Genomic DNA, 53,705 nt, shown 5'->3' with positions numbered 1-53,705 from the left:
TCGATCACCTCGATGCAGCAGCTTGATTTTAAGCTGCGCCGGGCGATGAAAGGCCCCGCGAACTAGCCGATTCAGCCCTTAGAAAGCGTCTGATCTTTCAAATGCTACAATGTGATAAATAACACAGACAAATAAAACTGAAGCAAATAAAGGCAAACAGAAGAACCAACCTTGGAAGGGAGAGAGAGAGAGATGGGAAAAACATACTGTATAACGTGAGTGAGGGACTTACCCGCAAGCCAGCCAGGAAACTCATTCGACCGGAATTTTTAATGACCTGACCCGTTTAAATCCGATACCTGTTTAAATCTTTCCCATCCACCAATACACCCAATTAAATTCAAATGGTAATTGTACCCACATCAGACAGCTTTGGAAGGTCAAAACACAATTGGTGACACATCGTGTTAATACGGTGTTAACAGAGACATTTAACAAGCGCTTAACAGTGACACCCCCACTGTCTCGCGGAAAGTGGAAATTTTAATCTTTTTTTCCCACCCATTAATCTTCCCCACCTCTCAAAACATTGGGGGGGGGGGGGGGTGGACACGTGTCCCCCAGGATTTCCGCCCATGCTCCCAGCAACTCTCTATTGTCACCGCAGGAGATCAACAAGTATTTCTACCCCTCTTCTTTCACCTCCATTCTGGAACCCAAAAGCCGGTCCAGGTGAGACAGTGGTTTAGGTGCATCTCTTCCAATCTTGTGTCTTGTATTTGTTGCTCTCGATGAGGCCTCCTCTATAGCAATGAGACCAATAGTAGACTAGGTGGCTGCTGCCCTGAGCGCTTGAGCTCTGTCCGTTAGAGCCAGCTGGAGCTCCCTGTTGCGAGCCACTTAAGTCCCACTACTTATTCCCATGCAGACCTTTCTGTCCTTGGTCTTCTCCACTGCCAGAGTAAGGGCCACATGCAAACTGAAGAAACAGCACCTCATATTCTGCTTGGGTAGCCTACAACTCAATAAGCATGAACATTGAGTTCTTCAATTTCAGGTAAATCCCTCCTTCCTTTTCAGTCCTCCCCCACCTGCACACCAATTTATTTCCATTCCCCCGCTCCTGTCACCTAGTTCCATTCCCCCCTCACCCTCTCCATCTGGTCACCTCCCACTGCTCTCTATTCTGCCCCCCCTATTTTCATCCCTCCCCTCCAATTTCAGTTTACCTACCAACCTCTCTCTAGTTTACATTTCACTATCAACCTTGCTTCCTTTGAAGATTCCACCATTTGCACCCATTCATCTTCTCCACCTCAAGCCTTAGTTGCTATCTCTACCCTTCGGCCCTCTACCCGACTCATCTGCCATTCCACTACTCCTTACCTGCATCCACTAGCTCCACCCCTTCCCCCGTATCTCTCTTCCCAGCTATGTTCCCACTTTCCAATCTCTGTCTGAAAGATGGTCCCAACCCAAAACATCATCTGTCCATTTACTTCCTTAGATGCTGCCTGACCTATTGAGTTCCTCCACCAATTTGTTTCATTATATTTCAGCATCTGTAGTCTCTTGTGTCTGGATTTCTAATTTGTTTGGTTTATAATTTCTATTGAAGTTATTAAGAAACTCCTGTTTTTAAAAGTCAACATTTTATTTGGACTTTAATATAGATTTTTGCAACTTTGAACATGTAACTCAAAAATATTGTGTAAAAAAGCATAACATGAAAATAACACTGTAAAACTAACATAACATGAGAAAACAGGAATTTTGTTCAAAAACAATAATAAGACAAGTAATGCACCTTTAAAGTTAACAACATACTGTGCAGCATATTATTATTAAAAAAATACAAGATCATAACACAGTATTCTAATAACTATGGCCATATTAGCATTATAATATGCTTTGCTGCAAGATGAATTTTTTTACTAAACACTTCTGTCTATCAGTTGATGAGATTGTCACTCTGCAATGATGATATCACACTCTCGACAATCTGTGTTATTTTAATTAATTATTTTAAAACCACTATGCACGTATCAAAGATTATGGCAGGTTGCAATTTAATTGCAAGACTTATATCTAATCATCCGAATCTCAATGCTAATTCCAGCTTTAGCACACTCACAAATACCCGTAATGCATATTACATGGTTTGATATCAATAAATTGTTTCCCTCTATAACATTAAAGTAGCAAAAAAGAATTCTGAAGGAAGGCAGCATCTGTGGAGAGAAATGGACAGTCTACATTTTGAGTCAAGACCCTTGCTTGTTCACTGTCCATTTCTCTCCACCGATATTGTCTGATCTGCTATGTTTCTCCAGCAATCCGTTTTTGCTCCAAATTCCAGCATCTGCAATCTTTAGTGTCTGCAAAAAATCTAAGAACGTCAGCTCCATTTACTCTCTCCCATTCCATCCTTTCACACTAACAAAATGATAAATGTTAATAAGCACCCATCAAACCTCGCTTCTGAACAGTAACATCGTTAAAAACTTTACAGAATTCAGAGATAATTAACATTTATACACCAAAAATGTAGACATTTGTTTTATTCCACAAAAAAAGGTTATTGTAAGGATTGTATAATTTCAAATGGAGATTTTGTAACTTGTTCTTTGTTTTTTTTTACCTTTGTGTCTGGTCAACAAGAAATTTGCCAAATAGATACTACAGGTTGCATCTTGCAGCCATCCAAATGTAACTGCATGCCCAATTTTTCATCCTATCAGAAAGTTTTCATTTTTAAGTTAAAGGAAGAGTTTTAATTCACTGCTGGACATGGAAATGGATGCATTTCACTTCAGCATTGTACAAATAATACAAGTGTGACTACAAATACTTCAGTATCATATGAATAATGTAAGTATGACAAAGCATGTAGTCATGTTTATAATGGCTTCAAAATCATTGTCCTAAATGGTGGATGACTATTGTGCACATATTCTTCAATGTTATAATATATAACTGGTAATTGTGCAGAGCAATAAATGAAAAAATATCACTGTGGTCCACATTAAGTACATGATTCAGCTGAGTGCTGCAACTGATATCGTACTCAGTATACACAATGTTACAAAGATTCTTTATACATGGCAACAACAATATTTTCAGTTATTCTCCTAATGAACAAAAGAAATTAATAAGTTAACCGATGGAATATTGTATTGACATCAGTGCCAGACTGATTCCTATAAAATACCTCTCAATGCGTTCGAAGTTAAAGTTAATAATTCCATCAGTAGATTTAGCTAATATCAATGGGACAGAGCTAAGTGTTTTTTTGTACAATTCATAATGACTTCTACATTAGTCAGCAAGGTATCTGCCATTGTTTTCATTTGTTGAACAGTGCTCCCAATTAATTTCAATAATTCAGTGATAATCTAATTCTGTATGAACATATTCTTGAAAGATAGGAATATAAAAAAATTAAAGAATTGTACAAACAGAAATGAAAGGATGACCTACTATTAACAATATCAGTACGCATATTATAACTTGAACAAATGACAAAAATATCACTTGAAAATTGTAAAATAAAATATAAATATTTGTGGATATGTAAATATTCCCTATCCTGTGAAAGGTTTTACTAAATAAGTAGAAAGTAGTTTTAAACCATGTTGAAGTTCTTTCGCAAGATAAATTGTAATTGATTTGTTAAAAACCTGGATCTGAGCTTAGATTCTGACAGACTGAACTATTTGTCAACATGTTTGCTGTAAAATTATAGAAAGGTAATAAAAAGATTTTAAAAATAAATATTTTCCAACATAGTTTTCTGTTGAAAACAGGATTCTTCTTGTTTCAGCCAAATCTATCAGATCTTATCAAAGTATGATTTAGAAACTCTGTTTAACTTTATACAGTTACCTTTTGTAAATAATAGCAGAATAGTGTGCATCATATGCAGGTAACTTGGGGTGTTTCTTCCTCTTGATCTAGCTGCCCGTCATCCAAGTCTTTGAGAACACTCTCACTACTGGGCATCCCTGAAAAGCCTTCATGTTGATTGATAGTTTCTTTGATCCAGAAGGTTTTCTCCGTGGTACTACAGCAATGTTCAGCAGATTCTGAAGGCTTATTTTTACCAGTGTTCACACCCACGTTTCGATTCCAATTTCTGCTTTTTTCATTGGTTTTAGGCTGCTGAGTAGATTTTTTCTGTAAAGTAAGTCTTAATAAATTGGCTTGTAGAAATGGAGAGTACATTTTTGTTTTACTGAGCACATCTAAAGGTAATTTTTAACATAAGCAATTAAATCACTTTTCCTCATTCACTGTTAATTTGTTCCTCTTCTTGTTAATCTAGTTCACTGTTAATGTCATCTTACCAGTTACTATCACTTTTCATGAGTTTATTGAAAGTAAATATGCTCGGCTGTCATCTATAAAACCATTTACTAGAGAATTTTTTAAAATGAATATAAAAGTACATGACCATAGGTAATTAGAATATATTTACACAGAGAGAGACAATCAAAATGTGCACTATGGTCTGTTGGGAATTCTAGATTCTCTGAAATAAAAACAGTAAAAAATATCAGAACAATCAAAACAAAACAATGATGCTTCCAGAAATGTAGGTGATCAGAATTAATAAGGATTTTGAACTGTGATAACTCACATCAGCAGGGGAGAGAGTAAAGACAGAAGTGAAGATGGAGGAATCGACATTGGTCTGCACTTTTAAGAGAAAAAAAGCACCACGTTTTAAAATGCTTTGCGTTAGCTTCCATGATCACTTGGCTACTGATCCTAGGAATGACAGAACCACAGCTTATCTGATCTATCTTGGTATCGCAAAGGATGGCTATGGATGGTGATATACAGGGTTACCCTCTGGCCTTCAAATGAACAGCAGAGAGAGAATCAAGTGGCCGAAAGAATGTAGGACAGGTATGATACCATAGTTAATTTTATGGTAGAAGATCTGCAAAAAAACAGGGCCGTTTTGGAATAATTCTGTTGGTGTGATTTCATAGATTTCAAGTCTATGAACTGGGAGTAACTTATCAACAATTTGTATTGACCACTTTTAACAATGTAAAATATACCAAGGTACATCATAGAAATTTTGTCAAATAAAATCTGATTAATGGACAACCAAACATTTGATCAACAAGGAAGGTAATTATAGAGAATCTTGAAGGAGGATACCAAAGTGGAGAGCCGGAAGGAAAATGTCCAGAGCTTAGCCCTAATGGAGGCCCTGGGAAGATTATTTAACCGTCATACTTCAGACTAGAAGCTAGAAGGAGACCATCACTTTTCTTGAGTAGTCTTTAAGGAGAAACATAAGGTATGTTACCATACTGATGTCCCAGGGACATGGTGGCTGCCAATCTGTGAACTTTCCCAGTTACTTCACAAGTCAAAAAAAAAGGTACAGTACATTAAAGGAGATGGTATTACCCACAAGCACTCAACATTAGTGATTGTATGATTCCTCCGTAATTCAAAACCCTTAATTACGATGAGCTCCATTACACGTTAATGTGCGATATGGTGATGAATAAGATGTTCCCTTTTGAAGATTCTTGACATATTTTAAGGAATTGCGAAGGAACTAAATCTAAGGGAACAGAGCCATGGTACGGTTGAAGGATCCATATGCAGCTATCTATTTTTAGTTGGAGACTAACAGAGCACCTCGCCCTTATGCAGAGGAAGAGGGCTCCTTGGGGCACCAAGAACTGTTTTACATCAGTGACAATTTTCAAACAGCCACTGTGACATGGCTGTTCAGGCCATCTTCGTGTGTGGCTGCATCAGGCTGTCAGTAGAGCCGAAGCACGTGGGCATTAAGTGGCATTACCAGCTGAGGTTCTACCCGTCCCTGATGTTGCAAAGGATGGCCTGGCAATACCAGTCAGCTGGACATTGCCAAACCATCTGTCCTTCGTGGAAAGGTTCTTTCGCAACCAGACCTTCGGCCACAATCCATCGGGCAGTGGTCTGCATTGACTGCAGGACTTGATGGATTCTGTGGCGTGATTCCTTAAGCAGACTGCCCAGCTTTTCTGGCAAAGTGCCTCATCGCCCGAACTCACCAACAAGCACCAAGACCTGGCTTGGCTGACAGTGAGAGGGGCCCACCCAGTCACCGTTAGAATCTTAGCACGCTGCTCTCGGGATGGCTGCTATGGAGAGGAGACAATTGCCCACCTATTTGCAGAGTGTGGATTTGCAAGGAGTCTGGAAATGATGCAAGGGTCCTTGTCACAGTTTATCTCAAACAGCTCTATAACAGAGAACTCTAATTTACAACTGTTCCAATCTAAATATTCTGATTAATGATCCAAGGGACATTAGTTCACATTTCACTAAGCAGCAGAGGAATTTAAATTTATTAATTAAACAAATTTGTAATGGAGTGTATAAGTAAAAACCCATCCGGTTCATCAATGTCCATGGGGGACGGAAAGTGTGTCATTCTTATCATGTAAATGACTCCAATGTTGCTGTCTCATAACTGTACTCTGAAATGCCCTCAAGATGGCCATTCAGTGCCAAAGTAATTTTGGTTGGTCAAGAAAAGTTGCATTTGCCAATCATATTCATATCCTGTGAATTAATTAAAAACCTCCAATTCCTTCACCTGCAAATATTGGAACTAACATGAAGATTTTCTACTTTCTATTTTGCTTTGGAAAATACAATTCACATGAGTATTAAAAACATAATTACAATAGCAATAGTAAACAAAATATTACAGTGTCCTTTGACATAGCCTACCTCTGCCTTTTCCAGACGCAGATCATGGCTTGCTATGGCAGATCTCTGTAAGAATATTACTTGTTTTGTTGCTAAATTTCCTTCACTGTAAACATGAAATAAATGGCATTATATACAAGATCTGGAACGATTATAACAATGAATCTAGTATTAATGGATGGGATTTATATAGCGCCTTTCTAATACTCAAGGCGCTTTACATCGCATTATTCATTCACTCCTCAGTCACACTCTGTGGTGGTAAGCTACTTCTGTAGCCACAGCTGCCCTGGGGCAGACTGACGGAAGCGTGGCTGCCAATCTGCGCGTACCACCAATCACTCACACACATTCACACACAGGCAAAGGTGGGTGAAGTGTCTTGCCCAAGGACACAACGACAGTATGCACTCCAAGCGGGATTCGAACCGGCTACCTTCCGGTTGCCAGCCGAACACTTAGCCCATTGTGCCATCTGTCGTCCCACGTCCTAGTATTAGGCACAAAGGGTCATTCAAAGCATTATCCATGGAAAAGAGAAAATGAATAAGTAAACCTCTAGTCTCTCTTTAGCTTGCACTGCAATTGCTAATCTCACCAAATGAAGTGTTCCATCATACCGAGACTTCATGGCTGCATTCATAGTTTCAATGTGGAAGGCACAGAACGACTAAAATAATACTTGTTAATTGTCCTGACCCATGCAGGTGATGAGAAGATAACAAGATAATGATAAAGGCAGTCACTTCTCCGTAATGAAGAACTGATATAATTCCATAATCATAAGATAAAAGATGTAATGGACGAATAAACGTCACTTTTTAACAAACATATTTTTAAAATTGACATGCATTCTGTCTAATCTGTTCTTGAAATAATGACTGTTATTGCTTGAAAATAGCCTGTTTGTTGCTTGGGCCTTTTACAAGTGAATCAAAACAATTTATAGTACTGAAGAAGGCCCCTCATGTTTGTGTAATCGTACAAAGAGCTATTTAGATCCAAATAGGTTACAACACATCCAATGTCCACCTGGTGCTTTCAAAATGAGGATTTGTGCTCCACTAAACTTTCAGACAGTGAGTTCCAGATCTTCATCACTTTTTGAGATAATTCTTCAGTTCTCCCGATTCTTCTATAACTTATCTTAAGTATATATCCCCAACCATTATACTTCCCTAGGAGAATATGTTATTTCCATTCATTTGTTTATGCTTACCATATTTACTTAAGAATACAATAGTATACTTCTTACCTGGAATTGTCATGTAATATTTAAAGTGAAAAGTCAAAATATTGTTCTTTATCTTAAATATTTCTCACGTGATTTGTAAAAAGTACTTCAGCAAGATAGTCAAACAATTCTCCATCAATATATGTACCTGTCATGGCGAATGATAGGTGTGGCTAGCACACAAGTAACCAGCCATCCAAATTCAGCCAGTGTATGTAGCAAAGGACCATAATCAGTCTTTACTTCACAACCCTGGAAAAAAAATGGGTGATTAACTAATTCAATTATTCACGTAATGCTGCTCATCTATATATCTTATCTTATCTTTCTTATATTACTAAAAGTCTGTTCTTGACCGGTTTTGGCGATCTGTGCTGCGATTTCCGAGAGAACGCCGCCACCTAAGGCCGTCATTTTTGGCCACCTGGCTCAGAGCCCCCCTCCGCCGCATGTGTGCCGAGGATTTTTCCAGTCGATGAAAAATGACAGATATATTAATGATTTTACAAAATTCCCCATTCTCTCTGCTGCCCCCGCTGGCGGCAGGGGGGATGGACTATAAAACCAGGAAGTGGTGTGCCTCAATTAGTATGCAAGCTGGAGGAAGGCAGAGGGTCACGTTTCTCTGAGCTGTGAATAACACTGAACAAATGTCCACACAACTGTGAGTAAGTACCCTTAATGTGGTTTGAAAATGAAAATATGGTTAAAGTAAAAAAGCACTGCCTGCAAATGGTTGTTTGGGGGGTTTGGGTTGAAATAAAAAGGCACTCTCTCTCCCCCCCCCCCCCTCCTCTCCCCCTCCCCCTCTCCCCCTCTCCCCCCCCTCCTCTCCCCCCCTCCTCTCCCCCCCCCTCCTCTCCCCCCCCTCCTCTCCCCCCCCTCCTCTCCCCCCCCTCCTCTCCCCCCCTCCTCTTCCCCCCTCCCCCTCCCCCCCCCTCTTCTCCCCCCCCCCCTCCCCCCCCCCTCATCTCCCCCCCCGCCTCTTCTCCCCCCCTCCTCTCCTCCCCCCCCCCCCTCCCCCCCCCCCCCCTCTTCCCCCCCCTCCTCTTCCCCCCCTCCTCCTCTTCTCCCCCCCTCCTCTCCCCCCCCCCCTCTTCCCCCCCTCCTCTTCCCCCCCCCTCCTCTTCCCCCCCCCCCCTCTCCCCCCCCTCCTCTCCCCCCCCCCTCCTCTTCCCCCCCCCCTCCTCTTCCCCCCCCCTCCTCTCCCCCCCCCTCCTCTCCCCCCCCCTCCTCTCCCCCCCCCTCCTCTCCCCCCCCTCCTCTCCCCCCCCCCTCCTCTCTCCCCCCCCCTCCTCTCCCCCCCCCTCCTCTCCACCCCCCTCCTCTCCCCCCTCCTCTCCCCCCCCTCCTCTCCCCCCCTCCTCTCCCCCCCTCCTCTCCCCCCCCCTCCTCTCGCCCCCCCCCTCCTCCCCCCCCCCCTCCTCTCCCCCCCCCTCCTCTCTCCCCCCCCCTCCTCTCTCCCTCCCTCCTCTCCCCCCCCTCCTCTCTCCCCCCCCCCTCCTCTCCCCCCCCCCCCCCCCCCCCCTCCTCTCCCCCCCCCTCCTCTCCCCCCCCCCTCCTCCTCCTCCCCCCCCCCTCCTCTCCCCCCCTCTCCTCTCCCCCCCTCCCCCTCCTCTCCCCCCCCCTCTCCTCTCCCCCCCCCTCCTCTCCCCCCCCCTCCTCTCCCCCCCCCCCTCTCTCTCCCCCCCCCCTCCTCTCCCCCCCCTCCTCTCTCCCCCCCCTCCTCTCCCCCCCCCCTCTCCTCCTCCCCCCCCCTCTCTCTCCCCCCCCCTCTCCTCTCTCCCCTCCCCCCTCTCCTCTCCCCCCCTCTCCTCCTCCCCCCTCCCTCTTCCCCCCCTCTCCTCTCCCCCCCTCTCCTCTCTCCCCCCCTCCTCTCCCCCCTCCTCCTCCTCCTCCTCTCCCCCCCCTCTTCCCCTCCCCCCCCCTCCTCTCTCCTCTCCCCCCCCCTTCCTCCTCCCCCCCTCCCTCTCCACCCCTCCTCCCTCCCCCCTCCTCTTCCCCCCCTCTCTCTCCCCCCTCCTCTCCCCCTCTCCCCCCCTCTCCCTCTCTCCCCCCCCCTCTCTCTCCCCCCCTCTCCCTCCCCCCCCCCCCCCCCCCCCCCTCCCCCCCCCTCCTCCCTCCCCCCCTCCTCTCTCTTCTCCTCCCCCCTCCTCTCCCCCTCTTTCCCCCTCTTCCTCTCCCCCCTCTCTCTCCTCCCCCTCCCCTCCCCTCCCCCCTCCTCCCCCCCTCTCCCCCCCCCTCCTCCTCCCCCCCCCTCTCCTCCCCTCCATCCCCTCCCCCACCATCCCTCCCCTAAACCCCCCTCCCCTCCCCTCACCTCTCCCCTCACCTCTCACCCTCTCTCTCTCCTCCCCTCCACCCCACTTTCCCCTCTCACCCACCTCCCTCTTCTCCTCCTCCTCGCCACCCCCCCTCTCCCTCTTGCCCCTCTCGCTGTGTCTCTGCCCCTTCTCTCTCTGCCCTCAATCTCTAACCCCCCCCCTCTCCCCCCCCTCTGTAGATGTGACTGCAAGTTGGGGGCTATGCGTCAGTAGATAGGATGGTTATGGGGTAAAAGGAGCAAATTAATAATATTAATATAATATCAAGGGGGGTGATTAGCGTGAGTGCGGGGGGGGGGGGTGGGGGGATAGTTAGTGTGTGTGACGCTGCATGCCGCCTCCCCCCCCCACAACTGCACGTTGGGGGAACAGACCCAACGGGTCTGCACTTGGTCTAGTATATATATATTACTAAAAGTCTGTTCTTGACCGGTTTTGGCCATCTGTGCTGCGACTTTCGAGAGAACGCCGCCACCTACGGCCGTCATTTTTGGCCACCTTGCTCAGAGCCCCCCTCCGCCGCATGTGTGCCGAGGATTTTTCCCGTCTATGAAAAATGACAGAGATATTAATGTTTTTACAAAATTCCCCATTCTCTCTGCTGCCCCCGCTGGCGGCAGGGGGGAGGGACTATAAAACCAGGAAGTGGTGTGCCACACAGTCTCTTCAAGATGGAGGAAGGCAGAGGGTCACGTTTCTCTAAGCTGTGAATAACACTGAACACATGTCTACTCAAATGTAAGTGCCCTTAGTGGTTCTAAAATGCTTGCAGAATGTGTCTATTGGTTCTAAAGCTTGCAAAAAAATGTCTATTGGTTCTAAAGCTTTCAAAAAATGTTTATTGGTTCTAAAGCTTGCAAAAAATGTCTATTGGTTCTAAAGCTTGCAAAAAGTGTCTCTATTGGTTCTAAAGCTTGCAAAAAATGTCTATTGGTTCTAAAGCTTGCAAAAAAAGTGTCTATTGGTTCTAAAGCTTGCAAAAAATGTCTATTGGTTCTAAAGCTTGCAAAAAGTGTCTCTATTGGTTCTAAAGCTTGCAAAAAATGTCTATTGATTCTAAAGCTTGCAAAAAAAGTGTCTATTGGTTCTAAAGCTTGCAAAAAATGTCTATTGGTTCTAAAGCTTGCAAAAAATGTCTATTGGTTCTAAAGCTTGCAAAAAATGTCTATTGGTTCTAAAGCTTGCAAAAAAATGTCTATTGGTTCTAAAGCTTGCAAAAAATGTCTAATGGTTCTAAAGCTTGCAAAAAAATGTCTATTGGTTCTAAAGCTTGCAAAAAAATGTCTATTGGTTCTAAAGCTTGCAAAAAAATGTCTATTGGTTCTAAAGCTTGCAAAAAATGTCTATTGGTTCTAAAGCTTGCAAAAAATGTCTATTGGTTCTAAAGCTTGCAAAAAAATGTCTATTGGTTCTAAAGCTTGCAAAAAAATGTCTATTTGTTCTAAAGCTTGCAAAATGTGTATTGGTTCTAAAGCTTGCAAAAAAATGTCTATTGGTTCTAAAGCTTGCAAAAAAAATGTCTATTGGTTCTAAAGCTTGCAAAAAAATGTCTATTGGTTCTAAAGCTTGCAAAAAGTGTCTCTATTGGTTCTAAAGCTTGCAAAAAAAGTATATTGGTTCTAAAGCTTGCAAAAAAAAGTCTATTGGTTCTAAAGCTTGCAAAAAAAAGTCTATTGGTTCTAAAGCTTGCAAAAAAAAGTCTATTGGTTCTAAAGCTTGCAAAAAAATGTCTATTGGTTCTAAAGCTTGCAAAAGATGTCTCTATTGGTTCTAAAGCTGGCAAAAATGTCTCTATTGGTTCTAAAGCTTGCAAAAAGGTGTCTATTGGTTCTAAAGCTTGCAAAAAATGTCTATTGGTCCTAAAGCTTGCAAAAAGTGTCTCTATTGGTTCTAAAACGGTTCATACTAGTGCTCCAGAAAGCCCCCCCGTCCCGTTGGCTTGGGTGTGTCTTGAAATTGAAAGGCACTACTTACTGCAAAAGGTGGCATGAAGTTAAAAGGCACTACTTACTGAAAATGGTGGCTTGGGAGCTTTGGCTTGAAGTTGAAAGGCACTATTACTGCAAATGGTGGCTTGGTTGCTTTGGCTTGAAGTTGAAAGGCACTACTTACTGCAAATGGTGGCCTGGGTGTGGTTTGAAGTTGAAAGACACCACTTACTGCAAATGGTGGCATGAAGTTGAAAGGCACTACTTACTGCAAATGGTGGCTTGGGTATGGCATGGATGTGGCTTGAAGTTGAAAGGCACTACTTACTGCAAATGATGGCTTGGGTGTGGCTTGAAGTTGAAAGGCACTATTACTGCAAATGGTGGCATGGTTGCTTTGGCTTGAAGTTAAAAGGCACCACTTACTGCAAATGGTGGCATGTAGTTGAAAGGCACTACTTACTGCAAATGGTGGCTTGGGTGCTTTGGCTTGAAGTTAAAAGGCACTACTGTAAATGCACTTCCTGTTTGCACTGTATATTGATTTTAGATAAAACGCTACCACTTACGGCTGTGATTTTTGGCCATCTTACTCAGTCCCCCTCTGCTGAGCAGATGCAGAGAATTCTTCCCATCAATGAAAAATAAAAGTGTTATTTGTTTTTTTAAAAATGTTGAGAATCTCTCTCCTGTCAATCACTCCATGAAAGCCACACCTTTTCCGGTGGGGGGGGGGGGAGGAGGGGTTATAAAACCCGGAAATGTGGGTATGGCTCAGTCTCTGCAAGATGGAGGAGGGAGAGGTCACGACTCGCTGTCTTTAGTGGCTTTGCACCCTACTTCAAATGGTATGAAACTGCACTTGAATTTGGTGGCCTTGCACCCTGCTAGAAGTGGTAAAAAACTGCACTTGAATTTGGTGGCCTTATACCCTGCTTGAAATAGAATTTCAAGGATTAGCCGTGAGTCAACTATAAGCCCACCAGCCGTGAGTGAGTGAGTTGTCAGCACAACAGACTTGATTGAGTGAGACGCCAGCCCAAGAATCCATTTGGCGCACAATTTGCATACTAGCCCTCTGGCAACCAGTCCCTTCAGCCCACAACACCCATACTAGCGCTCCCGAAAGCCCCCCCCCCCCCCCCAAAAACTCCCCACCAATATTAGAATTGGTGGAGAGGTGGAATATTGCGTTGGATTACCAGCCCTCCTGTGTGATGCTGGGACCCAACGGGTCCCACTTAGTCTAGTTTTATATATAGACACGGCAATTCTTTTTTAAGGACCATCCAATTATCTTTTAAATTATACCACTGATTCATTTACCATCAGGCTTTCAGGCAATAGATCATTTCAATTTGCTGTATAAAAATAATTTCTCAATTTTCTTCTTTCAATTATCTTACTGTTGCTAAAGATTTCTGCTCTGCAATGAAATATTTCTCATTCGCACCATCAAAAACCCTCATAATTTTGAATACCAACAAATTCATTACATTTTTTTCTCAACTGGAAGAATTGCTAAGTCATTATAAAAGCAAAGATGGCAGCAATTTTCAATGCCAGTAAGTCGGCATCATTTCCCCAACCAATGGAGTACTGGGAGACAACCTGATCTTCCAAGCACTTTGTTCGATAGAGTCCCCTAGGGAATATCACTTTACCTTTCATCTCTTAGCGACAATCCTCCTCTCCCTGATCATCTCGTGAGAAATATTTTGGTTAAATGGTGTACAATTTAGACCACAGGAGTTTATTTAGCAAATGATGTTGTGTGCAAATAGAAAAAAAATCTTACCCAGCCTAATCTCACCTTTTAGCACCTAATGCATTATTGTGTACAGCTCACAAGCATTTAGAAATGTAATTAAGGTTTCTGTTCCTGACATTGCTTCAGATCCCTAACACCTTTTGAGAAAAAATGGTTTAAATCTCTCTAATCCATCTGCTAATTAAGAATATGCCCCCTGGTTTTTATTCTGAACTACGAGTAATAGGTCATTCCTAATACAAACTCTAAACAAATAGGACAGTAGCTTACCTCAATGACAGTCCACTGTTCAACAACTATAGCATCATGTGGCATCTTGTTTGACTTAACCGTGTCCAAATTACATTCTTCATATATAAACATTCCATCCACAGTCTTGGATAAATAGTCCCCTGGAATGGAAAATGTATATATCAATCAATGTGGTCAAAGGTGGTAGATTTATTACACTTGAACCTTCTTAATTTTGCCCACATACTTTCAATAAGCTTTTTCACTGGCGCTTACTGTGATCGAAAAAGCACTTCGTGCAACATCTTCTACAGGATGGTAGACACAAAATGTTGGAGTAACTCAGCGGGGCAGGCAGCATCTCTGGAGGGAGGGGATGGGTGACGTTTTGGGTCGAGACCCTTCTTCAGGGTCTCGACCCGAAACACAAGAAATGTAGTCTATCTTTTTAAAAACTCCAACCATTCATTTTCTTGAGTGAAAGTGTCTCCATGTTTCTATTTATTTTTTCCAAGACTAGAAAATGTATTTAGCAATAATTATGGTCTACCTTTACATGAAAGCCACATTTGACTGAAAAAGGACCGATGATAGTGGTACATAGCTCCTAGTGCAGATCTGTGCCAGTTCCATCAGCAAACATGGCAACAGTATCCAATGGATGAAAATGTAATCACTGACTGCAATTTCTGGATTATTAAATTCTAATTACATTTTAATCCTTTTGAAGCAGCCTCTTTCAGACAGAAAAATATTTTTTATGTGCTCATTCCTTCATCTTAATTTTGGTTGGAGTTTGAGGTTTGAGCACTGACAGCTCCTCCATTCGCACAGCAAAATCTGAGCTATCAAAGCATGCGTAAAAACTAAATTAAAGAGATGGAAATAAAACTGGGATTAGGAAAGCGAGAGGAAAGGAAATATGAAGCAAATTCATTTTTTTTTCCTCCATTATTTCAAATTTCCAAACAGTAGCTTTATTACTAACAAAACACATTGTAAAGCTTGGAAATAGGAATTACAATATTCTTCTGATAGTCACACAGTTGTTACAATAAATTGCTGTGTATTAACCTGATACACAGGATACAAGGTACAGGATACTGAGTTGGATGATCAGCCATGATCATATTGAATGGCGGTGCAGGCTCGAAGGGCCAAATGGCCTACTCCTGCACCTATTTTCTATGTTTCTAACCTGGGACAATTAAAAAATGTTGGAATTATAATTATCATTGATCGGGATGGAACTGCAGTAAAAATTAAATGTTTTAATAGTGACAACCGTCACATATTTTAGTTTGTCGAGAAATAATAATGAAAAATATAACACATGAAATTCCACAAGACATAACTATTTTGATCAGGACATCTATATAATAACTGCAAATCAAAAGTATATTATGGCCCACTAACCAGAAGATGCATGAATAGAAAATCAGAGCATAGACTCAATGTTAAAAATGAACCATACCAAGCTCATTACCTGTCGCTATCAATATATTCTTAGTTTATCACTTGCTCTTTTATGTATGAGTAAATAAAACAAGTTTGACACAGAAGTGAAAATAAAAACTTTTTATTTGTCTTTTTTAGTTAGAGTAGTAAATAAATTATTTTAATATATAACACTTTGCTTCTAATTCATATTTGTTGAAACCCTGTGGGAAGAGTCAACATGATCAGAGGTCTCCAGAGCATCATCATCAGATTAGTTGTAGTTGCAAATATCTAAACAAACTCACAAGGATGAGTGATTGATGATTCCAAGGAGATCTTATAACAACATGAAGTGTTTACAAAAAGGAAAAAACTGGTGAGGGTAAATGTGGGTCAGAGATTATAAAAGTAATTATAAGGAAAAAAACAGAGGAATTAAATAATTACTTTGTGTCTCTTTTCAGGGAAAAAGGAATCAATAAAATTCAGAAAAACTCCCAGAGATTCAGGGGTCCTGTGACAATATGGTATGATGGAAATAAGTAGTAATTATAAAAAATAGGAGAGTTAAAAGTTGATATAACCGAGGATCTACTTTCCGGAGTTTTTGAAGAGTTGGTTGTAGAGATAGTTATCATCCACCAAAACTCCATGCATACTGGAATTATTATTGTGGATTACAGGGCAATAATTATGAGCCCACTGTTTAAAAAAAGGCAGGAGAATGAAAACATGAAATAACTGACCTGTAAAAGTCTATTATCAGTGGTGGCAAGGTGTTGTAACTATTTGAGGACACAACTAGTAAAATAAATAAAAGGGAGCCAATATACAGGTTTTTCCTCCGGTTCCATTCCTCTGCACTGCTCATAAACCTGAATAGTTCACGTCAGAAATGCGACCTTAATCACATTCCCGCATGGGAGAAGATGCCTGCAGTTCCACAGAGACCAGCAAATCCTCACCACTGGTCTCCCAAACACTCGTTTGTATTAATGGGCTGTACATAAATCGGGCATTTGTAAGGTAATGAGGACCAGTATTTGGATTTTCAGAAGGCTTTCAACAAAGTCAGACGGTGTACACTGGCCAATAACATTAGAACATATGGATTTGGAGGTACCCTACTGACATGGATTGAGATTTGGTTATCATATAGGAAGAAAATAGTGGGAATACATGGATCTTTCGCAGGTTTGGAGACTAGGACTACTGGAGTGCTGCAGAGATTGGTGCCTGGGTTCCAGCAACAATGATCTGTATCAATGATCCAGCTGAGGGAATCACTGATATATTTCCATGTTTGCTGATGATACAAAATGAGGTAGAATTGTGAGCAGAAAGAAGGATGTTAATAAGTTCAAAGGGACATCAACAAGATGATAGGGTGTACAAGAGCATTGTAGACCTGAATGTAATGCAGAGAATATGAAAGTATGGAAATAATATACTTTACTATACAAACGAGAAAAGCAAGGTGTACCTTACATGATCAGAGATTGAGACCAAAGGGACCAAGGGGCAAAAGGTACAAACATTTGAAACCAACATTTCAATACTGCAAGTAATTAGGAAAGCAAATGGAACCCTGGTCTCTATTACAGGAGGAATTGAATATAAGAGTAAATTATATGGAACTTTGGTGAGATTGTATCTGAGTATTGCATGCAGTTTATGTTTACTTACCTATTAAAAAAAAATGAAGAAAAGATTCACTAGATTGGTTCCAGAGAAAATAAGGTTTGACATATGAGGAGAGATTGAGTAGACTTGGCCTATATTCTCCAGTGTGTAGACAAATAAGACAACTAATTGAAACTTATAAAAGTCAGTGCTTGACAAACTGAATACAGGAAAATTGTAAGTCTGGAAGCAGGTATTACAATCTTAGAACAAGGATAGGCCTGTTAGGATTGCGAGGATACATTTCTTAATGGTCTGTATCAATCTGTGTGAAACTTTGGAATTCTACGCTCTGCATGGTGTGGAGGGTTAGTTATCATGTTGATTCAAAAGAGATCAAGAGATAAAGATTATTAGGATAGTGCTGGAAAAGGCACCGTTTGAAGATTAATGGTGGAGCAGACTCGAAGGGCCAAATAACCTACTTCTGCTCCTATATGTTATGTTCAAACATTTCTGAGATGAACAGAGAAGAACTGGCAAACTGAAAAAAGGCCCAAGTTCAAGTAGTTTTGCCATTTTTAGCGACGAAAGGATAGAATGCCATTTTCATTGGTGACCATTGTTTCAAGAGTGTCACAAAGCATTTCTGTCTCTTTGATCTCTTCGACTGATCACTCTGGATGTGAAGGTTCGACCGGCTAATCCAAACAATGTCTTTTCATATTATGAATATTTGTCGAACCAGCAAGCTGTCTTTCAAATTTGATATTTCTTAAGCTAATTTATGACCTTGAATGTTGGTTGGTCTTTCACATTTGGTAATGGGATTGAGTTTTCTTCATTTTATTCATCTTTACCGAAGCTCTAGAACTGAGAACTTCTTCCAATCACTGGATTTGGTTGAACATCAGAAATTATTGGAAACACTCAGCAGGCCAGACAGCATCTGTGAAAAAGGAAAAAGCGTTAATATTTGAGGACAGTGACCCTTTGTCAGGTTGGATTTAATTTGATGTTAAGTTGACTGACCTGCAAGACATGGAATTTAAAAACAACAAGGTGTGTTTAGCTGATATTTAGCTTCCTTGGCCCCCCCCAAAAAAGAATTTATTAAGAAATTTCACTTTTCATTCTCGGTCTGGTGTCCTGAATGGCTTGGATTTTCAGATATTCCTCCAGTTAATTCATAAATGTAATGAGAGCCTCTGCTTCCATCACTCTTTCAAGCAGTGAGTTCAAGACCTCCAGGTACTCATTTTTTCTTTCAACTCCTCTTTTGGACTTTTATCAATTATCCTGAAATTATGTCTCTTTTCCGTGAAGAGAAATAGGTCCTTTCGGTTCATCCTATCCAGGCTCCCCATCATTTTATACAATGGATTACATTCCCACTCACCATTATTTTTTCCAAAGAAAATATACCTAACCAATCTTTCATCATAATTAACAGCCTTGATAATATACTGGAAAATCTCCCCTGCAACCCTTCACCCCACTCCCCCACCAGATCTATGAAATCTTCTCTGATATGGTGGTCAGCACCACATTCAGATCTCTAAGTGCGGCTTAACTCTTAACTGGAGACATAATGGTGTCGGAAATTGTAAATTATTTTAAAACAACTGTATATTACATAAGATCTGTGACAATACCTGGAGGTATGGTAGAATTAGATTCAATACTTACTTTAAAAAGGGAAAGGAACACATTTGCAAGTCTATGAAGTAATTTTTTAATGACTCTTTCATTGATTTGCCCATACACAATAGCCATATGACTGTAAATTATCTATAAATCTACCTACTCTTGAGTTGATATTTATATTGCACTTTGTTCAATGATATAATGCTTGATCTACTTAGGTGTTAAACAAATTTGTGCATTGGTTGAGCCTACTGTCTTCTCTTTAATAAAATAGCCAAATATAAAAAATACCCTGCTGCTCCATTCTCTCAGCATATGACAGTCCCGCCATGCTGGGAATTAACCTTGCAAACCTACGCTGCACTCCCTCAATAGAAAGTTGATGACAATATGGGGAGAATAAAATGTAGAATTAGTATAGATGGGTAGTTGATGGTCGGCACAGATCCGTTGGGCTGAAGGGCTTATTTCTGTGTTCGCCTTGTCTAATCAAGGGTCTTGAACCCAAAACGTCGCCTATTCCTTTTCTCCAGAGATGCTGCCTGATCGGCTGAGTTACTCCAGCATTTTGTGCTTATCTTCAGTGTAAACCAGCATCTGCGGTTCCTTCCTACACATTGTATGATTCTAACAAACTACCGGAGCAACCACATACACAGCTGACCATGGTTAATTATTGGGCTGGATGCTGCATCTGGAAGAACACTGGGGAAAGAGGGGTTCAGAAACCAGGCCCCAAAAGTGTATGTGACACACCCTTAAACAAATAACGTAGAATCAAAGAGCTTCAATAATTGCTAATTACAGTTGGAAGATGATCTATTTGGCCGGAGGCTTGTTTCCTATACGTAGGAAAAAGGTTTAACTTGATCTGTCCTATAAATACAACACAAGGATTGAACAATTCCACTGTGGAACGTAGATTGCAAGGACAAGTTTAGAATAAAAGATAGTTTACAACAAAAGTTTCTAAACAACTGTGACCATGATGTAGCCTTTCCCTAAGTTGACCCCCAATCTGGAGGCCCGCAATAGCCTGGGACATGCCCGGAACAGGCGCCGCTCATAAAACTAGAGCATGGACTTTGAAAATCTTACCAACACATGGCGCTTCTTGCATGTGGGCACAGTAGACTATTTCTGTACACTTGCTAACCAAGGATTGGGGCTAGGGCAATACTCTACTGGACTGTTTATAAGAAAAATAATTTCACTGTGTTAGCACATCACATCTTCGACCATTGATCCCTTGCAAGAGGGGGGCAGTTCCTAGTGCTTTAGATTCATCCACCCAGAGAAAGTCAAATGTCATTGGCATGGAGATATATTGTAAATACAATTATAATCACATGCAAATTATGATGCAAAGAGCCTAACAATCAACGTGTAATCCATCAGTCTTTTATACTATGGAGATTCCTCTTAATCTGCTGAAGTTACAGGCAGGGTAGAAAAGGATGCAGAGTAGCAAATACATTTCTGATACTTCAGAAATGACCTGTTTGAGTGAACCTAACCTAAACTAACAGTAGATTTTCTGCTTCAATCTATAAATTTCCTTAATTAGAAAATTCAATGGAGCATATATGTAGTGATTTAATGTCACCATGCTTAAGGATTTTCTCCTGGTGTTAACAGTACGTGGCAGTAAGTGTGTGGATACAACAGAGAGCGGTGGATTCAGCACCATGCATCACGGGCACAGCCTTCCCCACCATCAAAATCAGTTATTTAAGGCGGCCTCTAGAAGGTGGCATCTATCATCAAGGATACCAACATTGCAGAACTTGCTCTCTTCTTGTTACTACCCTCGGGCAGGAGGTACGGAAGCCTGATATTCCATACTATCAGGTTCAGGAACAGTTACTTTCCTACAACCATCAGGTTCTTGAACTGACCTACAAAACCCACAAATATCTAAAGTTTCCAGTAATCTGCAGGCCACAGATTACAAAACATGGTGTTCCGAGGAGGAGCAGTGACTCACTGAAAGCACATTGGATTTCAAACTTTATTGTGTAAGTAGGTACTTTGAAAATTGCTAACTGTTTCTTAGTAATGAATGCTAACGGTTTGACCACTGTTCAACTTCCATGAAAGCAGTAGACTATTCCAATTAATCCATTAAAAAAAAAGCTTTCTTTTGGCATTTATTTCAAGAGTATGAAAAAAACAGCTTTTGTTTAAAATGGGATGCATTGTGTAAATCATTCCCTAAGAAATTGTATTCAGATGATGAAATGATTCACTAGTAGAGTGCAAATTGCACACACTGGGATACAAGCCAGTTATCTGAGCATGTGATTTATTGAAAGAGACTTTAATATTGGAGAGGATTCTTCAGGATAGGATTGGCTCCCATATGGAAGAAAACCAGTTAATTAGGGACAGTAAATATGGCTTTGTACTTGGCAGGTCGTGTCTTACTAACTTGAGTGAGTTTTTTTGAAGAGAAGATGAAGATGAATTTATATATCTGTATCTAAATACACACACTCCACTGTATACTTTGATAACCTTCCTCACAGTATCTGACACAAGCAACCTTGGTGTAATCTGCAAATTTACAACCAACCTGTCCACTCACTTTCTAGTTGACTACTCAGCCAAATAGAGAAGTGATTGGAAGGGTAGAATTATTTTAAGTATCATGACATTAATTATTATGGTAGAATTATTTTAAGTATCAGATGTAAAATGGATGCATAGCACTATAATTTTAATACAGGGGTACCTTGTAATGAAGCAGAGTAGGTATTTGGGGCCAATTAAAAAATATTGATTTTGAAATTCTTCTGTGCCCTGATGGTCCAACAAATGGTCATAGCCAAATCTGGTCGTTTGTCTGGTGCTGCACACGTCAACATAATCTGAGGGCCCAGGGTGTTCCAGGCTTCACAAACACAGAAATAATCCCTTAGGCTAGGATGAGGATGGGAGGGAATAAGAATAATAGTGGTCATATACTTGATTTGGGCAATTTGGTAGGTGGCTGGGTGAGACACACAAATATGCAGGGAACAGAGGAATATGGAGAAGGGGTTAGGTTAAGTAGGTATCTGCACAAACATCGTGTGCTGAAGGGTCAGTTTCTATGCTAATGTCAGCAAACAAGATCAGGGCTGAGAATGGGGTGGTGGAAAACAAGACAGTGGTTGGTGGGAAGGGTGTGATGGAGATAATTTGTGCTTTAGAGGATTGTGTACTTTGGGCGATAAGAGGGTTGTGGTGATGGGAGGAGACCAGAGATTTGAAAGGAAGCCAGTGGTTGTTAAGGCGGGGGCTGGGGATGGGTTTCTAATGACATGAGAATAGTGATGAAGAATAAGGTAAACAAGCCAATTGCCGCAATGGGGCCCCAATTTACACACTACTGAGAAGGTTTAGTTGCGCTGAAGTGCCCAACAGTGGTCACTCTTGGGACATCTTGTTATGAGTCCCCCTGTTATGCCACAAATCAGACACAAATTGGATCTGCAACTTTAAATGACACTGAGACGAGCACAGTGGCTTTTTTGGAATGAAAGTTTGCAGATGACACTAAGATTGCTGAGGTCGCAGACAGTGAGGAATGCTATCAGCAGGATATAGATCAGCTACAGAAATAGGCGGAGAAATGGCAGATATATTTTAATCTGATCAATTGTGAGATGGTACACTTTGGGTGGTTGAATGTAAAGTGACGGTTTACCAGAATGAAGTCTATATTCTATATTCGGTTTACCAGAATGAAGCCACATGGGAGGTTGGACAGATGGTTTATTTTCTCTGGAATGCCGGAGGTTGGGGGGGAAACCTGATAGAAATATGTACAATTTTGAGAGGCATAGATAGGGTAGACAATCTGCACCTTTTTCCCTGGATGGAAATATCAATTATAGGGCATAGCTTTAAGGCAAGGGGAACAAAGTTTAAAGGAGATGTGTGGGACAAGTTTTTTTTTACATGGAGGGTGGCGAATACCTTGAATGCACTGCCAGGGGGTTGTGGTGGAGGCAGATACAATACTGGCATTTACTGTAAGAGACATTTGGATAGGCAGATGGATATGAAGGGGATGGAGCGATATGGATTATGTGCAGGCAGATAAGTATTGGCATTGTGTTCTGCACATACACTGTGGGCTGAAGAGCCTATTCTTGTGCTGTACTGTTCTATATATCCCTAAATAGTGTTTAGTCACTTTATTCCATAGTTAGGTTATTTACAATTGCCAAAATCATATTTAGTGTTTAAACATTTTATTTAGTTTTTAAGAAATTATATTTTAGAAATTCCTCTGCTCAATGCCTCAAAAGGGACCATTGTGCTGATGAAGATTGTGGTAATGTGGCATGAACATGTTTTAAGCACATTTTGAATGAGATAATGCCAGCTGTTAACATGAGAGGGATATTTGGGTGCAAGAATTTTGTGGTATCTAGCTAACTCAATTTGACAGCTGTGCAACACAAACAAAATAAACTGATGCTGAGACATAGATGATGATCAGAAACACTAACAAAATGAAGGAAACCTATGGGTGTAAAGCTCAACAGTCTTAAATGTACAATTTCCCAAATTACCCTCCCAACACAACATACATTACAACATACATTTAAAACATGTATTTTTAAATCAATTAAAAAAGTCTATTACTTTTATGCTGAGAAAAAAAATATTTTGTACATTGTGCTATGAAAAGTGATTAGCAAATAGATTCATTTTTAAAGATGCATTTCAAGGAGCTTACCAGAATTGATGATCCATCGAGATTATTGTCTCCATTTCCTTCTTTCTGTTCCACACACACATTTGGAACTCTTCAGTTTCAGATATCTTTCTATGGATGATCCACTGGTTATTGTTCCATAAGCTTGATATTCTGCTCTGTGGCATTCTCCTGTTCTTTACTGAATTACTACTTTCTAATATCCTGCCAAGTTTTTTTAATGCAAGAGATCACATTCATTTGCACCATGTACCTGATCCTATGCATGCTCACAGCCTCCAACCAGGTATAAATCTTTAATTTATCTGATGAGGGCTGTTATACATTAAATCATTTACTACCGCTATACGTACATTATCTAATGACAAGATATTTTCAAAGCAGTTTTCTAATATAATAACTTTTAATCATTTTCCCTGAAAGAATGAAATGTATTCTATCTAATATATATATTTGCTGTACTTGGAGAAGCTGCCGTTTAGTACCTTGTTGAATTTTGGCAAAAATATGTATTTACCCTTCATTGTTTCCCAGTCTACGAATGAATCAATCAAGGACATTCCTCTTTTATAGTAAGCTGTTGTAATTTCCAGCCAATCTGCTTCCACGGTGCAGATGGTTTGGCCTCTGCGTGTTACTCTGAGAGATAAATTGCCTTCATGGTAGGACCGCTTACTGCAATCTTCATCAGTCACGTTGAAAAGAGCAAACAATTTCAAATCTAAATTGAAAATAGAAAAAAAAACATTAATGTATACCTTTTTTGATGACCTGCAACAGGCATTTCAGAAGAACAATGGAATTCAGACCTATGTTGGCTTGATTATTTATCCAGGCAATTGATTTTACTTCTCTTTGGAAAGGGTATCTGGTTGAATCAGACTGCTGAGGCTGAGAACTGGGGTATGAAACAGTCAGCCAAGCCAGCCACATCAGACTATGACCACCAGGTGGCGCCAGCAATGGCTGCCTCGCCAACCGTCTGTCTGTCCCTTCCTTCTTTGTTGTTTTATAGTACGCATTAAATGTATGTTTTAGTGTTCTTTAGCTTATTTTATGTGCGGGGTGGAGGGGGGTTGCGTGAAACTTTTTTTTTAAATTACCTCGCCGGAGATGCGATTTGATTCCGTATCGTATCTCCGTCCGCAATGCAGCCTAACGTCGAGGAGCTGGCGGTCTCTGCTGGAGACCGACTTCGGGAGCTCCAATCGCGGGAGCCTGCAGGACTTACCACCGTGGAGCTGGTGATCCCTTTGCCAGGGATCGACCTCGGAGCTCCAACCGCAGGAGCCTGCGGACTCGCGGTCCCTAGTTAGAGACTGACTTCGGGAGTTCAAATCCGCAGGAGCCTCGACCGACCGCCCTGACGCGGGGGCTTAGACTTCCCCGACGCGGGGACTTCGACCGTCCTGAGGTGGGGACTTTAAACGCCCCGACACGGGAACTTCGACCGCCCCGACACGGGGACTTCGACCGCCCCGACGCAGGGATTTAAATCGCCGGCTGCGGGAGTTTCAATCGCCCCGATTGCAGATGGTTCGACTGCCCCGACTACGGGAGAATAAAGAGGGAAGGAGATTAGACTTTATTGCCTTCCATCACAGTGAGGAATGTGGGGAATCCGCTGTAGTGGATGTTTATGTTAACTTTTATGTCGTTGTTTGCCTTGTTGCTTTTTTTTAGTATGGCTGTATGGTAAATTGGATATCACTGTACCTTAATTGGTACACGTGACAATAAAAGACCTTTGAAACCTTTGAGTGTGAAAAGCAGGTGGCCTGAACAATCTTGTCAGCGCGCATGGTAATGTAAAACAGGTGGAAAAGCAATCACGTCAGTTCCTATTACATGGTTTAAATAAAGTGACTTTTATTGTAGGATTGGAAGTGGTGATTCAGAAACCAACAGGGTAATCTTTTCATTTACAACTTACAGAACTGTGACATAATTTTCCATGTTACACCTCATATTGTTGAAGTATGTGCACATTAGCAGATGTTGGATTATAATGAAGGTTAGATAAAATAAAGGGCTTTTGTAGTACACCACTGTATCGATATATAAACTCCAAATAAACACGATTTTAAACCATACATGAAAGAAGTAATTAAAAAAATATAACCATCACACAAACCTTCTTTTGGTTGAGCAGAAGCAAAGCTTTCTTTTCCAATTCCCTTTCCTCTTCCATGCAAAATATCTTCTTCTGGAGATGGGCCATTCTCCGAAACATTGGTGGTTTTATTGCACCAATGTTCTCCTTCTTCTGTAGATTCCAGAGGCTTCATGTTCAAAGTTCCCTCATTATATTTAACAGAGTTATTGTCGGGATTGTGCTTACTTTGATCTGTCAATTGAAAGGTGGCGACCTGAGCCAAATCCACATCTGGCTCTGTTGATAGATTTGTGCCATTGCAGGCCTTTGATTGCGCATGGAGCTGGTTTAAAAAGCCAATGAACTTCATTCCTTTCTTCGCTGAATCGTTGACCTAGAAGAAAATAGTTATATTTGGGTTAATCAGGATGGCCAGGTTACAGTTTGCCAAGAAGTACTTAAAAGAGCAAACACAGTTCTGGAAAAAAGTCTTGCGGACAGATGAGACAAAGATTAACTTATATCAGAGTGATGGCAAGAGCAAAGTATGGAGGAGAGAAGGAAATGGCCAAGATCCAAAGCATCCCACCTCATCTGTGAAACATGGTGGTAGAGGTGTTATCGCCTGGGCATGATGGCTGCTGAAGGTACTGGCTCACTTATCCTCATTGATGATATAACTGCTGATGGTAGTAGCAGAATTAATTCTGAAGTGTATAGACACAATCTATCTGCTCATGTTCAAACAAATGCCTCAAATCTCATTGGCCAGCGGTTCATTCTACAGCAAGTCAATGATCCCAAACATACTGCTAAAGCAACAAAGGAGTTTTTCAAAGCTAAAAAATGGTCAATTATTGAGTGGCCAAGTCAATCACCCGATCTGAACCCAATTGAGCATGACTTTTATATGCTGAAGAGAAAACTGAAGGGGACTAGCCCCGAAAACAAGCATAAGCTAAAGATGGCTGCAATACAGGCCTGGCAGAGCATCACCAGAGAAGACACCCAGCAACTGGTGATGTCCATGAATCGCAGACTTCAAGCTGTCATTGCATGCAAAGGATATGCTACAAAATACTAAATGTGACTACTTTCATTTACATGACATTGCTGCGTCCTAAACATTATGGTGCCCTGAAATGGGGGGGACTATGTATAAACACTGCTGTGATTTCTACCTAATAAAACCAAAATGTATAAAAATGTGCACTTTAACCACATGTGATTCTTTTCCTTTTACAAATCTCAAATTGTGGAGTTCAGAGGTAAATAAATAAAGGGTCTTTGTCCCAAACATTATGGAGGGCACTGTATATACTCAGGTGCTCCTCGAGGACCTAATTCACTAACACAATACTCATTTGTTTGACTCTATTCATGACTTCCATGAACCCATTCCTGATTCTGTCAGTGACTCAACAGGCTGCTTTGAAAGGCAAGCATTATGAGAGAGTACCTTGTCCAACAGCTCCTTCAAAATATCACTGGAAAGCATTTGATTACTGACAGACCATTCTTCAACAACTAGCTTGCTGTGCTTTTGTTCTCGGTGCTCTGACTTCTTTACACTGTATTGAAGAAAAATAAACAGAAACGATATCAGAGCCATAAACAATTTTCCTGATCATGAGAGCAATAAGATTTTTTCCAGGACCTATTCATGAAACATCTAATCAATTACATTTTGTTCACATTAGATTTGATATTACCAAAAATATTCTGATAACGTGAGTAAGATTCAGTTATCATATGATGAGATTGAAGGACAAATATCTTTTTTTTCAGGTTTTGCATCAGGTATGTTTACATTTTCCATATTTATTTAAAATATCAATACAAATGCAACACATTTTTTGTTCAGCAGAAGTCACCAGATGCAAACGGAGACTCAGCATTATCTAAGCTCCTCTGTTAAAATATGAAAAGCTTTAAGAGCAGAATAGCCATTTGGATGCATATGTGTTAGTTTTGTGAGATTACATAAACATTCTGATGTTTAAAAATGATTTACAGTTTTTGTCCATGTAATGCAGGGTAACTGTAGGAATTGAGGCCATCCAAATAAAATCCCAATGCTAAGATTTAATTTTATGTTATACAATAAGAGGTTTTTAATTAAATATATGCCTGATCTGTTTGCCTATGATTAGTAAGACATTAGGTATTAAAGTTAGGCTCAGTGTTGTAAACCATGAGATCTATTGGACAATATTGCACTTAACTTGATAATGATTTTTAACGTACTCTTTGTACACCTGTCTCTAAATACGTTTCCCCATCTTTTGGGGCAAAGCCATCCTGCAGAATGCCAACATGCCTTTCACGTCAACTCCCCTACCCCTCCGATTATCCTAATTTTCTTCTGCAGCCTCCATGATTGCTCCTTATTTCATCCCTTTACTCCCCAATCACATGCCTATTTTCTCATCCCTGGTTTCTATGAACAGAAAATAATATAAAAAGCAATTTCAAGAAGGAGGCACTAGAAGTTCCAGGTACTGGATTTTTGAACAAAAAAACCCCAAACTGCTGAAGGAACTCAGCGGGTCAGGCAGCACCTGTGGATGGAAATGGACAAATGACATTCCGGGTCAGGACCTTTAGTCTGAAGAAGGATCTCAACCCAAAACACCATCTGTCCAAGTCCCTCCACAGATGCTGCCTGACCCACCGAGTTCCTCAAAGAATTTTCACTTCGCTTAAAGACCTGGTTGGAATGGGAATTGCAGAATGATAATGAATTGAGCCATGTTAGAAAACACAACCATGAAGCCCCAAACTTAATTACAGTACAGGCAAAACTGAGGATGAGTGGAGAAAGATGCAAAGAAATTAAAACAACTGTGGTTAAATTTAAATCTGTAGGCAAGTCATTGCTCTAAAACATTGACATTTTGATTTGGAAATATGTTTAAGTCCTGGTACAATGCCTACAAAGTTACATGCTATAAGGTTTGAAAGATAAATAGACAACAGTGCCACCTAATTTGGAGACCTGGTAAAGCAGTATCTGTAAGTAAAACAATGGAAAAGCAAGAGAAAATAAATGGCACAAATGGGAATAGCACTGCATAAATGTCAGTGTGACAAGTTAAATGCCAGTTAAAGGAAACGTCCCACAATTGGGGAAACAGAACTTTTGGACATATCGCTTTTCTAAATCTTATGTCCACAAGCAGTTAAGCTACATTAAAACAAAACAAAAATATTGTAGATATCAATCAGAAACATCAATAAAATGCTGGAAAGCTCAGTGGGTTAAGCTGCGTTTCCAGGCAGAGAAACTGATGTTCATTGTCACATAAGTTTTAAAACATTTAAATTCAATAATTTTTTCTTGCTTTGGACATTAGATTTTTTTTCTGAAAGAAAAACATAATAACCAGATTAGAAAAGGTAGACATTCAAGATGTCTGAAGTTGCAGAGGAGGAGCTGAAGAAAACATAGGGAGTGCCTGTGATAAATTCGAAACCAAAAGAGAATAAATGACCTAAATAATATTGGTGTCTGATGAAGAAGGAAGTGGCTTGTTAATCATGGCTGAACTGTCTAGAGGTGATGAAATTAGTTAAATGAGGAGAGGGTGAAAATGAAAAGAAAACAATGTACAGACTGTGAGTTATAAAATAGTGCAGATGATGGAAATAGAAGAAAATGCAAGAAATATCTAGCAGTCCAGGAAGCATCTGAGGAGTGGGCAATAAAATAATCAACTTTGCAAGATAACGATTATTGGGCAGAAATGACTAGTTCTGATACAAACTGGAAGCCAATTGAGTCAATTTTGAACTCAAGGGATGCAGCGTGCCCATTTGGAAGTTGAGATGTTGCTCTTTGAGCTTACATTGGATTTCATTGGAACAGTATAACTGTCCAAATATCAGAGTGGGATGGATCATTCAAGTGATAGGTAGCTGCAAAGTCACGGTGTGCCTTATGTACTGTATGGAAGTGTTTTGTAAAATAGTCTCCCAACCGGCATTTGGTTTCTCCAATGGAGAGGAGTCCACATTTCGGAAGAACTACAAATGCTGCTTCACCTGGAGGGAGTGTTTGAGGGCCTGGAGGTGGAAGGGAAGATGTAAAAATATAGTTGTTACATATCCTGTAAAGGCAAAGAAAGGTGCCATGAGAAGGAAAGTATTTTATTCTCATGGTTAGCCTCCTGTCCCTCAGTTATAATTTATCCTGATGGATCCCCCACATGATGTATTAGCCTTTTTTGTACCATTTAGTAGATAATCAGGTTTTTGCTTGTTACTTCGCTCTTTAAACCACAACTTCACACACGCGTCTCTTCAGCATCAAATTTTAAACAGGAAGCATTTGCAGATATCATTTATATTCTTATGTAGGAAAGAATTGCAGATGCTGGTTTAAACCAAAGATACACAAAAATCTAGAGTAACTCAGCGGGTTAGGCAAGTCAAACTGAGGGACTGACTCAGTCTGAAGAAAGGTCTCGACCCGAAATGTTACCTATTCCTTTTCTCCAGAGATGCTGCTGTGCTACTTCAGCTTGTGTCTATCTTAATTTATATTCTTGTTGATCATATTCTGATATCAACTACCTGGACGGGATATTTTTCCCCAAACGCAGCAATAAAACTAACAAGCAATGAATCAAGAGTGGGAGTAGGTCACTCAGCCTGCACTGCCAAAGGTCTGCTCCAAAATTAATTTTGATCATGGCTGATCTTTGGTTAAATTGAAACACTTACAGCTTTAAGCCTGTATAACAATTACTACAACCCTCAAAGGCAACTACTCTGAAGCAGTTTAGAATTTTCAAACATCAGTCTGAATTAGAACTTTTGAGCTCATAAATTGAAGCTTAAGCAAAAAAAAGTTTATTAGTTTAACTTACCTTGACTTTATTTTAGTTAAAATAACTCTAAAGATGTAACTTAATGGTGATAGTTTCCTTCGCCCCACGGAAAGAATTGTAGGGTGGATGGTGGCAACAACATATCCCTTCCTGTAGTACCCTTCCAGCTTCGAATTAAGATCCAAGGGAGAGGAGATCCAGATAACATCTGGATTTGATGAACCTAGAATGTGATGAATAAAAGACAAAAAAATGAGCTCTTTAAAGATGAATTTATGCCCTAATTCCTACAATATGGGAATTTTTAAATTGCAAATTGTAGCAACTTTCCACAATGTCACTATTATATAATAAACAAAGTAATTGTTATTGAACACATTGAATGTAAAGCATGGCAGTGAAATTAAGAACACATCTGTAAGTTAATGGAAGTTGTTAAGTTAAGTTGTGTTTTCATGTCAGATATTAATCCATCAATAATAATGGGCCGTGATGTCATCACTAAAGAGTCCTGAATTGTTTGACACTGAAAAGCACGAAGGTTTAGAGCAAAAAACAAATGGCTGGAAGACCTCAGCGGGTCAGGCAGCATCTGTGGAAAGAAATAGACCAACCACATTTCGGGAAGGGATAGTCCTTCAGATTCAAATCCATCTAAGTTTAGTATTTCAATGGTAAACGTTCCAGTTGAATAGATGGAAGATATATAAGTGGAGAGGTTGGCCAAGCAGACCTTATGACATGCTTGGAGAGAGGAGGCTTTATTATCACTTTAGGACACAGGTGTCTATTGAATAGATTGTTTTTATTTTCTGCAGAGAAAGTGCTTGAATAATACTAACTGGAGGCATTTCTCAGGGTTTTTAGGGTATGCACAAATGAGCATCAGGATTTCAAACTATATAATTGATCTACCGTTGAAACAATAATTTACAAGCTTCAGCAAGCTTGGCTGAACAAGTTAGGCTGCACTTGTGGATAGGGAAACAAAGTTAACTTTTCAGGTCAATGACTTTTCATCAGAATTGGGTAAACGTAGAAATAAAACAAGTTTTAAGTGGCAGAGAAAGGGAGGCTGTGATGAAGAGTTCAGTGATGGCTTTAATGGAATGCATTTTGGATGGTGCAACTACCCATAAAAAGTGAATTTCCTTTAATGTTTTAGAGTCTCCACAGAATGCCAATGTTGTAAATCCACAAATTGTTTGTGCGTGAGGATCTCCCAGTAATCTCATGGAACTTTGTCCCCTGTAGATAAAAGTTTAAACAAAGAGTTAATCTTTGTCAAAATTTAGGGTTGATAATATTTTAGTAATTTGAAAGGCTGCTACCTACCTGTTGCCCGATTCTAAGCCTCAGAAGCGACAACTTTGTAAGAACATTTAAACCGTAATCATTAATACTGCAATATCTGTTTTTTGTAACTTGTTGGTCGAGGCAATTAGACACAAATCTGGAATCGATGCTAATGTGTTGCTATGACCACTTAACCTGCCCATTTGGACATATTAGAAATTCAAGGCCATATAATATCCTATCAGTAAAGCAAATCACCAAATTTACAAACCAAGGAAGCCATTGTGACTCTCGACTGTAACAGAGCAGATACATGTACAAAATAATAAATCCTATATTAAAAAGATCACGGAAGCAATGGATAAAGCTAAAGATTTGTCTGCAGGAACTAAACAAATAGATTTTAGTTGGGAATTTCTCAAGGATAGAAGGCTTTAACCACCTCAGTACTATTAGGTATTCACACTAAATTCATCACAAAGAGCCAATGATGGCCTAGAAATTTAATTGCAAACTGTGGAGGAGCCCAGAGGTATGCATGCAAGCAAGAAAGTGGGGTTAAGGCCAAGATTGGATCAGTCATTGTCCTGGAATTGTGGAGCAGGTCCAAGGAGCTTTGTGGATGATTCTTGCTCTTTTTTCTTATGCTAATGAAAACGGTGTGCAATGCAAATTTTGACATTAGTTGTACAAAGCTGTAGTCCATTGGCAAACACTGCAAACATTGTGAACCTGGCAAAATGAAACAAGTCATAGCCAGAGAGCTGAGGCTTATATTTTTACTTAATGGACATGTCTTTGGGGCAATGCTGGGACATTCTGGGAGACCATCTTTTTCTAGGTATGTTTTCCTCGCTGACTAATGCTATTTTTAAAATTATTACAATGTGTACTGAGGTGTAGGGAAAAGTTAATGTTTGCATGCTATCCAATCAGATCAAATCGTACTATAAATGAGTACAATCAACCCATCCACACGTACAACAAGTAGTTTGAAGAGAAAAATACCCGCGTGCATGATATAGGGTGGTTGCACGTAAGGTTTCCCGGTCATAGGGCTTGACGCACGGAGCCCGCTCAATCCATCTGGAAGACATCCGTCACTTCCGGTATATGTTATTAATGCTAGAAACGCGTACTTTCTTACCTGTTAAAAACCGCCAAAATGTTGAATTTTTGCGCTGAAAAAAATTGTGGGAGTCGGGGTAAGTGTGAGAGACATGTACCCAAATTTAGAATTCCAAAAGTGAAGCGAAATGAAGGTATAGAGAAGCGAGAACTGAAGGGACAATGGCAGCTAAAGTGCTTGGTAAACATTGGCCGTGCAGATATCGGAATTGAAAATATTGGGAATTATCGCGTTTGCTCACTGCATTTCATCAAGTAAGGCATTATTTGTGGTTTTTCTTGATTCCTTTGGTATCTAAAAAGTCTCAGAAGTGATAAATCTGGCTGTAAATTTTTCTTCAGATGCGTTTTCATTTTGTATGTAAAAACCCACTTGGGAACCATGGGCGATTTAAAAAATTTACAGCCAGATTTATCACTTCTGAAACTTTTTAGATGCCAAAGGAATCAAGAAAAAACACAAATAATGCCTTAGTTGATGAAATGCAGTGAGCAAACGGCCAATGTTCGCCAAGCACTCTGGCTGTTGTTGTCCCTTCAGCTCTCACTTCTATCTACCGTCATTTCACCTCACTTTTGGAATTCTGAAGTAGGCTAAATGTCTCTCACGCTTATCCCGATTTCCATAATTATTTACAGCGCAAAAATTGACAATTTCAGCGGGTTTTAACGGGCCCGCTACGCTGGAAACAATGGTAAGTGCCTACCTGCAGTACATCGTGTGTACTCCATTTGGAGTAGCGTAGCAACAGTACGGGTCATGGGTCGTGACCCGACTGCCGTGAAACCTCCCTATAGTGTAATCATATAGCATTACGGTTACAGAGAAGAAAATCCAAAATCCATAATGATGGGGGGTGGAAGATCAGGACTACATCCTAACTAATACTTGCAGAGTTTGATTTCCTGCTCTGTGTGGCTATCCTTACAACCAATTTACTTATCACATCAACAGTTTACTTTCACTTTTGTGAGCATAATTGCTGTTTCTTTTGAGGGTCTTCAAAATAACTTTGTAAGTTTAAATAAATAACATCAGGAGACATTCACTGTGTCAAAAAAAAAAAATCAATCAGATTCATTTGGCATGTTTAGCTCAGATTTCAAGCAATTCAGAGATCTTTTCCTTAATTACAGTCTATACAAGGATAACCAGCTTATGATTTCTTAATTTCTATCTCATCTTTCTGAAATAATAGAGTGGCATGCACTGTTATGCTAATTAAAGAAATTGAGTAAATTAATAATGATGCTTGTAAATAAACTGGTAAGAGATGCGAAGATCAACTCAAACATTTTTTACATTTAAAAGGATGTTAATCATGAGCAATGTTAACTCTTTAAAACAGATATTAACGATACTAGAGATGAAAATAAAAACGAAATGACTGACAATGTTCCTTTGTGATCAAGGAAAAGAAACGGAATGGCTTCTTGGACCAAGTGGGACCAATGGTCATTAAAATGATCAAAAGGATTTAAAGCACGGTGAGGTCCACAACTTGATGAATTTTGTGAATAACTCACTAGTATGCTGAAAATTATGTTCATGAGTTCAGATACTCTGAGGATTCAGCTACATCTTCTCCCCCCATGTTAGCCAGCGGCCTAGAAATCATGGGTTCCTGAAAAGTTAACGATTCATTTACATTAAGGAGTCTAAATGCAAGGAGGACACAGTAGTGTCATAAATCAATGGGGGAGAATTTCAATATGTATGGAAATCCTATCATATAATGAGCCAGATGGTTCACATCCACAACACTTCAAAAAACTCATCATACTAATCAAACCCAACTGGGATTCAAAGTCCACTATAAATTTAAATTTCCAACCAAAGAAGAACTGTGTCGGCATAGAAGAGCAGCAGGTAGAGCTGTCCCCTCACAGCACCAGAGATCCGGGTTCAATCTTGAATGATGCTGTCTGTGTGGAGTTTACATGTTCTCTCTGCGACTGCGTGGTTTTACTCCTGGTATTCCGGTTTCCTCCCTCTTCCCAAAAACGTGTGTGTTTGCAAGTTAATTGGCCTCTGCAAATTGTCCCTCGTGTGCAGGGAGTGGATATGAAACTGAGTGAACATAGAACTTGTGTGAATGGGTGATCGATGGTTGGCATGGACTCGCTGGGCTGAAGGGCCTGTTTCCCTGCTGTATCTTTCAATCGCATCCTCAACGTATTGCAATAAAAATAAATCAGGAATTTCATAACTGAAAAGCCACTGAAAACCCCTGTGATCTCCCTTTCTGACTTTTTCATATTTATTTTACCCTCTGTGTATTAGTCATAGAGTCATACAGCATAGAAACAAGTCCTTATAGCCCTGTCCCTCGGTACGAGTTCATTCCAAGAGTTCTCCCGAGTTTGCCCTGATTCGAACTCGGAGATTTACGGTAATGGCCACTCGTCGGTACTCGGGGCTCTCGTGGACATTTTTCAACTTGTTGAAAAATCTTCACGAGTCTTCCCGTGCTTACCTGCCGTTAGCGAGTCTTCCCGAGTACCTGCCGTTAGCGCTAAGAGACGTCCCCAAGCTCCGACGTACCTGCTACGTTCATTGTCCGTGCTTACCATGAGTTTGACTTTTTTAAACTCGGGAGAGCTCTTGGAATGAACTCGTACCGTGGGACATGGCTTTAAGGCTCAACTCATCCATGCTGACCAAGATGCCCCATCTAATCTAGCCCTTTTGCAGTGTTTGGCCTGTATCCCTCTAAACCTTTCTTATCCATGGACCTGTGTTTTAAATGCTGTGTTAATACTTCTCTGGCAGCTTGTTCCATATACCCACCACCCTCTGAGTGAAAAAGCTGCCCTTCAAGTTCATATTAAATCTTGACTCTGTAGGGATTCATCTCTGACTCTGTGCAGGTTGAAACTCTCAAGTCCTGCAATTTAGAATCTGACTGGTGCCTGACCACAGAAAATCCCAACCACATAAATTGCCCCCCAGTCATCTTTCTGAGCAGGAGAATGTTTCTTTTTAAGGATAGACACTTCTGGGTTACGCAAGGGCTCTGAGAACTGTTTGTAATCGTAATGGAAACGTTGTCACAGAGATCGCTATTAGCTGAGATCGCAGAAGTTGCATAGATAGGTTAATTAGCTACAGATCAGTTTACAGTTTAGTTAATTTTAGATCTTAGTTAGAATTAATTAGAATCAACCTGTATTATAGATTCAGAGTTGCCGGGTCATAGAATATTGGACCAGAGAGTTTAACCCTGTAGTTCTGCTGTATGAGCTGTCGCGCCTCAAGATATAGACAATAAGCATCACCTCCTCACAAATGTTTCACAACTTCCAGGTACATTTGACAATTGCCTGGATCCTGACCAACACTATTAAGAATAGCTACCCTCGCTTACTGAGGTTAGTGCAGCATCATGGTTTGACAGATGTTCCACCCCACAACTTCTAGTGCTGGTTCCAGATCTATTTTCAGGGTCTTGGTCTTTTCTCTGGCTTCTCCATTTCCTGTTTATTAACTCTGATCATTTTCTTTATTGCAACTTTTACATCATCTGAGGCTTTCCTCAGTTGTGGTGGGTAGTCCCTGACCTTCGTTGTCTTTGACCTTAGCTTATTTCCCATGCTTCCACTCTTGGTCTATCTTCTAACAATGCTAACATGCTCCCTCCTACGTCAGAATTTCCATCCCAGAGTTTATGGATATGTTAATGATTTTTCATGATTTACAACACATTTTCAGCACCAACTTGCCATTTAAACTAGAGCCAGATCTCTTCCATGTTTCACCACCGAACACACTTATACATTGATTGACCACCCCAACTTCCATCCGCACGTTCCTGACCATTTCCCCATACTCGTGTACAAAATATGGAAAACAAGCAAGACAAACTTAAAGATAGAATGACTTAAAAAAGTGAGAGACTGCTGTGTGTTGTTTCATAGACACATGGCTCACACCTGTCATATCTGACTGTGCCATTCAGCCAGAGGGCTTCTCCCTTCACTGGATGAACCGTAGTGTCTTCGGGCAAGGTTAGAGACGGCAGTCACTGCGTTCTAATCAATACCTTGTGATGCTCAGGCGAGGCAGTCCTGGCGAGTTCTTGCTCCCCGGACTTGGAATATCTGACTGTAAAGTGCCGCCCCCATATCTGCCGAGGGAATTCACCTCAGCTATCCTGACAGCAGTCTACATCCTCCCCTGCTCCCATGCAGATGTCAAGCTTGTTCTTAACAAACTGTATTCAACTATCAACAGCCACAAGCCAAAACACCCTGAGGCCCTGGTTGTTATAGCTGGAAACTTCAACCAAGCCAACCTCAGGGGTGTACTACCAGCATGTCTCGTCCCAACAGAGGCCAGAACACCCTTGACCACTGCTGCACATCAATTAAAAACACCTACCACTCTGTCCCCCCCAGCAACATTCCGGGAAATTTGATCATCTAGCTGTGCTTCTACTCCCTGCCTACAAACAAAATCTGAACCAGGAAGAGTTGTTAAATGCTGGTCAGCGGACATGGATGACATCCTTTGCAACTGCTTCAAGTCAGTGGACTGGTCTATATTTCAGAGATTCTGCAGCTAGCCTGAATGAGTACGCCACTGCTGTGACTGACTTCATCAGCAAGCGCATGGAACACTGTGTGCCGATAAAGACAATCCGAGTGTTCCCCAACTGGAAACCATGGATGAACCGTGAGGTACATTTACAGGTGAAGGCCAAGTCCACTGCATACAAGTCAAACGATCCCGAGTGGTACAAGAAGGCTCGCTATGATCTCCGTAATGCTATCAAGGATGCCAACAGACAATAGCGAGACAAACTTGAGTCCCAGTATAAACACTCGTATGTGCAAAGTACTAATGATATAGTCATTATATATCATAGCAAGTACTTTTAGTTTGAATACATACAGAGACCATCGAAATGAGTACTGTAGGCTCTGAATCATAAGTTGAACTAACTAGCATGGCTGCCCACATGCCATCAGGTGGTGGTGTGGAAAACCTGAAGAAGGGTTTCGGCCCGAAACTTCACCTATTTCCTTCGCTCCATAGATGCTGCTGCACCCGCTGAGTTTCTCCAGCATTTTTGTGTACCATGGATTTTGGATCAAGTCATCAGCAGCAAAACCAGACACGGATCAAATCAGCAATACTGTTTGATCTACATCGGATGCACGCAGCAAGGTCTGAATAAGATAATTGGCTGCAAATGAGCTCAGGCAACATCACTGGTGATAGTGCGACCCTACCTGATGAACTGAATGCTTTCTACGCTCGCTGCAAGCAGAAGGCCAATGGGCCTTCAGACTGAAGTGCGCCTCTTCCCAGGGTCACTGTTGCAGAGGTTTGATCAGCTTTCCTGAGGGTGAACCCACAGAACGCAACTGGCCCAGATGGAGTTCCAGGCCATATCCTTAGTAGCTGTGCAGATCAGCTAGCGGAAGTATTCATGGGCATGCTTAATCTCACCCTACTCCGTTCTGATGTACCCACCTGTTTCAAGAAGACTACCATCATCCCGGTGCCGAAGAAAAGCAAGATTCCATGCCTTAACGACTATGGTCCAGTGGCCTTGACATCCATCATAATGAATTGCTTTGGGAGGCTAGTTATGGATCGCATTAAATTAAGTCTACCGATCAGCAGCCTTGACCCACTGCAGTTCACCTGCCGCCACAACAAGTCCACGGATGATGCCATCTCCCCGGCCCTACACTCATCCCTGGAACACCTGGATAAGAAAGACACCTTTGTCAGACTCCTATTCATAAACTAAAGCATTGCTTTTAACACCGTTATCCCATCCAAGTTCATCACCAAACTTGCGGGACTTAAGTCAGCACGCATATTTGCAATTGGATCCTCGACTTCCTGACCAACAGACCCCAATCAGTGAGGATAGGGTACAAATCATCCTCTACGATAATCCTCAACACTGCTGCTCAGCAAAGATGCATACTTAGTACCCTTTTTACTCCTTGTACACAAACGACTGTGCAGCCATGTACAAATCAATTTACAAATTTGCAGACGACGCAACTATTTTGTGCCGTTATCAAATAATGATGAGACGGGAGTACAGGAAGGAGATTGAGAACCTCGTGACCTGGTGTTGAGACATGTCCCCAACAACTTTCACTAATATATAGATGCACCATAGAAAGCATTTTATCAGGACGCATCACAGCATGATGCTTGGGAACAGGTCCATTCAAGACCGCAAGAGAGCAGTCCTAAACTTCTATCTTCCTCATTGGAAACCCTCAGACTATCTTTGATTGGACTTTACTGGCTGTACCTTGCACTTATTCACAATATTCCCTTTACCATGTATCTATACACAGTGGATGGCTCGATTGTAATCATGTATTGTCTTTCCGCTGACTGGTTAGCAAGCGATGATAGCTTTTCACTGTACATGTGACAATAAACTAAACTCAAACTAAAATGCAACATCTGCCCATTTATTTATTCTTGTCACTGTCCACAACCCAGCTGCCTCAACTGTCTTGAGATTGCAATTTACTGGCATAGCATCTAAGATATTGCTATTCAAGGAGTAACCTTGTCGAATAACTTTGCTCAAAGCACTGTTCTGTCCCTGAAATATCACTTTGAAATAGAACTTCGTTGTCATCTTTGAGTACTCGCATTATTTTAAGATTTCCTCTTGCAGTTCTCCACATAATGATTTGAGCAATTTCACAATGCAGCTCCCTCACTTATTTGTTTGAAAGATGTGAGGGGTTCATCGTCTGAAGATAGACACAAAAAGCTAGAGAAACTCAGCGGGCGGAGGGTGGGAGAACAAAGTTGGACCTGGTGCGGGATACTTTGTAACTTTGTCGGCACCCTTTATATGGCGACTATAGCACACCTTGGGTAGGCAAGCAAAGAATTTCACCGTGACAATGAAGTATTCATTCATTTATTCTTTCATGAATAGGTGACGTTTTGGGTCGAGAAGGACCTCGACCCAAAACGTCACCTATTCCTTTTCTCCAGAGATGCTGTCTGACCCGCTGAGTTATTCCAGCTTTTTGTGTCTATCTTTGGTTTAAACCAGCACCTGCAGTTCCTTCCTGCACAGAGCTGATCGTCTGTTGGGTTCCTACGAAAATTGGGAAGAAAAGGAAATATGATTTTTGGGCATAATTCCTTTGGTGGAAAAGAACAATTTTGGTCTGTTATTTCTAGTTTGATGCTGACAGACCTTCTGAATAGTTTTGTTTTACTTTGACTTTCCTGCACTTGCAACTTTATCTTTAATTATTTTGTTAAATGCATCTTTTCTCTGACTCTTCAAGTTACTTTTTTTAATCTAGTTGGCTCCCAAAAGAAAACTTTATATCCATCATCTCACAGTACTTGGTTCATTCTTGGACAAGAAGGCTCTGCAGAGAGTAGTGCGTTCAGCCGAACGCACTATGGGAACTTCACTCGCCCCCCTGCAGGAACTATACATCAGGAGGTGCAACTCCAGAGCCAATAAAATCATGGGGGACCCCTTCCACCCCTGCAACGGACTGTTCCAGCTGCTACGGTCAGGCAAATACCTCCATTGCCATGCTGCGAGAACGGAGAGGTTGAGAAGGAGTTTCTTCCCAGAGGCCATTAGGACTGTAAACTCCTATCTCACCAGGGACTAACTTTTACTGTACTACTCTACTGCTTTTTAAAAAAAAATTACTGTTTATTTCCCTTTTTCCTTCCGCCCACAATGTTTAATATGTAAAAGAATATGTGATTTTGTTCCATTCTGTTTGTAGTTTGTTTGGTTGTTTGTTTGTTTGTCTTTCTGCACAAAGTCCACGAGCATTGCCACTTTTCATTTCACTGCACTTCTCGTATGGGTATGTGACGAATAAACTTGACTTGACTTGATCCCATGTTGTTAGAAAATCCATCATTTTGTTCATTGGATCAGAGGTTCTCCTGGATCAGAGGTTCATAGTGAGTCTTACATTTAGCCCTTTATCAATGCGGTCCTTTTATCCTCGACCTTAGGTCATTTTGAGCACTGAGTAGGCACCCGGAGGCAACTGTCAACAAAGGGAAACTGCCACTGTAAAGGAAATAAATGTTGATTATGCTATAGTGGTCACCCACTGCAGCATCAAAAGAGCAAAAGGCACAGTTAAAGGGATGAAAATGCCTTAATATTAATCTAAATCACAACATGACCAACTTTTAAAGTGTGGGACGGGGGCTAAAATGAGACACACTCTTCTGAGTGTCATTCATAGAAACATAGACATAGAATATAGGTGCTTCGAACCAGCACCGCCATTCAATATGATCATGGCTGATCATTCAAAATCAGTACCCCATTCCAGCTTTTTCCCAAAATCCCTTGATTCCCTTAGCCCTAAGAGCTAAATCTAACTCTCTCTTGAAAACATCCAGTGAATTGGCCTCCACTGCCTTCTGTGGCAGAGAATTCCAGATTCACAACTCTCTGGATGAAAAAGTGTTTCCTCATCTCAGTCCTTAGTGGCCTACCCCTTATTCTTAAACTGTGTCCCCTGGTCTGGACTCCCGCAACATCGAGAACATTTTTCCTGCATCTACCCTGTCCAATCCTCTAAGAATTTTATACGTTTCTATCAGATCCCCTCTCATCTTTCTAAATTCCAGCAAATACATGCCCAGTCGACCCATTCTTTCACAAATGGGTTGAGCTGGGAAGCTTGCAACATTAGGATCTCCGAAGTGATGGGGGAAAGAAAATGTATAACTGCACCTATAGAAGGAGGGATGGAGCAGTAGGCGCCATTCCTGATTTCCCTTTTAACCTATGATTTTGGAAGTTAAACAATAAAAAAGTCATGATCACATTGAATGGCAGTGCTGGCTCGAAGGGCGAAATGGCCTAGTCCTGCACCTATTGACTATTGTCTAAAAAAGTTAATTAGCTCCTCTTTGTGAGGGAAGAGAACAAATGTTTTTTATCATTTTTACCTTTTCAGCTTACTTTGTTCAGACCTATTAAAGAATCTATATTTCACCCAGTTCCCAGATTTACATTCTGTGGAAACTACTGTATTATTCTGGCATTTTTAATTTTCCTTAATAAATCCTCTTGTTCAGAGTACTTTAAAACAAAAAGCAAGAAGTCAAAAATATTTTCTATGGAAGCAAGCAAACATGCCTATTGTCAATGTCCCAGACAAATGTGCGGATTTCATTAATTTGTGATGTTGTTGACGTCACACAGTTGTTTTTAAAGTGATTATCTTCTGAAGCTGTCTGGTCTCAATCGATTTTTGACACAATTTCAGATTCTTATATGGAGTAGAAACAAAACTGTAGAGTCAATCCCTCTCTCAACCATTAAAAAACATTAGAAATCACAGAGGAATAGGCAATATAGTTCATGATGCATGATGCCAAATGGTTACTTCTTCCACGTTTCTGCATAAACCCAACAAAGATATGCAATTTTGCAGGAAGTAAATGCAGAAAATAAGTTCCTTTAAAATGTTCTTCTCTAAGTATCTAAGTTTTCAAATGTGATTTCCCCATTTCCCTTTTCAATGGCATTGCTGCAATTAGTTTATGTTCTTCGAATGGACAAAGCATAAGCAGTCATGGTTATGAAGCCGTCATTTTTACTACAAAGTGCTTTTATACCAGGGTGTAATATGGAATAAGTTCAGTGCTAATGCTTGCAAAGGTTAAAATATCATTGACACTGCTTTAGTTTATCTATAAAAAGCTGGTGATGGGGGTGGGTTGGCGGGAAACGGTTGTGGGGAAGAGGTCGAGCAGAAGAAAATATCCAAGATGGTAAACAAATACAGTAATTAATTTCATTCTACCTTCTTCAGTCATCCAACTTTCATCAAATATGATAACATTATTTTTAACAAATTAGCAAACAACATCTGATTGAAGATGTGCTGAGTAACTGGAAATTTTCAAATGAATTATAACATGACTGCTTTAGATTGCGATCTGTATTCGAACCTCAACTGAACACTGGATATTCTGTTTCCAAACTGCTACCATCTGGAGTTGTTTATTTGCCTATGGACAGTTTAAGCCATGGTGCTAACTGCACAAACCAGCACCTATGGGAGAAAGCTGCTGGTTGCATTCTAAATTAAATAGAAACTGAGCACCCTACAATAACATTTAGTATCCATGCGATTTACTTTGTGAAACTGAATTCCATGTTTAACTTTGGACGCATTTCTGAAGTGGCTTTGTTTAACTAAAGATTGCTGTCAACATGTGTTTGGAGGTGACAGATGTTAATGTCAAATAACAATTATATATTTGATTAAACCGGAGAGAATTGACTGAAATGTGAATAAGCAACTGCTCAAACAACGATCTGATTTTTGATCAAATCAATGTTAAACGCCATAAAACCAAGCAACATTAAGTAAGGTTCCGACAGAAACGGCAATAAAGCAAAGGGACTCACTGATGTCCAAAGTAAAATCCAGCAAAAGGTATTCGTATGAAATATCAGTCTTTGTTTCCACTTGCGGTCTCTTCAGAGTAGAAAATATTTTGCCAGGACTGCTATCATCCGGCTCTTCCAGCTTTCGTAGCCCACAACCCATGGCAGGATCTGCAAACAGATTCAAGAACTGCTCGTGAGTCCTGTGACTGTGATTTTAACAAAGAGCAGTTATAATTTCTGTTATGCCTCTGGCCTCCATAAATCCTGAAGTCAGTTAAAAGTAAAACAGGGCCCCTGAACTCACAAAAACTCAGCTGTTTCTCAACATACAGTATTAAACTCCTGCCCACTAAATTGATATTTTAAACATATTTTAGGCATAGTCCCTGCATTCATGAAGTTAGTTACATCCATTAATACTGCACACATACCGCTTAACTTATCACAGCCTTTCAAGCCACGTCAATCTGCACTAAGGCCCTTAATAGTTTAATAGTAGACACGACCCTTGTCCTCCCCCACAGACTTAAACTGGGTAATTAACAAGTAAACAAAAGGCAAGAATAAAACTTGGATGGCATTACCTGCGATGAGAAGAGGAGCTCTGGAACCAGGCAAATGGAAACTCTGTCTGAAGTAGAAAGCTCCAAAATGGTTGTAGACTAAAATCATTTCCAGAAAGGAAGTAAAATCCCTGAGAGGAAACTGTTTCTGGCATCTGAGAGGAATGGTTAACGCACTGAGAGCTTCAGATTCTGCCGAAGCCATTGCCTTTCAGATTAAAGTATAGTTCCTGGATACATTGGAAACCACAGTAAATCAAGAATTTGTTTCAGGAAACTAAATTGCCAAATGCAATTACCACAAAATTGATCATTCTGCATTAAAATATGAAAACATTTTAACACTTTTGTCCTAGTTTTATAGGAACAACTAAAACTAAAATTGACTTGAATGGACTGAATAATAAAGCTCTGAAAGAATTTTATGACTAAATTATTTGAGAAAATTATACATTTTTACTTTCAGAAATTCAAAATGATAGAGAAGGGAGATATGCTGTGGCAATTTCTGAATCATCATAAATAAAATCATCGCCTTCAGACTGCTGTAATTATACAAATACATCTGGAATTAAAAACAACATGGTTTATATATAAATAATTGCTGCAGTATTAATATACTTACATTATGTTACAATAATTCAATGTAGCTTGAATTTTATATATTTTTTACTGTTTTTTTTCAGAATTATTCAAATGTATAGTTTTGGATAGTTATATGGATGGGAAAGGAATGGAGGGTTATGGTCTGAGCGCAGGTATATGGGACTAGGGGAGACTGTGTTCGGCACGGACTAGAGGGGTCGAGATGGCCTGTTTCCGTGCTGTAATTGTTATTGTTATATGTTATATGTTATATGTATACATAGTTTAGTTACAGCATGGAAACAGGCCCTTCGGCCCACCGAGTCTGCATTGACCAATGATCCTCGCACATTAACACTATCCTAGAGCATACTAACGTATGGCATCTCTATGTGGTATCTCAGTTGCACGGAGGCGGAGAGGAGAGCTCTTCAGCGCGTCGTCAACAGAGCGCAGCGGATCATCGGGACAGAGCTACCAGCCTTGGAGGGCATCTACCACACGCGGTGCCTCAGGAAGGCCCTCAGCATCCATAAGGACTCATCACACCCCTGCCACGGTCTGTTTCAACTACTTCCCTCCGGCAGACGTTACAAGGCCTTCTACGCCCGAACCTCCAGACTCAGGAACAGTTTTATCCCAAGAGTTATAGCGGCTCTGAACCGGCCCTAATGAGTGCCCCCCCACTCACCCCCTTTGGACAGTCTCCCTCAGATGGTCACGTCAATCAATTCAGCGTGCTTATTTATGTATTGTATTTATTTACCTTTCTTGTACATCAGTGGAGCTGCACACTAAATCTCGTTGCACTGACGTGCAATGACAACAAAATATATTATTATTATTATATTATTACACACACTAGAGACAATTTACATTTATACCAAGCCAATTAGCCAAGGCAACAACTCTACCGCTGCTCCAGCATGCTGCCCCTACTTATGCACAAGTGCTGCTGACTGTAGATGGATTGCAGTAATAGTCAGATTGCCTTAGTTCAAAATTAGTGTCCTGATTTGATCAACTGTGCTGTAGCACAAAGGGTTGCTGGTACCAATCTTGCTAGTTACATTTCAATAGTTTCCCTACACAAGACAATTGAGATGATGGTATTCTGCCAGCAGCATGGCATGTTCAAATGTCCTATGGCTGTTAAAAGGTTTCTGCCTCCTATTAAACGGGTGAGTTATAGCAGAACTGCACACATGCATCCAAAGCTATCTAGATATAGGTATTTGGGAGAAGCACACACCTTCTAGAGAATCTTGGTAGACCTAATTCATGAGATGAAGTAATGACGTTGCCAGGTTACTTCAAGTGTGAATTTGAAGCTAATTGGGAGTGAGTAGTTATCAGATCCTAAAAATGAAAAGGAAACTTTCTAAAATTGGGAAGAATATTATGTACTTTATGAAAGATTATGCATTTTCCAAGTTGACCATGCTTTACATATACCAATCCATATTTTTGATGTGTACCAAACTCACAGAAATATTGTGCAACATAAGCCCTCTTTCAATCATTTCTATGTGATCTTGTTTGGACTTTGCCATCTCGTTCGTTGAAGGTTTCGCCTGCAACGGAGCCGATGGTCAGCTTGGACTTCGAAAATGGCACCAAAACGTGGCGATTCTTGTATATGATCTCAGTGGGCTATTTCTATACAATGTACTTAATCTGGGATTATATTTATGTGTGGTAATTTACTGAACTGTATGCAGAAAATGAATTTCACTGTCCCTCGGTACATGTGATAATAAAGAACCATTGATATAGCAACACTGCCACTAAAACTGTTCTGTTTGCTTGACTAGAACAAAAAAAGGTGTTGAGTTTGGCTGCATATATACTTTTAGCATTTCAAATTCATGGATATGTTGTATACACTTCCAGAAAGAAGCAGAACATGATAAGTTATTTTACAGGCGCCGTCCTGTATGGGTATGGCTGCCCAGCCTGCAGCTGTCCGTTTTTTCATCTCTTTTTTTAATTTTTAATTAGTTGAGTTTTTGTTTTTCGGAGTTCTAGTTCTTTTTATGTGGGGTTGGGGGGGGGGGGGGGGAGTAAGGGGAAAACTGCTTTTCAGGGTCCTTACCTGGTCGGAGAGGCGGCTTTTCTCCGGGCAGCACCTTCAACCCGTCCTCGCGGCCTACCAGCGGGCCTGGAGCGGCGTTTCCTGAGGGGACTGGCCAGAATCGCGGCTTCGGCGGCGGGACAGCGCTGGAGCGCTATCGCGGAGCGGGCGATGTCTTGCCCGGGTCGCCGCGCTGGAACTCTGGTGAGCTGAAGACCGCCAATGAAACATCGCGGAGCTGCGGGTCTGTGGAGTGGCCAGCTGTGGGGGCACTGAACTTTACATCGGGAGCCTGGGATCTCTCGCTGAGATCGCCAGTGGTGGAGCTCCATTCAGTGCGGCCTGTCTGCTTCGGAAGCCACGGTCTCCGGTAAGGAGGCGGCCGTTCCAGGTTTCCCAAGCCGCTGAGAAGATTCTCCCGACACCATCTCACCATCATCCGGCGAGAAGGACCTGGAACATCGGGCCTCCGTAAAGGCAACTGCGGAGGCCTCAATAGGCCCGACTATGGGTGGACATGGGGATGGGGACTGGACTTTGTGCCTTCCCTCACAGTGGGAACCATTGTGGGGTGGATGTTTTTTATGTTTAAATTTCTTTATTATTGTTATGTTGTTTTCTTTTTTTATGTGATGCAATGGTCATACGCATTTCACTACACCAATTGGTGTATGTGACTAATAAAGAACCTTTGAGATAGATGGAAATAAGGGGAGCAAGCTATTTATTCAACACATTTATGACTGAACGTCCACCACAATACCCTGTTCCTACATTCTCCCATATCCTTTTGGCATTAAGAAATATATCTATCCTATTTTTGAAGATGGTCAATGACCCAGCCTGCACTGCCTTCTGTGGTGGAGAATACCATGGGTTCATCATGCTCTATTTGAAGAGATTTATCTTAATCTGTTCTAAATGGTATATTCATATTCTGAGGATGAAGTCCCTGGTTTTGGATACTCCAGCCTTTGGGAACATTATCCCTGTTCACTCCTGTTAGAATTCCCTCATTCTTCTAAACTCCAGTGATATCAACCTAATGTCTTGCATAAATTCTACCTTGTTAGTACCAGTCCAGTATATTGTTGTTATGCTCCCTCCATAGAAAAAACATCAGATACAGGGACCGAAACTGAACACAAAATTCCAAAAGGGGTCTCACCAAGCCATTGTACACCTGTAGAAAGAGATCTTTGCTTCTGTATTCAATTCTTCTTGCAATTCTAATAAGACATATCATTAGCCTTCCTAACTGCTTGCTGCACCTGAATTCTTGTTTTCAATTTCCAATAACACCCAAGTCTTATTGAACATTCTGTATTCCTAATCTAATTCAGTTAATGTCTTCTTTATCTTTAGAATCAAAGTGGACAACCTCATATTTATTTACAATCTACATTTGCCATGAATTTCCCTATTCCTCCATCTTGTTCAAATCACATTGAAACCCTCTTGTATTCTCAAATTCAGCCAGCTGCAAACTTAGAAACGTTACTTAGCACTGCCATCCAAATCATTGATATATTTCTGAATAGCTGGGTCCCAATCACTAATCCCTGCAGCATCCCACTATTCATTGTTCCACCCATAAAATACCTATTTAATTCTACTCTCTGCTTTCTGTCGATCAATACTTCATTCCAGTGCATTACTTCAATCCCATGTATTTAATTTTGCAAACTAACCTTTCTGCAAGGTCAAAAACATTGCACGCACAGGTTCTCCCTTACTCATTTTACTTCACAAACCTCAATGGGTTTTCTAAGGATTTCGCAAAGCCATGCTGACTGACCTTGTCCAATACCATCAATAGTCTCCAATTATTCTGTTGTTGCATTTTTATGCTAGATTTTAACATTTTTCCTGATACTTGCATCAGGTTTGGTCTGTAATTCTATTTTTTCTTTCTTCCTCTTTTAAATTCTAGGATTACATTATTCTCCAGTGTGTAGGAACAGTGCCAGAGTTTAAAGAATTTTGTAACATGACCAGCAATGCATCCAGTTTTTAGTGCTACCGTCTTTGGTACTCTGGGACATAGATTGTCAGTATTTAGCCCCATTAACTGCTATAGCACTATTACTTCACTAAAACTGACTTTACCTCAGTTACTCCCTCTTTCTAAAAATCTTTGCTCACTGGCATGTTTGAGAGGTTATTTGTGTCCTCCTTTGTGAAGACAGTAACAGAGAATAAATACATGTACCTATTCTGCTATTTTATTCCCATTTATAAAAGAATGTAATCTGGTTACCGTAAGGTAGGCTTCTAAGTCCTGCTTTCAGAATCAAAACTGGAAACCAAAATCTTACTGAAAAAAGTGAACTACCAATAGATGAGTGACTTGGTACCTTAGTACCTGCTTTGCAAATCAATAGCAGATCCTCATTGATGTTCAGAATCAGGAAAAGTTGGAATGAATAACCAAGATTTGATATAAGGATTTACTGTCACAGTGGTGCGGCTGGTAGAGCTGCTACCTCACAGCGCCAGAGACCTGGGTTCAATCCTGACCTTGGGTGGTGTCTTTGTGGAGACATGTTTTCCTACATGTTCTCCCTGTGACTGCATGGATTTCCTTCAGGTGCTCCGGTTTCCTCCCACATCCCAAAGACTTGTGGTTCTGTATGTTAATTGGTCTCTGTAAATTGCCCCTAGTGTGTAGCGAGTGGGCGAGAAAGTGGGATAACATGGAACCAGTGTGAATAGGTATTGAGGGTGTTTGTAAACTCGGTGGGCCGAAGGACCCGTTTCCATGCTGTATCTCTAGTATCTAGTTCCATGCTGTATCTATCAAACAAATGAATGGCTTTACAACATTATATGACAATGCAAATAATTTTGTGTTTATCTGGGTGAGCAAGAGCAAGAAATTAGCTGCTGAGAATGTGGGAGGTACAATAGTTGAGTAGTTATGGTTGTAGTGGCCATTTGGCCTGTTTTGCATGTCATTAAGGATGGCATGTGCCTTTAAATTTTTAGACTGCCCGTTATATTGTGGGTGGGATTTATGACGTGTTTTTGGGCGTGTTTGGAACTTAGATGCTTGCGCAGAAGGTTAGTTTTTAGATTAGTTTGGAGAGACGATGGAGATCATGCGGGATCATGCGGGCCACATGCCAGATCTTGCCAGTGTTACGGAGACACGAGGAGTTTTCTAATGTCTAAAATAATAAGCTGGAGTTCGAAGAAGATTGTAGTAACGAGTCAGAAGAAATTTGGATGTATCTCACTGTTTTCTATCATTTATTCATCAAAAGACTGTATTTTGAAGCCATATCTGAGAAGAAGCTCCGAAGGTCTCTGTGAGTGAGCTCGCATGCGTTTAGAAGACCAATTCAACCATTCTCATCCAAATAGCGGCTAGGGTGCTAATTACCTGAAAGATATGAAAATCTGCCGCTACATTAAGTAGAAGGATTCCTCCGGCAGGGGGTTTAATACCAGTCCCAGTGAGTGGGACAGAAGATTAAGTCGAAAGAGACCTCCGTCACAGAAGACCAGGCAAAGATCTCGGAGAGGTTTAGCCAGAAGAAGACTGGTTCCAGTCGTGGAACTGAAGAAAATACCAGTCCCAGAGATTGGGACAAAAGATTGGCTAAGATTCTCAGAGAGGTTTTAGCCAGAAGAAAGTGGTTCCAGGAGGAACTAAAGATAAAGATCTCAGCCAGAGAAGGGCCTTGAGGTCTATCTACAGCATCGAGACGTATCTGAAGACGTATCACTGGATTTGTGAGTACAAATCGATTATTACTCTTTGAATTGAAATCACGACTTTATTTTAAAAGACTTCTGTAACAGAGAACCCAGAAGGTGTTTTTTCCAGCTTGTCTGGAGAACGCAGACCGACCTTGGATTGTTTTGAATCGCTTATGATAAACGCATTCCATTTGAATTAGCATCATTCTTTTTGAACCTGGAGTTAGAGAGATGTTCTCTACATTATCAGTATGTTATGGTTTTGAAAGAAATGTTGACAAAACAAAGCCACAGCTACTAGCAGAGACTTTTGTTCGATTAATTTAAACTTGGCAATCTGTCAAGACCTCTTTAAAATCATGGAATTAGAAGATGAAGAAAGAGCTACCCCAGAAAAACCACATGGTGGTGAAGAAAGACCCAGACAACTTGAAGAAACAGATATTTCACTAGCTGCCTGTTTGAGAGAAACCGGGAGAGAAACAAATTATGGTTGCAGGTTAACAGATTAATTAATACACAGAAAAAACTAATGGAATCAGAACAGAACGTGATCAAGGTGAAATCTAATATGAGCCAACTATGGAACCTCATCCAGAAGGTTGGCAAGAAACAAGATGTACTGTTGTGTTCAGAGCCGTCTTGGGAAGAACGCAGAAGACATACCCAGTGGGTTGAAGTTAGGTTGAAGATATTTAATGGTTTCATGAAAAAGGCAGAGATGTGGTTATCAGAAATTATATCACAACTTACAAGCTTAGTAGCTGGAAGTGCGAAGCAACAAGGTGCCAGAATGGAAGTTGAAAATTCAAGCAGTGAAGAGTCTGGCAGTTCAGATGATGAATCTCCTGCAAAAGTCAAGGGACAACAAGGTTCGTACAGTGCTGTATCACCTCCCAAAGTTCAGAATGGAAAAGCAGGCGTGACCAAGAAGAAACTAGCCGCAGGAGTGAGTAACTTTTACTCAGAACTGCTGTAGTTTTGGGAGCAACAGCAGCAGGAGGTTAGCAAGAGATACGACTGATTGGCTCTAGCCCAAGTGGGAGGAGAGAAGTGAGTCAGAGGGGTGAAAATAGTTAAAGTAGAGGCCAAGGACAGGCAGACTTTACTCAGAACTGCTGTAGATTTGGGAGCAACAGCAGCAGGAGCTTAGCAAGAGATACGACTGATTGGCTCTAGCCCAAGTGGGAGGAGAGAAGTGAGTCAGTGCCGGGAAAACAGTTGAAAACTGAGGAATTTGGTTTGTAAATTGGTAAAACAGGCAATTTATCAGTCAATTTAAGCAAGACGGCTCTTAGCGAGTGGCAGTGAGTGGCCTTGTGAAGGAAGTGCCCTGTGAGTAAAGTGTGAGTCTTTGGCGAAGAGGCTGAGGGGAGGAGACTACGCAATACGCTTGAGAGGGAGAGACGAAAGAAGGAGATGTCAGGCAAGCTGATTCAGTGCGATGCTTGCAGTGTGTTGGAGGTCAAGGACACCGCTGGTGCCTCTGGCTGCTACAAATGCGAGAAGTGCATCCAGGTAGAGCTCCTGAAGGGCCGTGTTGGGGAACTGGAGGAGCAAGTGGATGACCTCCGGTTCGTCCAAGAAACGGAGTCGTTCCTCGACAAGTCCTACAGTACGATTGTTACACCTAAGGTACTGGAAGAGAGAAGGTGGGAGACAGTGAGAAGGGGAGGGAAGCATGGAATGCCAACGTCCCCGGGTGTTGTACCTCTTGTGAACAGGTTCACCCACTTAGAAGCTGTCGGGACAGAAGAGGTGTTTACACTGGGCGGCGGACTGGCTTGTGATGCGAATAGGGCTGTTGAGCCAAAACCAAAAAGGCCTAAGGCAGGCAACGCCATTGTAGTGGGAGACTCCATTGTGAGAGGTACGGACAGGGGTTTCTGCGGCAACAGACGGGATGCGAGGATGGTGTGCTGCCTTCCTGGTGCCAGGATCCAGGATGTCACGGACAGAGTGCAGAAAATCCTCAAGGGCGAAGGTGAACATCCGGAAGTGGTAGTGCATGTCGGCACAAACGATGTCGGAAAGAAGGGGATGAATATTCTGCAGCGTGACTTTAGAGAGCTCGGAAAAATGCTGAAAAGCAGGACCTCCAGGGTTGTTATCTCCGGTTTGCTTCCAGTTCCTCGTGCTGGCGAGAGCAGGAACAGGGAGATACGGGACCTGAACGTGTGGCTGAGGAACTGGTGCACGGGGCAGGGATTTAGATTCTTAGATCACTGGGATCTGTTTTGGGGTAAGGGGGAACTGTACAAAAGGGACGGATTGCATCTTAACAGGTGTGGGACCAGCATTCTGGCAGGCAGGTTTACCACTGCTACACGGGTGGTTTTAAACTGAATAAGGGGGGTGGGGTGTCGAATGGAATAGTGGAGGATGGAGTTAAAGGGAAAGGGTTTCTTAAATGTGTGAGCGTAGAGACAGAGGGGTGTAAAATGGGGGTAGAAGCAATAGGTAGCAAGGTGAAAAGTAAAAGTGGCAGGCAGACAAAACCAGGGCAAAAATCAAAAAGGGCCACTTTTCAACATAATTGTATAAGGGGTAAGAGTGTTGTAAAAACAAGCCTGAAGGCTTTGTGTCTCAATGCAAGGAGCATTCGTAATAAGGTGGATGAGTTGAATGTGCAGATAGCTATTAATGACTATGATATAGTTGGGATCACGAAGACATGGCTCCAGGGTGACCAAGGCTGGGAGCTGAACATCCAGGGATATTCAATATTCAGGAGGGATAGAGAGAAAGGAAAAGGAGGTGGGGTAGCGTTGCTGATTAGAGAGGAGATTAACGCAATGGAAAGGAAGGACATTAGTTTGGAGGATGTGGAATCGGTATGGGTAGCGCTGCGAAACACTAAGGGGCAGAAAACGCTGGTGGGTGTTGTGTACAGGCCACCTAACAGTAGTAGTGAAGTTGGAGATGGTATCAAACAGGAAATTAGAAATGCGTGCGACAAAGGCAAAACCGTTATAATGGGTGACTTCAATCTACATATAGATTGGGTGAATCAAATTGGCAGGTGTGCTGAGGAAGAGGATTTCTTGGAATGTATGCGGGATAGTTATCTAAATCAACATGTAGAGGAACCAACGAGAGAGCAGGCTATTTTAGACTGGGTATTGAGTAATGAGGAAGGGTTAGTTAGCAGTCTTGTTGTACGTGCCCCCTTGGGCAAGAGTGACCATAATATGGTTGAGTTCTTCATTAGGATGGAGAGTGACACTGTTAATTCAGAAACAATGGTTCTGAACTTAAAGAAAGGTAACTTTGAGGGTATGAGACGTGAATTGGCCAAGATTGACTGGCAATTAATTCTAAAAGGGTTGACGGTGGATATGCAATGGAAGACATTTAAAGACTGCATGGATGAACTACAAAAATTGTTCATCCCAGTTTGGCAAAAGAATAAATCAGGGAAGGTAGTACATCCGTGGATAACAAGGGAA

General features: G+C 41.2%; 1 protein-coding gene across 1 annotated transcript; it reads right to left on the bottom strand.

The window, feature by feature from the left end:
- Positions 1 to 1,575: 1,575 nt before the first annotated feature.
- Positions 1,576 to 44,067, bottom strand: rftn2 (raftlin family member 2). The gene is made up of 10 exons (XM_033023700.1): positions 43,914 to 44,067; positions 43,348 to 43,497; positions 30,545 to 30,728; positions 27,133 to 27,244; positions 25,713 to 26,067; positions 24,096 to 24,299; positions 14,197 to 14,318; positions 8,052 to 8,155; positions 6,691 to 6,775; positions 1,576 to 4,116 (listed from the first exon to the last, which is right to left on the bottom strand). Exons 1-10 carry the CDS (start codon positions 43,999 to 44,001, stop codon positions 3,856 to 3,858), a joined length of 1,665 nt encoding a protein of 554 aa, XP_032879591.1. The 5' UTR covers positions 44,002 to 44,067; the 3' UTR covers positions 1,576 to 3,855.
- Between the last annotated feature and the right edge of the window lie 9,638 nt (positions 44,068 to 53,705).

The sequence above is a fragment of the Amblyraja radiata genome, chromosome 7 (assembly GCF_010909765.2).
Source record: "Amblyraja radiata isolate CabotCenter1 chromosome 7, sAmbRad1.1.pri, whole genome shotgun sequence".
Lineage (NCBI taxonomy): Eukaryota > Metazoa > Chordata > Chondrichthyes > Rajiformes > Rajidae > Amblyraja > Amblyraja radiata.
The sequence above is the reverse complement of the archived record's forward strand: the minus strand, read 5'-3'. Positions and strand labels throughout refer to the sequence as shown.

What these genes read in the sequence shown, in the direction of transcription:
- rftn2 (XM_033023700.1), bottom strand. Translation starts at nt 44,001, where the DNA reads ATGATTTTAGTCTACAACCATTTTGGAGCTTTCTACTTCAGACAGAGT. An exon ending in AGCTCCTCTTCTCATCGCAG is followed by an intron (nt 43,498 to 43,913) that starts GTAATGCCATCC and finishes ATCTGTTTGCAG; the next exon opens with ATCCTGCCATGGGTTGTGGG. An exon ending in CCTATCATTCGCCATGACAG is followed by an intron (nt 6,776 to 8,051) that starts GTACATATATTG and finishes TCATGTTTACAG; the next exon opens with TGAAGGAAATTTAGCAACAA.